At 36.9% G+C, this 72,089-nt stretch overlaps 1 pseudogene; it reads left to right on the top strand.

Annotated features, from left to right (window-relative positions):
- The first annotated feature begins 28,452 nt into the window (after positions 1-28,452).
- Positions 28,453-46,475, top strand: LOC138375257 (histone-lysine N-methyltransferase SETMAR-like; annotated as a pseudogene).
- The last annotated feature ends 25,614 nt before the right edge of the window (positions 46,476-72,089 follow it).

Raw genomic sequence — 72,089 nt, forward strand, 5'->3', positions numbered from 1 at the left:
ACATGATTTGGGACTTTTGTGAAATTGTGAGTAGGATACATAGTTACTTTTACTTCAAAACTAATTAACACTTAAAATTGAATTTGCGTTTTTGCTTGACTCTTAAGTACTCCCATATATAGTGGAACCCCTTTATATATAAGGTATATTTAACTTAAGGATATAGTAATAAATAACCTAACTTTTATCCTCTTTAATAACATGAATACTTTTCACTTTTATTCATTCATTATTTCAGTATTTTTGGTAGCACCTACTATATATCAATGTTTTAGTATTAGGGGTACCACAGTGAAAAACATGTAAACATTTTGCTTAAAAGTCTAGTGTGGAAAATAGAAAGTTTTTTTTTTTTTAAACAGGGTGGGAAAGATAATAAATTATGTTAAGGGGAAAAAATAAAGCAAGGAGGAGGACATGAAATACTGAGTGGGACTTGAAGCTTTAGATTTGGTAACTAATCACTGAGAAGATGACTTTTGAGTAAAGATCTGATGGCATTGGAGCTAGTTAGCCACATAAATATTTGTGGGAAGGACATTCCAGGCATTGGGATAGTATGTGCCAAAGGCCTGAGGTAGGATTATGCCTAGAGTGTTTGAGGAACAAGAATTCCTGTGTGATCAAGGGTGAACAGAATCAATGGAGGACAATAAAGAATATAATCAGAAATGTAAAATAAACCAGACTTTAGAGGACTTTATGGTGCAATGGTAAAGACTATGGCTTTTACTTTGGATGAGATGAGAAGTCTACTTTATTTGTCAAGCATTGCAAACTTTTTCTTTGAAGAGCCAGATATTTAGGATTTTCAAGACAGAGAGTTTCTGTTACAATTACTCAACTCTGCAACTGCAGCACAAAAACAGCCAGAGACAATACATAAATGAATGCATATAGCTCTATTCCAATAAAACTTGATTTACAAAAATAAATAGTGGAGTTGATGATGTCAGTAAGATGGTGGATTAGGAAGCTACTGGTCCTCTCTCCCCAACAAAAACACTGAGTTAATAAATATGGACTAGATACCTCTGTGAGAACTCTAGAGACAAATTCAGGGTGTTTGGCATACTTGTTCATCCCTGTCCCTCTACACAATATAGTCCAGAATAACCTAGAGGAAACCACCTCCTATATGAGGGGAATAAAATGAAAGTGTGGACCATGTATGCAACATTCTGGCTTGTCTGAGGGCAGCCTGAAGGACTTTCAGTCTTGCCTGACTTGGAGTGTTGACAGGACCAGCACTAGAGTTTGGAAGCTGCTGAAAACAGAGGTCAGCATACAGCATGTTAGAACTTGCAGTTCTGCAGACAGACTCCAGGCGTTACAAGAAACCAGACAAGGTTTGAGAGATCTTAGAACCTTTACCTGGGCTGATTGGTAAAGGTATTTCTCTGCATGAAGTAAATACAAAGAGACTGGGAGAGGTTGTTTGCTTTTTCAAACACCTAAACCCAAGCACAAGATTACAAAGCATACAAAGAAACAGGGAAATGTGACCCAATCAATGTACCAAAATAAAACTTCAGAAAATGACTCTAAAGAAATGCAGATCTATGAGCTGCCTGACAAAGAATTTAAAACAACTGTCACATGATATTCAATGAGCTAAAAAAAAAAAGTGCACAAATAGACAATCAAATAAAATCATAAAAATGATACACGAACAAAATGAGAACATCAACAAAGAAGATAGAAACTATAAAAAAGAGCCAAGCAAAAATTCTGGAGTTGAAAAATAATAACTGACCTGAAAAATAATAACTGACCTGAAAAATTTCTTAGAGGGATTCAACAGGAGACTTGACCAGGCAAAAGAATCAGCAAACTTGATGACAGGTCATATGAAATCACTGAAAGAGAGAAGCAAAAAGAAGAAAAGAATGAAGAAAAACAAAGAGAGACAAAGGGACTTATGGGACAATATATACCTTATGAAAATCTCAGAAAAAGAAAATAGAGTGAAAGGGACACAGAGCTTATTTGAGGAAATAATGGAAAGCAATGGACACACAGATTTAAGAAGCTCAAAAAACCCCAACTGGTATAAAACCAAAGAGAATCATATCAAGAAATGTTATACTCAAACTGCCTAAGGTCAAAGATAAACAGGCAATCTTGAAAGCGTCAAGAGAAAAGCAATTCATCATATACGAGTGAGCTTCCATAAGATAACCAATGGGTTTCTCAGCAGAAACTCTACAGGTCAGAGGGAGTGCATGATATATTAAAAATATGGAAAGAAAAAAAAGTCAAGAACACTGTATTTAGCAAAACTGTCCTTCGAAAACAATGGAGAAAGAATTTCCCAAGTAATCAAAAGCTAAGAGAACTTAATACCACTAGATCTGCTCTACGATAAATGCTAGCAGGAGTCCCTCAAGTTCAAATGAAAGAATGGTGGAGAGAAACAGGGCCACACAGAAATGTAAGGTTCTCCAATAAAGCGAACTAAGCACATTTCAACTGTCAATAGGCACAAGTGACTGGTGGCTAGTGTATTGGACAACACTACTCTAGAGGATAGAAAGTCTCATATTTTTCTCTCCATCTTTTAATTATCTAGCATTGAAATACACATTTATGTTTGTAAACTGCATCACATTGAGAATTATGAGGACCCACAGTAAGTCCAGATTGAATCAGCGACTATGAGCCCCCCCAAAAGTGGCGGAGAGCCTTTGGCCCATGCTAACCACTTCTGTCAGTTACATTTGTCATTCTATTTGACAGATAAAAGAACTAAGTCCCAGGATATTTAAGAAAAATGCTGCAAATTAACTAACTAGTTAGAAATGAGTGCCGGGATCCAAATTCAGGTCAATGTGATTCCAAATTCTTTCAATTAATATTATGTTGCTTTCATGAGGACCTTTTAGTTTTTTGTAGACCAGTGGTTTCTCCAAATGTGGTCCGTGGAACACTTTTCAGTGGTTCCATCAGGTCAAAGTCATCTTCATCATAATGTAAACTCTTCCTTTGTCTTTTTCACTCTGTTGACATTGGAAGGATGATGTGAAATCTGTGTGGGGGAAGGAAGGGAGGTATAATAAACCTGCTGGCACCCAAGCATGAATCAGGGCAGAAGCACCAAATTGTGCTAAAACTCATTGCATTTTCACCATCACAAACTCATGGGGGCTAAAAAGCCAGTTTCATTTAAGAATGTCCTTGAAAAAGCAATAAAAATTACAAGTTTTATTAAATCTCAACCATTGGGTGTACATCTTTGTAATATTCTCTGTGACCAAATGAAAAGTACCCATTATACTGCACACAGTAGAATGATGGTTTTCTCCAGGAAAAGCATTTGAGTGACCGAGTTGTTAGTGAACTAGCCACCTTTAATTTTAACCTGGAACACCATTTTAATTTAAAAAAATGACTGCCAGACAAACTGTAGTCATTCCAATTTCACTATTTGGCAGATACTTTTGGGGTTAAGAAAAAGTGAGAGTGTTACTTTAAGAAAAACAACTGACAGTATTTTTGGCCAATGACGAACTTAGAGCTTCCAAGTGAAAATTAGAATTTTGGAAAATTTGTATCTGCCACCGTGAGCCTCACAGCTTTCCGATACTTAAAGACTATTCTGATGAGATCAGTGGCAGCATTAACAACTGTAATTTTTTAACATTAAATGGTGAAATATGTCAACACTTGGAAGATCTGTATAACTTAGCAAACCAATATTTTCCAAATTACCAATGCATGATGTTACAAAATAATTTGTGAGTTAAAAGATTCCTTCAAAGTGTAAGACAGACCATTGGATTTTAATGTTAAGAGAGGAAAGAAGCTAATTGAAAGGGTTTCAGTCCTGCTTTGCAATTAACATTTGAAAAACTACCATTTGTCAAGTTTTGGTGCAGTTTCAAAGAAGAATTTCCATACAGATTTTTTAATAGGCCATTAAAATGTTCCTCCTTTTTTAAACCACATATATGTGTGAAGCTGGATTTTCTTCATATGTTTCAAACAAAAGAACGTATGACAACAGATTACATACAGACACAGATATGAGAAACTTAGGTATCTTCTATTAAGCAAACCATTAAGAGATTTGCAAAGATAGAAAACAATGTCAGACTTCTCCCTATTTTTTTCGTTTTGAAAAACAGAGTTATTTTTAACAAAATATGTTATTTATTTTAACATGCAAAGCATTTATTATTCTTGTTCTTAAATTCATTAATATAAATTTTAAAAATTCTCAAGTTTAATTTCTAATATTGTAATTATTGCTTGATATAACCTGCAAAAACTCAAGCTTATTGTGGTCCTTAAAAATTCTTAAGAGTATTAAGGGGACCTGAGACCAAAAAGGTTGAGAATTACTAATGTAGGTATAGTGTGCGCTTCTGTATGGGGTGCACAGTAAACGCTCAACTAACTAGAGGAAATAGTGAGGGTTGTCAGTTAACTAGCTTGTGTTTTCTTTGATCAAATTTAGGAAGAAAATGGAAATAATGAAACAAAGAAGTTAATATCAAATGTCTTCTCCATATGGAATCCATGTAAACTGCTACTTGCATGACTATATGTGATCAACTCTGATACAAAATAGAATAGTAAAACTTGTCTTACAGAAGTTGTTATAAGAATAAATAATGATACAGAAACAAGTGAGATAGTAGATCTAAAATCTTCTGTCATATATGAAAGAGAATGCAAACGTAAGTAGATCTTATGTACTCTAAGGCATTTCACAAACCGTCTGCAGTGGTACATTGAGTGTCATAAGTCAAATTATATACAGTAGCCACTTTGAAGTCCTGGATTCTTTTGACATTTCACTTTTGGAGAGAAATAAATAGCTTCTAAAAGGGGAACTAATAAATAAAATGACCAGTAATAAAATGATCAACTCCAATAAAGCTATAAAATATCTTTCTACCTAGTCAATCTTTGGATTTAGACAGGAGGAGTGCTGTTTCCTGTAGATTCACCCATGATGGCTCAAGCAGTGCAAATTCATTGCGTTGCTATACTAGGGCCACCCTCATTCTCCCATTGTCATGCTCAAGAAAGAGCCTGCTTTCAATTATGGGGAGGAGGGGCTACCAAAGTCTCATATTTAGCCCAAAGGAACATATTTTCTTTTGCAGACACTGGTTCTATATCTTCTCCCTTCCTCAGTTCCTAATCCCCATATGAACCTAAAAGTTAGGTTTTGGGTTATGCTTCATTCTGCTTTTAGAAGAACATAGGGTGGTGATTTTTTTTTTTTTTTTTTTTTCATTTATCAGCATAAACAAAGCCCAGACTCTGGTAGAAGCAAATGTTATAAAGTGGAACCCCTGAGAGTGGCATGAAAATTAAAAAAAATAGCTCTAATTTGGAAAGATGGTTTCAATATCTGCAATTTCAGGGGTTTTCAGAACATTCAAAGGTTTCTTTGAATATTTGAATTATCATCTGTTAGTTCAACCAATTGCCCCCAAAAGCAATAAGTCTGAAAATTACAACTTCACTCACTGTAAGAAATCTGTCTGTCACAGGGTATTCAGAATAGCATTCTTGTAAACTGTCTTTAATTTTATTAGCACCTTCCAAAGCACTGAAACATGATCCACATTTATCTATTCATTTATTTTAATTATAGTGCTTGATTGCAAATGAGTACTTTGTAGATGGGAAAGAACTATTACTAAGGAATGGCACAGAATCAATAAATGCTTATTATAATTTAGAAAAGAAAAGCTGTAGAGTTGTGTGATGAGTGTTTTGGTCTTGACTACAGTTTCTTTTCTTTCTGTGCCTAGAGCTCATTAGGCAGATGAATTTCCCCCATGATTACAGCACCCACAAAAGGGCCAAAGCAGAGAGAGAAATCCACCTTTGCTCCGTTTCAAATTAATCTGAAACCCTTTAGGCCTCAGTGGGTGCCCAAGGCACATCCCGCACCCATGTTATTTTTAGTTGAACGCTATTCTTCTGTTACTGGCAGCAAGATTGAAAACTGTCGTGACTCTGAGCAAACCTGGTTATTTCAGAATACAGGCTTTCACAGCATTTCCCTCTAATGGCCCAGATTAGAAAAGAAAGGTTGTTTATACGTTTAAAAGGCCAAGGTCTCCTGAACCATCAAAGCAGTGGCTTGTGGTTTTACAGCAATACAACTTCCCGCTGTGTGTAACGGGTGAGCGCCTGTAGACGGCGCTTCAGCTGGGCTGCCACTGGGCACCGATGCTAATTGGCCTTCTGTGAGGGACACTCGAGCAGCCTATGAGCCTCAGCATTTCGTTTCATTTGGAGTGAAATATACTCGAAGTCACAAAGGACACACACACACCTTCAATGCCTTCTTTCTGGGCATTTATCTTTTCAGAGGATGGACTCAGATCAAATGCCATCTTGTCACCTCCCATTTCTATACTGGCTACGCTTTAGAATGTTTAAGAAAAAAATAAAATAAAATAGCTCCTTGTAATTGGAATTTCACTCTTTGGAAGGATTTATGAGAGAGCAAACGCGTTGAGTATGTTTTATTAATAAAACTTTTGCTTGCAGAACCTGGTAAGAGGAGAATGCATATTGGCATGAACATCTCTGCAGACATTTCTGAGGGCAGCTGGGGACTCACTTATGGTGATCCAGCCTCCCCTGCACACCCTCAGTTTGCGCCTTCTGTGCTTTGTGTACGAGTGGGTAAGGTTAGTCACGTGTGCTTTTGGTTGGTTCATATTCATATGCTCTGTTTATTTTCATGAAATAATCATCTGTCAATTACGATCTCATGTATATTGGGTGAAATGAGTCCCATTCTCGATGCGTCAGATATACACAGTGTCCCACGGCATCCAGGGGAGACTGGTGCCTGAAGAAAGGAGGTAATATGGCAGAACAAAATAGGCATCATCATTAATGTGAATCTTAACTGTTAAGCTCAAGGGACTCTTAGGGTGGCAAACGTAGAATTGAAAAAGCTGCAATTGAAAACCACAGCTGGGCTATGAATACAGCCCACTCATGACCTAACCATTAGTGAGACTATAATAATATGAAAACTGTTATATATTGTCATTCATTTCACATTTGGTACTAATAATACATTTTTTCTAGGACATATGACTTTGGGTAAGTCCTTTATTCTTTCTGGACCTCAGAAACCTTGTATGCAAGGGACTGAATGACTTCTAAAGTCCCTCCCTATTAAAATTGTTGTGATGGTTCCGTGACTTATGTCATGTGATAAATACTCTTGTTACGTTAGAGGTTATTATTAAAGTCAAGATTTAATAATAATCTTTGGGATACTGCAGCAAAACATTTTAAGAGTCAGTTTCGGCCGGGCGCGGTGGCTCACGCCTGTAATCCTAGCACTCTGGGAGGCCGAGGTGGGCGGATCGTTTGAGCTCAGGAGTTCGAGACCAGCCTGAGCAAGAGCGAGACCCCACCTCTACTAAAAAATAGAAAGAAATTATATGGACAGCTAAAAATATATATAGAAAAAAAAAATTAGCCGGGCATGGTGGCGCATGCCTGTAGTCCCAGCTACTCGGGAGGCTGAGGCAAGAGGATCCCTTGAGCTCAGGAGTTTGAGGTTGCTGTGAGCTAGGCTGACGCCACGGCACTCACTCTAGCCTGGGCAACAGAGTGAGACTCTGTCTCAAAAAAAAAAAAAAAAAAGTCAGTTTCTGTTCTTAACAGTTAAGATAAACCCAGGTAGGTCCTTCCCTAGTATCATACGCGTTGGACAAATTTGAAAAGCTATTACTCTCTTCATCTTTGATTTCATGTATTCCAAGAATTGAGATGTTCACTTCAAATCAAAATTACCTTAAATTTATATATGTTTAAAATTAGTCATATCGTAGTTTTTAGGAAAAGGAAGAATATCACAAAATTTAGGCATTGTTACTGTGGGGATTAAATCTATAATAATTATGATAATGTTAGCATAATTACTATAAGAGGAACATTTTTTCCATATTTTATCTAGGCTTTCAATTAAGGAATTAAAAAAAAACTGACCTATTTAATCCGTTCCACGTTGTTTGGACATTTGAAGTGATTTTTAGGATTAGGAGCCGTCAGCACTGTTTGCTGCCTTTGTCCAATAAAATTTGCATTTTCAGCAAGTTTCTTTTCCTGACTGTTTTCTAACTTCTAGAAAAAATGAATAAATGATTTTAAAGAAATGTAGATTTACTTATGGAAAATTTGGACATATGTTAATATGCTTTAAATAAAAGTTGGGTTATATAAATATAATGTTTACGTATATTTGTGTGTGTGTGTTCGTGTGTGTTGGCTGAGGCTATGTAATAAATAGAAGTTCAAAGAGGTTAAGTAACTCCACCAGTGGCACAAGATACTAAGGGTTGGAGTGTGGGTTCAAACTCCAGGCTAGGTACTGGCCTATAACTAATTTAAAATCCTTTTGGACATAATTGTGATTCAGGTATGAAAGAAAAGCAAATATTTAGATATCATATTTATTATCTTGTAGCCACATGTGTCTATATATAAGCCCATTAAAATATGAGTGTGTAACCCAGGTCTAGGGGAGCATTCATGAGTTGACATAACTCACTGGAAGTGTGTGCTTAGAAAACATGGTTCATTGTGCACTGCACGTGGACACAAGTGACACCATCGCTTTTCATGCTTGCATGTCATACTCTAGATTGCCCCAGGTTCTTAAGGTGCTTGCCTAGTAAATATGGGATGCCCTGCTGCTTCCTGGGTGCAATTCAGTGTTACTCAACTCTCGTTTTTTCTCTTCCTACTTCTCTTATCTCTTTAATTTTTTTAAAAAATAGTTGTCTGCATTACTATTTTCATTTCCTTGCATTGGCACTGACACCAGCCACTGCAGTCCAGCTGTAGTCCCTACTCTTCCACTGAAAGTGCTTTCAGTAAGATCAAAAGGACTGCCCCATTGTCCTCTCACTCTACCTCCTTTAGTAGTTGATGCTCTTGACTTTTCTCCCCACGCTGTGATTTAGGTTTGTGGCACAGCTCTCCCCTTGCTCAGCATTCACTTTTCTGTGCCCTCCTTCTAATTCTCCTTACTGTATGAATATCTCAGTGGGCTAAGAGAAGAAAGATTTGTTTCTGTTGTGCTGTATATTTATATTTATCGTGTTGTCTCATGGCTGTCTGGTAGCCCCTGCAATCAGGGCAGGTTCTCTGAAGTGTGCCGGTCACAGTGGCAGAAAAAAAGTCCAGCAAAGAACGAACTGGCCCCTAAAGCTTCTGCCACCCCATTTCATTGGCCATAGCAAGTCATAACCACGCCTGACTCCTTCAGGGCAGGGCCATACAGCGCTCTTCCTGGGAGTGGAGGGAAAAGAGATGCTGGTGATGAATATGACCCCTCCCCACTCTCCTTCTGCCCACTGGGTAATTCTTGGTGTTTCCAGCCTTGACCTTCCTCTTTTCTCACGTGTGTGGTCATTATGGTAGAGTTGGTGTATAGCCAAGATCTGAAATCCTCCCATATATCTACCGACAATCTTCATCTCTCTTCTGAATTTCCATCACTTTGTCTAAGTGCAACTCCGTCTGAGTTTTGGTCATCCAAGGAATGATTCTGTCTGTTAAGAGCTATGTGGAAGAGAGAGGTGGGTAGGAGGGGACTAGGGGGTCCCAAGGTAATACAAATAAAGGATTCATTTGTTCGTCAGGTTTACTTTTTAACTGGAAATTCTATTATGCTATTTTTGTTTATCTGTAACATCATCATAATAATAATGCCTACCTCACAAGGTGGTTCTGAGGATTAAATGAGTTTGTACACGGAACGTGCTGGAATGATGCCTGGCTCGCCTTGATTTTTGTTACTACTACATAGGCAATCCCAGGCTCCAAATCCTAACAGTCATACTTCTGTCAATTCTCCACCACACATTTTAAGAGAAATACATAATCAATTATTTTTATTCTAGGAGTGAATTTATTATTCTAAGGAAAAGATAGGAATTGACTAAATGAAATCATTTATCATTTTGTCCCTTGGAGTTTCAGCACTGAAAGGGAGTCTAGGAATTATCTTGTCTTACCCTCTACTTCTGCAGATGAGAAAGACGAGGTCAGAGAAAGCACAAAACGTGCAAAGTCCACGGCTAGCTGGTGGGTGGGCCAGTTTCATCGCTCAGCTATTTCAATGCTCCGCTCATATCCCATTTCTGGGACACCGTATTGCCACTTTGTATAGAAGCCATAAAAATTTACAGGCAGAGATGCAAACCACTGCTGTCCAATCATAGCATAAGTTTTCTTTGAATTGCATTCCATGGCTAGAATTTGACACGTCTCATTATAAGCGCTAGCCCATGGAGGAATCATGCGCTGGAGAGTTTGTGCTGTACTGAGGAAGGCCAAGATATTTTGGCAGGATTTGATCTATTGGTTTGATTTGGAAAGTTCCACATAGCTTTCTGGTACCCCACAAATTAAAGCAGAGTTACTATAATTTAGTTCCTAAGTGTGCCATGTGAAATCAAATTATATTGCATTATGGTTGCTGTAGCTATCCTTAAAAAATATTTCTATTTTTTAAAACCAATATCAATATATGGAAAAACTCAGAAATAGTCACATGCAGCCAAAGTTTCTGTTTGGCATAAACAGAGAAAAATGTCTTGAATGTAATAAGTTGTTTGGGCAAATCTGTTTTTGTCAGCTGTGACTGACCAGCCATTATATCCATGTCTATTATGAACAGCATATAATTTAAGAGCAGTGGTTTGTGAAGTATAAGCAAATGCCAAGTTTGGAAGGGAAGCTGAAGTTATTCTGTTAACCAAATCTATCTTAAAATACTTTTAATTTTTCAAGAACCTTCTAATCTCTGCATACTTGGCTTTGCAATGTTGCAAAATCAAAATAATTTATTCAACTTAAAATGTACAATTCATGGGGAAAAAAAAGGAATACTTAATTTAGGAATGCTGTGGTGAGAAGATTTCAGAGAAATGTACTGGGACCCAGGACCAAGAATTCAGATCCAATAAGTTATTTAATTATTCAAGACTAAAATAGAAACTACGAGAATATGGAAGGAAAATTTATTGAGATGTTAACATTTACTCTCTTTTCATTCCCATAGAATTAAGAGTACAAGCTATTTGTGCTGTTTTCTACATTTTGATTTCTCCATGCCAAGACAGTTTTCAGGCTCTCAGATTCCTTTTTCTCTTATACATTTGGAGGGCATAAAAAGTGTTTATTGGAGACAATCTTTCATCCTGCTCTGAAAGCATAGGAAGACTGTGTTAAGTATATGGGAGTGGAAAAAGGGAGGGCTTTTGAAGGATAGGAAGTGACAGCAGGATAGAGAAGTGACATTTTCCAACACTAGGTCGAGGGCGGACGTCTGGAGGTTCCTCAAGTACGGGGGACCTGTGTTTCCATGCTACACCACCTTGATGCTGCCCCTCAGGGGGATGGCCTCACGGAGCATCTAGGAAGGATGGTGTCAATGCACCTGAACATTCCAGTGGCCAACAGCATATAGGATCAGCAGAAGTGCTAGACCTTGCAGGCTTGGACAAGGGACCCAGCAGAAGTGATGCCTATGTCCCAGAGATCAAAGGGTTCTTTTTTAAGGTTCTTCTCTACTTTGCACACCTAGATTAAAAAAATATGAAGGTAGCAAGGGAACCCCAAAAGTGACTGAGATTGAAATTCCCACCTATCTAGGTTGTGCTTAAAATTAAGTTGCTAGGGAGAAATCTGGTTTAAATAACATCTATAGGAGACAGACAGGTATTTGCAAAATGGAGAAGGCCCCCAAAATATATACATAAAGCTAAATATGTTTTATTCTACTTAAATTATCTCAATACTTAATATGAATTTGGATGATTAGTCAGTAATTGATCCCTAGAAAACAAAGCAGAAAAGCGGATGTTAAAAGTTAATGCACTATGTTAAAAGTATTGGTATTCTAGCTTTATTTTTGTTAATATTTTTATCACATGTATTAAAGCATAAATTAAAGATAATGAAATCACCATTATCGCATTTCCACCACCCCCAAAATGTCTTTCCTGTCCTTTTGTAGCCAATGCCTCTGCTTGACCCTGGCTCCAGGTAACCTCTGGTCTTCTCTCTACCACTACAATTTGTCCTTTTCTAGAGTTTCATATAAAAGGAAGTATACAGTATGCAGTCATTTATGCAGTTTCTGTCACTTAGCATAATACATTTGAGATTCACCCATGCTGTTGCATTTATCAGTAGTTCTGTAGAGACCTGCGAAGGCTTGGCTTGCCTGCCAACAAGTGAGCCTGCCACTGTTTCATACATTCCGGCAAGAACTAGACTGCCACATCAGTGATGAAGGATTTTGTCACTTGTGACACAGCAGGAAGCATGAGCTTCATCATGTTCTCTTTGTCCTCCAAGTGCCCAAGTAGCCCAGGAGGATGTGGCACACACGTTGGGTCTGTGTCACAGCTGAGGAATCCTGAGCTTATGAGTCCGTCAGTCTCACAAGGGGCTGCTAGTGAACCTGCCTAGCTTTGACCTTGGAAGAAGATATTATCTTCTTTATTCAAGTCAGGAAACAAAGAGTGCCACAGTGCAGTTTAAGTAAGTTCCCTTCTATTCACATTTTGCTAAGAATCTTTATCATGAACACATGTTGGAATTTTTTCAAATTTTTTTTCCACCTAATGAGATAATTCTATGGTATTCATTTTTATTCCATTAATATAGTGAATTATAATGTTGCATTTTTGAGTATTTAACCTTATATTCCTGGTATAAAGCCCCCTTAGTAATGCTATATTATTTATTTTATATATTGCTGCATTTGTTTTGTTAATATTTTGTCATACATTTTTGTATTATGTTTGTTTGTTGGGTTATTGATCTACAGTTTTCTTTTCTTGTTATGCCCTCTTTCTGATTTTCCTAGTAGGGCAAGGCTAATCACATTACACACATTGGAACATGTTCTCTCCAAATCTATTTTCTGAAAGAGTGTCTTTAGACTCTAGTACATCTTTTTTCTTAAATATTTTATAGAGTTCACCAGTTAAGCTTCTTGGGCTTGGAAATTTCTTTGTGGAATATTTTCAAACTATGAGTTCAATTTCTTTAATAGTTACAGGGCTACACCCCTACAGATATTTTGCCTACTTGTGTACTTCTTTTATCAGTTACTGACGGAAGACTATTGAAAGCTCTATTTGTCTATTTCTCCTACAAATTCTATTGAATTTTGAATTGTCAACTCTGATAGTTCTGCTTATCTTTTATATTTTTCATTTCTTTCCTCATTCTGTTCATATTTTCCTTTGTATTCTTGAGCATATTCATAATATTTTTAGTAGTTATTTCAGATCTTTGTCTTGGAGTTGCATTGTCTCTGCCCTTTGTGCCTGTTTCTACTGATTGATTTTTCTTCTGTTATGAATCTTATGTTGCTGTTTCTTTGCCTGGTAAATTCCTACTGATTATCAGACACAGTAAATTTTTGGTGTCGAATGTTGGATTTTGTTTCATTCAGAAGCATTGGATTTTGTACTGGCATGCAGTTGTTTGCAGATTTGTTTGATCCTGTCAAAGCTTGCTTTTTAGCTTGAGAACATCAGGAACACCGCAGTCTCTGCCATTGGGTTAGCTGTGCCCACCACGATGGCTACACCCTTTTGAGGACTCTGCCTAATGTCATGAGGTTTACAAAGTCTCTTTACTTTGGCTGAGGAAACACAAACTATTCCCATCGCTGAGTTGGGTTTAAGGACGGTGCGGTCAACTACTATCTGGATGTTCTTTCTGACTTTATGGGACTCCCCCCACATCTGCTTAGGTCGGTACTCAGCCAAAGTCTCAGGGGACGCCTCAGCAGATCTCTGGAACACATTCTCATTTTCTCTCCCTTTCTCACTCCCTTCGCCCCCGTTCTATTCTCTGGTATTCTGTCTTATAATTTCTAGCTGCATCAGCTTCACTGAACTGAACTCTATCCCCTAAACTAAGACCAGCTCTGTTTGGGTTTTCCCTCTCTGCCTTGCAGCCTGAAAACTGCCTCCAGGAAGGAAGCTTGTCCCTTTGTCCCCCTTTCTCTTTTGGTGCGTGATGTTCCATGTCTGACCAGAGATTTTTTTCACCTACAGTTGAACCTCATTATTTGGGAATTCCATTTTACTACTTGCTAAAATACATTTGCAACCTCAGAAATCAATACTTTGCATCATTTGCAGCCACGTCCAGGGTGGGGAAATGTTTGAATTGTCCAACACGCACTCTCCCAGCTGAGGGTCAAACAAGGTGGCATCTTCCTTCTTGTTTCACTCTTATACTATAAATAGGTGTTCTTTTTGCCATCTATTTAATGTCACTTTTTTGAATTTTTGTGTGTTTGTGAGTGTGATGTCACTATTTAAAATGGCCCCTGAACATAGTGCTGAAATGTTCTCATGTTCCAAAGTGCAAGAAGGCTGGGATGTGTCTTAAGAAGAAAATATGTCTGTTAGATAAGCTTCATTCAGGCATGAGTTATGCTGCTGTTGGTCATGAGTTCAATGTTAATGAATCAACTATATATATATATATGGTATCTTAAAACAGAAACATACACAAAGCAAGGCTCTATATTGATCAGTTGATGAGAATGTTGTCACCAGAGCCTCTGGTTTGTTTCCTTTTTCATTATAAGACATAAAGGTTTATTCTTGGTGGCCTAAAACATAAACACACATGCATTAGGACAATTTACTTGAAAAAATGTCCATTTAAAATTCCCCATCAGACCTTTCCTTCCCTCAAAAAAAGAACCACATTGTTTAACGCTAAGTAACCTGTTTAATGTATGCGGTCCCTGTTTCTTGTTTCCAAACGTGCACTAGACATGTTGTTATATTTCTAATTTCTTGACACATCAGTAATCAGGCCCTAAGCGGGATATATCTCATATCTTTCATCAAACTCAATAACATGTTCACAATCTCCAGACGTCCCTACATTAGTGATTGCCTGTATTTAAGTGGGTCTGTGTATGTAACTAGATGTTTATCTAGCTTTTCTTCTTGAGGACTGGATCTTGTCTTTACTGAATTTTGGTTTTCCCCTAACATCCAGAAGGAAGCCTGCTCTTCTAATGGGGAGTGCCCTCAACTCATTCACACATGCACATACTATGCTACATTTTTAAAAGGCCTATAAAATTGAGGTGTGTACGTGTATGTCAGTGTTTAAATCAGAAATGACCTTATGTATATATAGAATACAGGTACAAAAGTGAACTATTTTGTGGGCCTTCAGAACATCCCCTTCCCAGACAGCAAGACTACCTACCATTAATTCCTTTGAGTTAGTAAATTTGTTATTTTTATGTTTTTTTAAATTTATTTCAGAATATTACAGAGGGACAAATGATTTGGTTACATGAATTGCTTTTGTACCATGTCCATCCCCCAGATAGTGTGCATTGTACCCGTTAGGTGTGAATTTACCCATCCCCTCCTCCCCTACAACCTGCTTGATTCTTGATGAATGCTATTTCTATGTGTGCACATAGGTGTTGATCGATTAGTTTCAATTTAATGGCTAGTACATGTGGTGCTTATTTTTCCATTCTTGAGATACTTCACTTAGAAGAATGGTCTCCAGTTCCTTCCAGGTTAACACAAGAGGTATTAGTTCACCATTCTTTATGCCCGAGTAGAACTCCATGGTGTACATATATCACATTTTATCAATCTACTCATGTATTGATGGGCACTTGGGTTGTTTCCACATCTTTGAAATTCATCCATTGAGTCGCTAAAGCTAGAAACCTCAAATGGAGTTTTGGGAAACTCTTCTTCACCCAATCAACCATCACATTTTCTCAATTCTACTCAAAAGGTCTTCATTTAATTTTTCCCTTCATTATTTGAAAACTTCTCTTTTTGCTTCTCTCTCCCTATTCATCTGCAAGCTCTTGAAAGGCGTGGACTGTGTTTTACTTATTTTTCGTTCCTCAGCACCTAGAGATATCCCTCACACTAGTGTAAACTCAATGTACCATTTGATGAATGGTTCCATACATACAGAGAGGTAGGACTTCATGCCACTTACTCTGCTAGATAATGATTCATCGTTTACAAGTTTATCTCTTCTATGGGATCTGAAACACACAAGGCCAGTTCTCCCCTGAATCTACCTTGTTCCTACCACAAAGGAGGCAGTCCCAGAATGTTTTGAATAATAAAGGAATCTGAAATCTCCTAAATGTGGATTATTAGGTTTATCCCTTAAAAAAAGGAAGAAACTTTTCCTTATTTGTGTGGTAACATGCATTGAGATCCATCATCAAAAACATCCAAAAAACAAAATCTAAAAACAATACCATGAAGAAATGCCTACAAAATATTGTCAACTAAAGAAATCTTTACATAATAACATTTTTATAATTATATTTTATAAAATTAAAGGGGAATCGGTGTGTGTATGCATAGATATATTATATTTGGATGACTAGTGTTAGAGCATTAGCAGTTATTACCTTTTTGTATATGATTTTAGTTTATAGCTATATTTGTACATTCCTCTTTTAAAAAATTTCTTATACTGAATATATCTATTGTTTTTTTTCCAGAGTGAATATGCTATTAAAGTATATATTGTATCCCTCTAATGAGTAATGTTCTTGCCAAACTCTTGAAAGATAATCTCTTCCCTTGCCCATTATTCTTTGTAATGTAAAAGAGGTAGAGTTGATGACTGTCCAATATTCTAAGCAGTGTTCTTTCATCGGGAGTGTGAATGGATTGTAGTTTAACAGTTAGCAGAGTAAAGGATGAGGATGGAAATTGAGTGTTACGTGTGAGTGGCAGGCAAGATAGGTGTGTCTGTGTTTGTGTCCCTATGGGTGCATCTGTAATGCATAAAAGAGTGAGAATGAAGGAAAGTAAACGTGTTGACAAGTGTTTTCCCTTTTCTGAAATTCCAATGATGCTGACACCCTTGTCTAAGCAAATAGCACTTGTATTAAGGATGAAAAAAGAAGAATAGACCAAATTTGTTTGGCTAAGAAAAAAAAAATCAGCTTGTATGATAGACTGGAGATCTACCAATATCATGGAATTTATTTTATAAATTTTTATACTTTTATAAAAATTGGCCCAATGAAAAGGACATGAAATATTGCCCTATAGGGGAAAATAAATCTAAAGATCGCTATATATTCACACACAGAGCTAATATGAAGTTTTTGAACACAGACCACTATTTTTAGTAAGAAGAAAACACACCGTTCTTTAAAAATTACATCCATTATGATAAACCTATATATATGGAGGAAGTGTAAAGTACTTTGAAATTTTCTGACAGTAACAGAAGATACAAATAGAGGCTCACCAAAAATAACATACATCCAATTAATAACCTAGAATAGCCATTCAGTTAGGAAACGTGCACAGGTTGTGAGAGATGGTGATATTCATAGGGGTAATGCCTTCTATTTTCTCCTCTTTCCTGGTAATTCCTCTGTGTGTGGAGATTATTTAATATCCCACTGTGATTAGACTTCCTTTTGAATTGTTTTGTATAACAGTGTGCTTTTAAAAAAAATAATAACTTATGCTCTTTCATGAAAAAAAAACTTACCTAATTTATCTTGATTCTCGGTACAATGGCAATTTAAACATGTGATGTCAAAATACTCCTATTCTTAACACAATCGTTTTTGCTGAATTTGGTGGAGATCAGGAAGTTTGAGAGGGTTTTCCACTACCTCATATAGTATTTCTTTTGTGAGAACCTAAAGCAAGAAATGTCTATGCTTAGAAACAAGAATGGTTACGAATCCCCCTTATGAATTAGGTAAAAATTATCCTAGGGACATTGAACTGTGTAAGAGACATTTCCCTTTTTCTTTGGGTGCTATGAAGCTTATAGCCAAATACGTAGCCCATCTGTGATTCTGGTAAATGCTTCATGACTGGCTCTCTGCAAAAAAAGAAACTTCTGATTTGTAGCATCTGCCACTTTCTGAAGTGTAAATTATTCCACCATAGCTAATTTCAAGCTACCAACATAACGTCACTAGAATGTGAAGTTGGGAAGAGGAGTGCACAGTTAGCTTTTGTGAATATACTCCTCAGCCCATCCATTGTATTCATGCCTTAATCACTTGCCGGTATGCATTTTCCTGGCCTCACACTTATTTTTTCCTTTTTTGGTTGTGGTTGTTTATCACGTTTTTTTTGTTTTTTTTTTTTTAACACATGTTACCTTGTATGGTTTATATATGTTTAAACCAGTTGAAATTCTTTCTGGAATAAGATAAAATTAAATTAAATAAACAAACACCAAAATGCCATTAACAAATTAATAAAAAGAGATTCATTTAATACACGATTTCTGCGATACTTGTCCTAAGTATAACTTTTATCTTTGGTTTCATTAGCAATAACCACTGGAGGTATTAGTTCCCATGAAGAACTGTTTAGTTAGCCCTTTTCTTCAGCTTGTTCTTGTCCAGTTTATAAACCTACCAGGAACATTAACTTATTTTTGTCCCTTATGAGTTAGAACAGGAAGATATTACCGTCCTCATTTTATGGATGGAAATGTCTCAGAAGACTGAAGACTTTACCTAAAATCATAGAACCTGTAGGTAGCAGATGCTCTGCCTCTGCTTTTATTACCATCAAAACCTCAAAGAACAAATTACGATTCCTATGGGTCTTGTCTAAGGGATCAGGGTATACCAGATACTATTTTTGTGTATGGTTATTTTTCATGGAAGGTGAAAACATTTACTGCTGCTAAATTTTAAGCATTGCTAGGATTTTGAATCTCGAAGATAATAATGTACCTGGTTCTTTCGTTCTAATGTATACTGTTACTTTTAAATTATAAAATAATTAAATTAAAAAGAATCATAGAGCTAAGGTCCTATTGCAGGGTGATTTTTCAAGTACATGACTGCCGTAGTTGATAATGAAATAGTGGAAACGTGCATCTGATAAGTATCTTCTTCTAAGGGGCTGGTAAATTCTGCAAAATTCACTTATGCTATGAAATCTGTAGATGCAATGTAGTAAGTGAAGGGTAGGGAAGCATTCATAAATAACCTCTTTAGTCCCATCTTAACAGGAACAAAATCTTAGTGCTTCTAGAAGGACTTGTGAAGAATTGTGTGCAGCAGTGATCTACTTACTTTCTTCCAGGCTCCTAAGGCTTAATGGTCTGAGAACCGCTCTGATGATGAGCTGCGGAACTGCATTTGGAAGTGTGTTTATAGCTCCAGTATTGATTGCTTGGTTCTGTTCAACCATCCCTTGCAATAAACAACCCTGCAAGGTTCTGCACTGTTGGAAAGGAGTGATGCATTATTTAACAGCAGCTAATCAATATAAAACAAGCCTCCCCTTTGTTACAGCAGTGCTATTGATAGACTGCTTCTCCCTTTTAATTTTTTATTATTTTGCATTGATTTCTGAAACTCAATTCTGTATCTTACTTTTCTTCCATCAGTAACTGTGAGCTGCGCCCTACCTGACCAGAAATCTAACATCCTTTTTGAATCACAAATTACCCAACTTAATTAAGAAACAATTAGTTGAGCGTTTTTAAAAAAAATCATTCAACTCTGCTCTAATCAAATTTAATGAGTGAAATACATTAAATACAGGATTTTGGGGAGCTTACATGTAGAAAAATCTGAAAAGACAAGATCATTGCTGCTGTATATGTTTTAGGGGGTAGGCTGTCAAATTTTCCCACTTAGCCTGGGTGAACGAGGGGGGAAACTCCGGCACAACTACCATTAACACTAATAGGGATTTGTCCTCTAAATCCTGCTGTATCAATGGAAGAATAGGGTTCTTGGTTTTTTCTTTCGTCCTTCCTTTTTTCTTTTTAAACCGTAGCTGAATTGCCGTCTAGAATAAAACATTAAGGGCAGCTACATTAGGCACCGCTGCACTTGAGTGCTAACCCCTAACCTGCCAAACATAAAATAAAATCTTATCATATGTGTAAACAGTGTGGGCCACGGCATCAGCTGTGATCATGTATCCAGGTGCACATAGGCGTGTGCAGTTATGTGAGTTGGGCTGAAAAGAAGCAGAGACATGCTGGCCAGTCTATGCATTTGCTACACTGATTTTAGCTATTTCTTTTGGGACTACTATAAGGCAGTAACAATAAAATAAAGTTGAGTTTCTAGATAATTCATAAAAATTGAAGATGTATGTGTCAAAGATATTTCTTTTTGGTTAGTTATGCTCACCAATGGATATTTGTTGTTTAACATACGATTTTTGGTAATAAAAAATACAAGTCACCTGTAAGAACTTTATAAAATGCTGAGTAGAAAGAAAATATTAATTGTTCTCATTCCTACTTGTCAGATAACAACTGTTACATTGTTAAAGTTTTGGTGTGCATGGTCTGCAATTTATTCTCTATTTTTTTCCTCATATATAATTAACACACATTACTAGGAGTAAAATTCATGTCCAATCCCTATATAATTTTGCACAAAGTAACAGAGGCCAGGTCTTTTAGTTATTTTATTTTTGTTACCCTTCTTTAGAAAGCCACTTTGGCATGGCATGTGACACTAATACTGGATTGTATGTTTGCTGTAAATTTTAAGTCACGGTTTATTTTCTATGGGACAGAGGCTGTCAATATTTATTCATGACCGTAAAGAATCTCAAAGCGAAATTATTAAATACAAATAACAAAACAAACCAGAGGTAGAAGCATGAGCTCTGGATAGATTGGAAGCAGGAAGCCGGAAGATCAGAAGCAAAAAGGCTCATGAAGCAGAAGTTTAAACTCACAAATCAAAAGAGGCTATAAACACAGAAATCGAAAGACCCTCAGAAAGCAAAGAGCCTAGGTGTCTACTTCAAGTTACACATGATCGTGATTTTTATTCAACAGTACTCAACACGCACTGAACACTAATAATATGTCCTGCAGCAGAGTTGGCTGCTAGAAAACTTAGAGCCATATTTCTGAGCAGACTCTGGGAAGGACATAGCATTTCAGCATTTGCCTTTTAAATCTCCTGTTGACTCTGTTTTATATACTCATCCTGTCTTCATCTTCTTTAAAAAAAAAAAAAAATCACCAGTGCCCTCCATGTCTATATTTGTAGGTACGTCATTGCCAGTCATTTCAAGTCATGTCTGGCATGGGGCTAAGTAAAGAAAACACAAGCTCTATTAGCTGAGCCAGAAAAGGAGGAGAATGAGATGTTGAATAAGGGACATTTTCTGTTCTCAAAGGAATTAGAGTCTCCTGGGGGAGGACCTCTCATAGCTATTCCATGAGCAGAGGTGAATGATCGGATCATGGCCTCACCATGCTCCCTGTGTACCTAACCTGCCTAGCTCACCCAAAGGTACCTAATGGTGATTGCTGCTAATGATCCATTTTGGGGCAGAATAAACAACTTGATTTGATCACTAGTTTTTCATTTCTGGAAGGAGCTTAACACACTTAGTTGGTTACTTAAATAATTTCTACAAAGTTTATATTTTTTAATTGAGAGACTTACCATGAAAATCGGAAAATAAGCAATTAAAATTGCAGCACTCCCATTCAAAGAATCATCAAATTAATCATCAAAGCTTACTGTCAGGTTTAAATGACCTCTTTTTTTTTTTAACCTAGAACCTGAAAAAGAGAAAATAAATTAGTTGAGAGGAGCCAAAAATCTTATAGGTGAAGCCAATAAATATTTTAGACACAGGTGTAATTACTACTTGTATGAGATAAGTGTGGTTTTTGTTTAATACCTTCTCACTAGGCAATGGGAAAGCTCTCATAACTACACGCACCTAGAAGTAAATTTCAACACAGCTCCACCTTCTTTTGAATTGTCCTTTCCTTGAGATTTATGTTTTTCTCTGCTGGTGGGGCAGCAGTGACTTCTTGACTAAAATTGTTTTCTTTTTATTTGGATTTTTAAAAAATTCTTTAAAATATAACATATGTAAGACAAAATACACAAATCTTAAGTCTACATCTAAATGTACCTGCATAACTCCTATATACACCCTTGTAATCATCAGCCAGATCAATATATAAAATATCGCCAAGATCCCAGACAGTCCCTTTGGATCCCTATCCATCAATATCCCCTATGAAATCTACTATTATTATTGTTAACCCCACAGAATAGCTTTGCTTGTTGTTAGAATTCATGTCAGTGGTACTTTTTATTTGTCCATGCATCCATGTTGTGTGCCCGTTGTTCATTCTTTCTTGTTACTGTGTAGGAATCCTATATATGAATATGATGAAAGTTTTTCATCCATTGTGCTGTTGATAGACATTTGAGCTATTGTGAATTTTGAGCTATTTAGAATAAAGTTGCCATGAAAATTCTTCAATTTCTCTTTTGACAGTCATATGCTCTCATTTTTTTAAGGGGGCAGGGACGAGTATTTACCTATAAGTAGAATTATTGGTTCACAGTATAGGCACAAGTGTAGCTATAAAAGTTTCTAATATGATTGCTCCACATTTTCACCAATACTTGCTGTTGTTAGATCTTGTTTTGTTTTGTTTTAATTTTATTCATTCTTTTGGGTATATAATGGTATCACATTTTGGTTTTAATTTGTATTTTTGTAATGACTAACGATGGTGAGAATCTGTCCATATGCCTTTTGGCCATTTGAATGTTTTCTTCTGTGAAGTGCCAATTTTTCCATTGGGTTGTCTGTCTCTTTCTCAATGATTTGTCTAAGTTCAATATCCAACTGTTACAAAGCTAGAACTTGATATTTTACTGTAAATTATCACTGCTGCTATATCGGCTACTGTTGCATTTTTTCCCCTCATGGTCTGTGTTCTTCTTTGCTCTTTAATAACTTTCTTACCTGCTGTGTGATCTGCTCTACTCTCTGGGTCATGTGACCTTGTAGCCACTTTCTGAACAATAAACTTTCTAGCTTTCCCCAGGACTCCAATATGAGACTTCAGGGCCCAAGGCTGGTAACCTCCTTGCCAAATTCCATTTCTAAAAGTTCTCTTTTTGGGTTCCTTTTAGCATCAATGATTTGACTGCTGATTACTAATTTTTAAATTCACTTGTCCCATTGGTTATATTGGTTCATATCACCACCAACCAACTGACTCTGTCCTGGACCAACACCTTCTTTAGATTTTCCCTGAATTTCAGATCTCAGGGTTCTGATCTTCTGCCTTCTGTTGGCTGAGCAGGATCATTTTGAACAAGTAGAAGTATCTTCTAGCAGGCGTTCCAGGAGAAAAGTCAGCCACAGTAAACAACATAGCTGCTGATTAGGTTCTTTCTCATCTCCCTTACGTTAGTCTCCCCCTTCACAATGGGTCACTCATAGATTTTCTAGGACACGTATCAAAGGCTTTTTACAATGGGAAAGATTGATGACAGGACTTTTCAACTCCTTTAACATTCCCACTTTCCCACACATGGTACAACTTACCTAGATGTAATACAAATAGGAAGCCATGGTTTCCAACAAGGAGAAATTCCACCTGTGATGCTAGACTTAGAACAAAACAATTCCACCTTGGCATCCCAAAGTGCTTCAATCACAACAGTTCCTCTTCATTGTAGAAGGCTATAAACAGAGATAAGGAGGGAAACTGACATGGGCTGCGTAAATTGACATGAAAATGCATGCATCTACTCGTACATACTGAGGGTCTGCCATAGCCTCAATGATTGACACGTCCCATGGAGGACAAAAAAAATCCATCAGATGTCACTCCTGACATCACATTGTTGATCATTTTAGCTACCACTAGTGCTTGCCTCTCATGCTCCAAATAATAAATCTTGAGTATAAAAACATACTTTTATTGATGAAGAAGCTTAAGCCTCAGTGAGATTAAATTTCCCAAAGTCAGTTAGAAATTGACAGGCACAAAATGTGATTCAGGTATGACTACCTTGAGAAGTATGCTGTTTCTTCTACCTCCAGAAACCACTTCTCTACTGTCTAGAATTTTATTCTTATATCCTTCATAGCATTTAAAACATCACCCTATGACAAACTTGTAACATTTGTCTCTCAATTAGACTGTGAGCATACACCACGAATATGTCTTACGCTTCCCTTTTTCAGTATCCAGATCCTCAAGAAAATTTATGGAATAAAAAATGCACCATCATATATACCCTACAGGACATGCTTTAGGTACTGAGAAACTCTGTACCCCTGCAAAGGTGGAACAGATTATTCTAGATGGGCAGAATTGGACAAGATAGCTAAAGTGCTTTGAATACTCTTTCCTTACTGGGCACTCCACTAAGGCTTATTTGTATTAAATCCTAACAACAAACTTAGTGGTAATTACTGTTATTCTTCTCATTTTAAAGATGTAGATGCGAAAGAGAATCAGATATGTCTGACTCCAGAAAGAGCACCAGGCGTCAACCACAATGTCTTGTGGCTACATTGAGGAGGGTTTGAGGGAGGAGCTGAACTGGAATAATACTGTTCTAAAGGGTAACTAGAATTTGGATAAATCGAGTTGGGGGAAACGGGGTTATAATGTACCTAAAGGTAAAGTAAGGGAACAGATATACCAGAAATGTAATTTAATTCCTCTCAGAAGGACAAAGTTTGGGACAGTATGGAACTGCTTGGGGTAACTAATGAGAGAGGCAGGAGAACCCTGGGTTAATGCACATACTCTGGGGTCAGACTGCCTGGGTTTGAGTCTTGGCTCTGCCACTTAAAATATACATGAATCTCTGCAAGTGACCTAACATCTTTGTGTCCCATCTGTTTGTCAACCTTACAGGATTTTTATGAGAATTGATATGTCTGTGTATAAACCTTAGAATACTATATGGCATATGGTTAGCACTACTTAAGTCTGGCTATTTTATTATTTTTAAAATAGCACTCAATCATTTTTATAGACTTTGGTATATTCATCAAAAAACTGGTCTCATTTTTACAATTGTTCTTCGTTTGCCCTGATTTACTCTATGGTATAGAGTAAACGCACCCTGGATTTTAAAATCATCGATTTTAGTGTTCTTGTTTCGGTATGAGAAAACTGGGCTCAAACAGGCAAGTGGCTTGGCTGCTGTCATATCGTGCCACTTGTCTGTGCTCGGCCTCAGCATGTCACGGAAAAGAAAGCAGTGTGCACCATACAGATAGCAACCCCAGACTTGAGCAGTCACAGGTCCTTAATTTCCTCGAAAAGATCTTATTTCAAGTATCTATCTGTTCAGCTGTAAGCCTAGAGGTAAGGTATACGAATGAATGAATTTTGAGACTATAGCCAGCATCTTTAAAATTAATTTAAAAAGTTGCTATTTTTACCTCTCCCTGTCCCCATGATCATCCACTATACAAAACAGCTGCTTTGTTGAGTCTCCTTGTACAGCTGATGTGCTTGAAATGAGCTGGTCCAATCAGTCTAACTTTTTGAATAGGTTTGTGTATATAGAGTTCAAAGCTAATGCCCAGAGGTTTCCTTTACATAGCCTCCCTTCACTGGAAGAAACTTTCCTGGTGTTCTTCGACAGAACCTTTTGAAGTATCTTATCAACAACTTTGTTTAATGAGTTATCAGTTGATTGTGTCTAATATGCCGTTTACCCATATTTTCATCCTGAAATGATATGCTTTTGTTTTTTTAGGCATGCATATGTATTTATGTACAGTGATGCATTGCTTAATTGGGGATATCTTCTGAGAAATACATTCCTTAGGTGATTTTATCATTGGGCAAACATCATAGAGTGCATTTACACAAACCCAGATGGTATAGCCTCCTATACCCCTGGGCTATATGGTATAGCCTCTTGCTCCTAGCCTACAAACCTGTACAGCATGTTACTATGCTGAATACTTTAGGCAACTGGAACACAGTGATAAGTATTTGTATATATCTAAACATAGAAAAGGTACAGTAAAAACATAGTATTATACTCTTATGGGACCACCATCATGTACAGAGTCTTTTAGTGACTAAAATGTCATTATGCAGTGCATGACTGTATATAAGCTGTATGAAGCCACACATGTATGTGTATAAACATATACATCACGCTTACATATTCTTTTTTCAAGGAGCTTAGATTTTCTTCTTCATAGGTCAAAAAATTATATTGTATAATATATGTCAGTAGTCATTAGATTTCCTGAAGCCTTGATGTTTTCCTCCTTTTATACGATATATTACATGTTTTATTATATGTTATATAGCATACGTTTAGGTAATGTTATAGTATATGTTTTATATAATATAATTCATAGGGATGCATATTAGATTACCTAATCCTTAAAATAGCTAGGGTCTATGTCATGCATGTTGACTTTTATTTTCATGATATGGGCTGAAAAGCAATTTTGAAAAACTTTCAGTAGAGTTAAAATATGTTCACTGTTTAGCCTAAATGTACAATCCGCAAGTATTAAGGCAGAAAAGGGGAAGAGACAAATAAAATAGGAAATATGAAATCACTCTGATGAAAAATTTCCACTTAAAAGGGCTCATATTACTTTATAATTCACTATAAGAGGGTTAACATATAAAATAATCTTTCAAATACTACTCTATATTCTCTGCATGTTATCGTAATAGTAACAGAAATATATTTCAGGGTATCTACTTTGTAGCCTGGGAAAATGAGGCGGCATAGAGAACTTATTCAGGATGTGAGTTTTATTTAACATGTAAACCATGTGTCATTTATTCAGAATTCTTAATATAAGATATAGTTAGTAATAGAAATATATCAAATATGTTATAGTTCAGAAGTAAAGTACAAGCATACCTCACTTTATTGCAGTTGACTTAACTGTAGTTCACAGGTATTATGTTTCTTACAAATTGAAGGTTTGTAGCAACCCTGCATTGAATACTCTATCAGTACTATTTTTCCAACAGCATGTGTTCACTTTGTGTCTCTGTGTCATATTTTGGTAATTCTCACAATATTTCAAACGTTTTTGTTTTATTCATTCATAGTATTTTATTAGTATATCTTTTATGGTGATCTGTGATCAGTGACCTTAGATGCTACTATTGTAATTGTTTTGTGAAGCCATGAACTGCACCCATATCAGACGGCAAACTTAATAGATCAATGTCATGTGTGTTCACACTGCTACACCAGCTGGCCGTTCCCCTGTCTCTCTTCCTCTCCTCCAGCCTCCTTATTTCCTGAGACACAACAATATTGAAATCAGGCCATTACCCTACAATGGTCTCTAAGCGTTCAAGTGAAAGAAGAGTCACATGTCCCTCACTGAAATCAACAGCTCAAATGATTGCTGAGAAAAGTCAAGAGCTGGGCCTCTTGCACCATACAGTTAGCCAGGTTGTGAATGCAAAGGAAAAGTTCTTAAAGGAAACTAAAAGTGCTACTTCAGGGAATACATGAATGATGATAAAGCGAGACAGCCTTATTGCAGATACAGAGAAAGTGTTAGTGGTCTGGATAGGTGATCAAACCAGCCACAACATTCCCTTAAGCCAAAGCCTAATCTAGAGCAAGGCCCTAACTCTCTGCAATTCTATGAAGGCTAAGAGAGGTGAGGAAGCTGCAGAAGAAAAGTTGGAAACTAGCAGAGGTTGGTTCATGAGGTTTAAGGGAAGAAGCCATCTCTGTAACATAAAAAAGTGCAGGGTGAAGCAGCAAGTGCTGATGTAGAAGCTGCAGTAAGTTATCTGTAAAATACAGCTAATATAATTGATGAAGGTGGCTACACAACAACAATGTGGACAAAATAGCCTTATTTTGGAAGAAACAGCCATCTAGGAATTTTGTAGCTAGAGAGGAGAAGTCAATGTTTGGCTTCAAAGCTTTAAAGGACAGACTGACTCTCTTGTTAGGGACTAATGCAGCTGGTGACTTTTAGTTGAAGCTGATGCTCATTTAGCATTCCAAACTACTCTGGCCCTTAAGAATGATGCTAAATCTACTACACCCATGCTGTGTAAATGGAACAAAGTCTGGATTACAGCAAATCTGTTCACAGGATGGTCTCATCCCACTGTTGGGATGTATTGCTCGGAAAGGAAGAAGATTCCTTTCAAAATATTCCCACTCATTGACAATGTACCTGGTCACCCAAGAGCTCTGATGGAGATGTGCAAGGAGATTAACGTTTTCATGCCTGCTAACACAGCATCCATTCTGTAGCCTATGGATCGAGGAGTAATTTCCACTTTTAAATCTTATTACTTAAGAAATAGATTTCGTAAGACCATAGCTGCCGTAGATAGTGATTCCTCTGATGAATCTGGGCAAAGTAAATTGAAAAACCTTCTGGAGAATATTCACCATTCTAGATGCCATTAAGAACATTTGTGATTCATGGGAGGGGGTCAAAAATGGAAACATTAACAAGAGTTTGGAAGAAGTTGATTCCAACTTTCGTGGATGCTTTTGAGAGGTTCGAGACTTCAGGGGAGGAAGTAATTGCAGATGTGGTGGCAATGGCAGGAGAACTACAATTAGAAGTGGAGCCTGAAGATGTGACTGAATTGCTACAATCTCATGAGAAAACTTGAATGGGTGACAAGTTGCATCTTGTGGATGAGCAAAGAAAGTGGTTTCTTGAGAAGAAATTTACTCCCGGTGAAGATGCTGTGAACATTGTTGAAATAACAACAGAGGATTCAGAATATTATGGAGACTTATTTGATAAAGTGGCAGGATTTGAGAGGACTGACTCCAATTTTGAAAGAAGTTCTGCTGTGGGTATAATGTTACCAAACAGCACTGCAAGCTACTGAGAAATCTTTTGTGGAAGGAAGAGACAATCAAAGTGGCAAACTTCACTTTTGTTTTATTTTAAGAGATTGCCCCAGCCACTCCAGCCTTCAGCAACCACCACCCTGATCAGTCAGCAGCCATCAACACCAAGGCAAGATTGCAGAGGCTTAAATGATCATTAGCATTCTTTAGCAATATTTTCTAATGAAGATGTGTACATTGTTCTTTTAGACACAATGCTATTGCATATTTAATAGACTACCATATAGTATAACTTTTATATGTGCCGGGAAAGCAAAAAATTTGTGGGACTCACTGTTTTATGACACTCACTTTATTGCATGGTCTGGAACCAAACTCCAAATATTTCTGAGGTGTGCCTGTATAGGTTTAAGGGGGTTTTCTGAATAATCCTCAGCCCATTTTGCGTTAGTGTCTTATTTGCCTTATATTTTTCCAAGATTTATATTGTTTCAAATTTTAATACTTTCCATTAAAATAAGACTGTGCCCTTATAGAGATAAAATAGTTTTTTTTTATTATCCCCCCCTTGAATTCCTTTTTCCTCCAAACTCCTCCCCCAGAAGCTGTAAAATAGTTCTACAAATTCATGGATTACCAATGAAAGATATTATTCAATTACCAAGCCAGCTGACTTCTGAAATAGATTTTGAGCTACTGAATTCCATTAAGAAACTTAGCCAGATAAACACAAGTCAATTTTCTCTAAAGTGTTCACTAAAATATGCATCCAGGAAGTAAAACGCATTAGTCAGAAATACACTTTTTTTTAAAATAAACAGGATTTATTGTTAGCTACCTTAAACGGCTTCAGAGCTATATGGCACTGTAGTGTAAAAACAAAAAAGAAACAAACAAAAATCAGGAAAAAACAAAAACCAGATTGTCAAGTTTTCTTTAGCCTCTTCATATATTGCCTTCTTTTCTTTATGGGTCCAATGGTTAAGGCCTCAGTGTTGTGACGAAACTACCTACCGTCCCTCATGCTGGCCGCCACCAGCGCTCACTAACGAAGTTAGCATGTCTTACTGCATGAGGACACGTGGGCCAAAGGAACAAAGATAGTATTTTCTCCCTCTTTTTAGGCACATATTTACCTTCCCTGTTTCTTGCCAAGACTAGAAAAAGGAAATTGATATTCCTTCCCCCTTGGCTGAAACTAAATTTTTATGTGAATGTATTTATTTCTTTTGTCAAAATCATGTTTGGTGGCTTCTCTTAGCCAAGAGAGGTCATGTATTTTGTTAGGAGTATAGATTTAGGAAGTCTCTCTAGGCCAAATGTTATTGGCAAGTGCCCTTATAATTAAGGCAGCAATAGTCAAATTACAGAATATGCTATGAACAGAAAAATTCTCTAAAAAATAGAATTCCGAAATCCTGGTTGTAATCTAAAGCATACAAATGATATTTGGGACATAATTAGAGTTGATTGTAACGTGATTTTATCTGTCAGAATAATATGCCTTGACAGAGCCTTAGAAAAATGGAATGTGTTCGGCTTCAGAGCAAGCTGAGATTTACGTGCATGGCTAATCTGCTGGTAGTTGTGCGCACGGACTGGAGTTTAGGATTCCTTGGAAGAAATGAATCTGCATGTATGTGTCCTTGAATTCATTTTTAAATGAATCCTTTGGGGAGCTTGGTGTATTTCATAGACATTTTAAATTCTCTTCCCCCATTCTTCCCTGAAAGTATTTTTAAAAAGTCCGCAGTTCCACTACTGCCTAACACACAAGGGAGAGTAAGACACATGATTTATCCAGGGTCACCTAATGAGCCACAGGCAAAAGTGAGGGCAGAATCGGATAGCCCAGGTCATTGCACGAGACCTTTCTGCTTTCTCTTATCTATAGAAGGAAGTGTTTCAATAGATTTAATCATAAAATTTGACCTAAAAGCACTAGTAATTATCCATGGGCAGGAAATAGCACATTTTGCATAAAATTGGCCTATAACCAATTATTTTAGTTTACCTCAATTTCCCTTTCTCTGCTTATCTAATGAAGGAAAGATTAATAAACAATAAAATGACAAAAGTGTAGAAGAGGAAGAAAATACAGAACTCACATTCTTGCAAATGGCCATCTCTTAAATACTGAAAAGGTGGCTGTGATGAGAAGCAAAAACAACGGATCCTTTGGCAAGCTAATATTTCAAGGACAGACACACCAAATAAAATGTATATTTCAGAACTATGTCCCTACTCGTAGGGGCTGAATTTGAACGAATTAATCTTTTCTAATTTATATCGTTTTAAAAGCCAATTGGCATTCCGTATCTGTGAGCATCCGCGAGTCCTGTGAATTTAAACAATATGGCTCTGCTGTGGGCTTTGTAGGCTGCGGGTTCCAAACAAGATTTCAGTCTCTGCCTTGCTCTGAAAACTTCCTTTTTCCACCAGCGTTACTGCGCTTGCCAAGAGTGACATAACCTTGAAATTATTTGTTACATTTTCCAATGAACAAACCCAGCTTGTTAAGGAAATGGGCAGCCTATATCATTAGCAAAGACTACAATAGAGGACTCAGAATTCAGCCTTGACTGGTGGGCCCAGGGTATTGCTTGTTTCTGGGAAATTTCTCTCATTTTAGAAACAATCCAGTATTTGAGCTGTGCTGGCAGGGCTGGGCGAGCTCCTAGATGTTGTTGGGAGAGTGTGCCACCTTCTGCACCGCATGGGAGCTGAAGTTCATGGGGTCTTCAGTGCATCTTCGTCCAAATTAACATTCACACGCTCAGTTTAATTGCACTTGCCATATATTAGTGGTTCTCCTTTGAAGCAGATGGGTTGGCAGGGAGATAAAATCTTGACAGCAACTGTTATTGATTTTTTTCTGATTATAAAATTAGCACACGTTACTGAAGACAATTTAAAAATTCTCTGAAGAATTAAGGAGAAAATCAAGTCACCATCTTAATAGCCAACAGCGTATTAGTGAATACCCTCATTCATATAATCATCCCCCCATAAATAATGAGTATATTATATACGTGGTTTGATTCAGAATAAGATGAATATCTATAAAATAATACAACACCTGTTGGCTTCATAATATTTACAAATTTAAAAAGAAGAATGAATCTATTACATTTATATAAAAAATAATACAATAACCCATATATAATTATGTAAGTTATTATATTATTATATATATTATATATATGAGAATGATGTGATTTCTGGCAGATGGATTTATCTGGAAAATACTATAATGGAAAACTTTGATTTGGAGAAAGCTTGACTTGTGAGATTAACCCACATCAAGTAGGTGCTTTCTGTTTTTTTTTTTTTTTTTTTTTTGAGACAGAGTCTCACTCTGTTGCCCAGGCTAGAGTGAGTGCCGTGGCGTCAGCCTAGCTCACAGCAACCTCAAACTCCTGAGCTCAAGCGATCCTCCTGTCTCAGCCTCCCGAGTAGCTGGGACTACAGGCATGTGCCACCATGCCCGGCTAATTTTTTTTTTCTATATATATATTTAGCTGTCCATATAATTTCTTTCTATTTTTAGTAGAGGTGGGGTCTCGCTCTTGCTCAGGCTGGTCTCGAACTCCTGAGCTCAAACGATCCGCCCACCTCGGCCTCCCAGAGTGCTAGGATTACAGGCGTGAGCCACCGCGCCCGGCCAGGTGCTTTCTGTTTTTCCTTCAAAATGTACATTATACTGTTGCTTTTCAAATTAATTTTATTTTTGAATAGTTAACATTTGCACGTTACTCAAGGAAAACTATGTAAGGATTTATATTTTAAAAACGTTTCTTTCATTCTCACCTCTGTCCATCTCATTATACCTCCTGCCCCATAAGCAACTGCCTTTGTTAGTTTCGTGTATACATTTTCAACTTCTCTTTATGTAAATATAACTGCACATGAATATGTTTTCTTACTTTCTACCTGGTTCACACAAATTATAGCTTAGTATACTGACTTAGGCACCTTGAATTTCCTGCAGATCTTTCCGTTTAAGTGTATAGAAAATGTCAGTTATTTCTACAACCTCATGTATTTCTGTGTGTGGAAGGACTATAGTTTATGTAGTTGCTTGAAGAAAGACAATTCCTTTGCAATATTTTGTGTTATAAACAATGCTTCCATAATAACTACATGCAAGGGGTATTTTGCACATTTAAAGCTATGCATTTAGGATAAATTCCCAGGAGTGGGATTGCTGGGTTGAATAATAAATTCATTTGTAATTGTGAAAGATATTATCCTTCATAGGGATTTTGACATTTTGCGATACCATGAGAAATGTAAGTATCTGTTTTCCCTCAGTCATACTAGTATTCTGTTTCGTCAAACATTTAAATTATTGTCATTCTGATAGGTAGGAAATTATGGTTTTAGTTTGTAAATTTCTCATTGTAGTTTGGCTTTTATAAAGTTAAACTTATAAAAGAGGTTGAACATATTTTTTACCTGTTTTCAAATGTTGTGTTCCTTTTCTGGAAAATTATATATTCAGATCTCTCCTATATTTTCATTGGGCTCTTCCCTCTTCTAAATCTTTAGAGCTCATTATACATTAAAGAAATTAGTCTCTTATGATGTAAGTTGCAAATTTTTTTTTTTGTGTGTGTGTGGTCTTAGTACTTTTGTTGAGTTTTTTTTTTTTTTAATTTCAGAATATTATGGGGGTCAAATGCTTTGGTTACATATATTGCCTTTGCACTGTCCAAGTCAGGGCTACAAGCATGCCCAACCCCCAGACACTGTGCACTATACCCATTAGGTGTGAATTTACTCATCCCCTCCTCCCCCCTCCCACCTGCCTGACGCCCTGTGAATTTAACTTCCATATGTGCACATAAGTGTTGATCAATTAGTACCAATCTGATGGTGAGTACATGTGGTGCTTGTTTTTCCATTCTCGTGATACTTCATTTGGAAGAATGGGCTCCAGCTCCATGCAGGAGGGTATTCACCATTCTTTTTCATGGCTGAGTAGTACTCCATGGTATACATACACCACACTTTATTAATCCACTCATGTATTGATGGGCACTTGGGTTGTTTCCACATCTTTGCAAATTTTAAAAATATTATGTTATCCTTTTTTATTTACTTGTTGTGTCTGTTTTTCTTTCATTTTTGTATTGTTTTTTTTTTTCTTCTTGCTTTGTTTGTGTTTTCACACTTTGCTTTATTTTATTTTGTCTATGCACTTATTTTGGATTTTTAGGTGGTCAAATTTATCAGTCTGTTTTCCCCACAGCCTAAATTTACTCTTTGTAACCAAAATTCTATACACTACAATATTTTGAATATTTTTCCTTCATAAATATCCTCTCAGAATATGGCACTTTTGATTAAAGATATGCCATCTCATCCTAAGAGAAGCATTGCAAGTCTTGAATTTATTTAAAGTTAATATCATGTTTCCTCTTAAATGCAAATGTTAACACTATAAACTCTTGGGATTTGACTATTTCAATGTCTAATCCCACATATGCAGTATAAGGCTTTTTATGATGTTGAATATTTGACGAATTTATACCCTTTTGCATTATGGAGATACACATAGATCTTCATATCAATTCCAAATGGTCTAACATAGCTCCCTTAGAAGATTAATATAAGTCAGAATTTCTCATATTGAACTACAGAAAAACATCAGGGGATGTATGTGGAGATGTATCTCATGTGTTCACAGTAGAGAGGCTAAAAAATATAGGAATGGGTATTCATAGATGTTAGCTCAAGCCTTGCATCACTTTATATTCAACACACGACTTGAGGTCAGTAACAACATGGAGTTTCCACCTGTTCTGGGCAGCTGGTACAGTAGCCCGTGCTGATATTTGTGATTCACAATCCAACAGTCTGCTTACTTGGCGTCAGCTGCCTTGGGGTAAAGTCTGAGCATGTCTTCAACTCCGCATGTCAGCAGTGTTCAGGACAACTCTAGCATTTATTTAGCTAGTACTGCTGCTACTCCCTGGCGGTGGATTCAGGGCTAAGCTCCAAGGCTCCAGCTCTAATTGGCGAAATCACTGATAAGTTCCCACCGCATTCCATTTGGACACGCTCTGCTGTCCTATTGTGGGCGTTCTCTGCCCCGCTCCCACACAGTGACAGCCCTGCTCCGGTAACCCTGTCCTGTGAGAACCGCTGCTGTGGGCAGGGTATCTTTGGACTGATTGGACGGAGTCCCATTTTTCCTTGTTAGTCTCAGAGGAGACATTCTGCCATTTCAGTTTCTTATTTTGCAGGAAGAATGGATGCGGCGAAGAGATGATGAATGCTGACAGTAAGACTTCTTACACGAAAAGCAAATACTCAGCCTAAAAACATTGCTTCAGTTTTACATTTTAAGTTAGCTGGAGAAAACATTTCTACCGCAGATGCACTCCCTGGATCTCCTCTGTCACCCTTAAAGCTCAGTATTCCTTCTTTGTCCATAGAAAACTCTTGATTAACGCCTTAAGGCATACGTGAAAGATCTCTGTTATAGAAAACTGTCCTACAACCACTTTTTTTCTACCACAAATTCTTTGTGTTAACAAATATGACTTCAACCTGTGCTTATTCTTATTTTATAAAATAAGTCAAATAATAAGTCAAAATATATATATTTTGACTGCCTTAACAGATCTTTTCCCTTATTCATTACTTTATTGGTCAATCAAAACCTTATTTTTTCAGGGACTACATGCATGCCAAGCACTGTCTAGCTCATGTTTAGGTTCTGGGACAACTTGGAGAATAGGACACAGCCCCTGCACGGAAGGTGTTCACAATGCGTGGGGGATACACCCATGCAAAGAGACAACAATGCAACCATATGGCAGTTCAGGGAGTTTTTAGAATTCATACTGTATTATTGGGTTGAAGTGATTTGTTCCAGGGTAATTTGCTCAACTATTCTGAAATCACTGGAAACTGACCAAAACATAACATAAGCTAGCTGATAGGGATCCAGCATGGGTCATACTCCTGGAGACTTTGCTCCTGGGGTATTTCATTATGTCACTGGTGGCAGCTTGGGCAGCGGCCTCTACCCTTGGCACACGGGGAATCCTCCCTAATATGGAGACCTGTGCTTACTTGCCAGACATATTTTTAAAGACATTATTATATTTTTATTTCTGCTTTTGCATGCTTGACATTTCTTTTCCTGAAATGCTAGGGCCACTTGTTCTTGGTTGTGTTTATTTTGTATTTAACAACTGCCTGCTACTTGTCTTGTTTTATAGTCTTGTATATTTTTCTTGTCCCTTGTGGGGAAGTACACTGTAATAGAGGGACTGAGGTCTTAGGTGCTTGGGACACCTACGGTATTGAATTAATCATGCTAAGTGAATCACACCTCAATTTTAATTCTGGTTCTGTCACTTGATCTTAGACCTTTTCCAGGTTTCTTGATTTATTTTCCCCTACTATTTGAAAGTCACATTTTCTATGTTCCTATAATAACAATAATTTGGGGCAGAATTAAATACTTCATATGAACATTGGAGTCCCAGAGACTAGCTCTTGGCAAAATCTCATCAATGCTTTTGTTTCACTTCTCTCTATTGGATACATTAGGGTAAGTTTTATCCTAATGATGTACCATTAGCTAACCCTCTCTCTCTTTTCCCTCTGGAGCTGTCAATGCCAGCTCACAAAAAATGAATAAAATGATAGATGTAAGCCCAAATATTCATACCAGAGCAGGGTGTTGGAGGAGTTAGCACCAACATGTGTTCTCAACCTTCATCTCTCTGCCCTAATTTTTAAAACACCTTTCTTTATATGACTTGCAGACTATAGGGAAAAAATATGTTCAGCCAAGTAATACAGGCCAGTAGTATATCCAGTACCCCCTTTTATTTTTCAGAGACTTGGCCTTTGGGTTATTCCATCTTTGCATTTCTAGTTAAATATAACACGTTTTGTAGAAAAGTCTATGTGCTACTCTAATATCCCTGGCAATTAGATACAGTGTTTAGCTCAACAGAAACAGAGAACACTCTGTGAGTACTTTTCCATGCCAGGCACTGTTTTAAGCACTGAATAACTATTTAATCATTGACTTATCACAACAACTTATGAAGAAACGGATAGTAACATTAAACCAAGGCACAAGGAAGGTTAACTTACTTGCCTTAGATTATACAGCTAGTGAATGGTAGAGTCTGAATTAGAACATGGACAGTCCAATCAATATAGATAATTCTTCTTCCCCAGCCTCTCCCACCTCCACTTCTAAATATTTTACTTGCTCTTAGTAAAATCAATTATATATTTCCACTCCACCTTCCTTTCCATCACACTTCCTCTCATGTCAGGCTGCATTCAAGTGACCCAGGACATTCTGAGGATGTGCTCAAGGAAAAGTTGAATTGGAGATACATTTAATTTGGGGTTTAATGTATGTTTACCTGGTTCACAGTTACTATTGTATATAGTCAAACTACTGCTAGCTCTCCTGGTGACACATGTCAGATCTCATACAGAATTTTAGTTTTATTCCTACATTCAAAAATAGCTGAGACTCAGATCCTCTATCTCTCATCTTATTACCTTTCTCTGTATTATCTGAGAGAAAAATCAAGGTAGCACATCAGCCATTATAAGACTAAGATCAACTGCAAAGTCAAGCCTCTAATATCTGAAATACTGAGATAATAGCATCACATACTGAGATAATAAAGTTATTTTATACCAACCTCCAGACTTGCACAAGGAATGTTAAGAATACTAGCTGATGGAGAATATCCCCTCACCCGTGGCTTCTCTGAGTAGACTCAGGAGGTGTAGAAAGTCATGAGGAAGTTTCCTGACATCATTAATAGTAGAGGAAAATGAGAGATTTAGGAGAAATATTAACTGGGTTTTTTGAGTTGCATGTATCATCCACCCTCTTGTAATGTATGATTCTACTGAGGATATTATTAATGGAAGTGCATGCAAGTCATTGGTGAATCATAAGGGAGGAAGAATGTGATAATCTTTTCCGTTTCTAATGAGGCGGTAATTCTCAAAAGCAACGCAAGTGGAAAGAAAGAAAAGAGAAGAGAGTAAGAAGAAACAAAGAAGAAAGAAAACTTGCCCAATAGGAAATTGAGTAAATTTGATTTACATAATAATGAGACGCCATTCTTTACATTAAAGAATGTAAAACACACGTATAGGCAGGCAGTGTTCTCCCTAGCTATTCTTGTTTTAAAAAATTCCCCAAATTTAGTGTCATAAAGGAAGGATCATGTTATGATGCTCATGGATTCTGTGGGTCACGCATTCAGAAAGGGAACAGCAGGGACAGCAGGTCTCTGCTCCACAGTGTCTACATGCTCAGCTGGGAGAAGCTTTTTGTTCACACATGTGGTGGTTGCTATTGCTTGTTTTCTGGAACCTCAGAACACCTGCTGATGGCCTCTCTATGTGACTGTTTGGTTTTCTCACAACATGGTAGCTGATTTCCAAAAGCAAGTGTCCCCAAAAAAGTCAGATGGAAACTCTATCCTTTCATTATCTGGCCTTGGAAATCACGCTGCAATGCTTCGGCCAGTCTTGAGTCCATCTGATATAAGGAGGAGGGAACACAGACCTCACTTCTGGAGGGGGGGAGTGTCAAAGTCACATTGTGAGAAGAGCGTAGGGGACAGGTGCAGCCCTTTTTTGGAAAATACAATCAGCCACACTAATAATGAATTTGGATCAGGGTTCAGGGAAATGAGAGGAATTACAATTTAGTAGTGCCGGTGTGGGCACTGGATGTACTTGACAGAAACCTTCAAATGCACAGGTTCTTTGACAAAATAATTCTAGGGTTTGAAGTACTAAACCTTAAATAAATAATCATGGTTATTTCTAATCCTTAAGTGCCAAGGTCCACCAGCTTGTGAAGAGATTACCCTTGTTGGAACATATCTGAATTATTGCAGCATAAACCTCCAAGCTGTGGAATGATGCTATGGTTTGAATGTTTGTAGCCCTCCGAAATTCATGTTGAAATTACATCCCCAATGTAATACTATTATATTATTAAGAGGTGGGGCCTTTATGAGATGATTAGATCATGAGGGCTCCTCCGTTATGAATGGTGTTAAGGCTATGTGAAAGCAGCTTCACACAGAGTTCAGTCCGCTTTTGCTCTTTAGCCTTCTGCCATGTGAGGGCAAAACCTTCACCCTGTCTGCCATGTGTGGATGCGGCAACAAGGCTCCATCTTGGAAGATGAGAACAGGTGCGCATAGACACTAAAACCACTAGCAGCTTGATCTTGGACTTCCCAGCCTCCGGAATTTGATCCAGGAATCCCACTACTGGGTATTTACTCAAAGAAAAAAAAGACATTTTATAAAAAAGACACCTGCACTCGAATGTTTATAGCAGCACAATTCACAATTGCCAAGATGTGGAAACAACCCAAGTGCCCATCAATACATGAGTAGATTAATAAAATGTGGTATATGTGTACCATGGAGTACTATTCAGCTATAAGAAACAATGGTGATATAGCACCTCTTGTATTTTCCTGGATAGAGCTGGAACCAAAACTTATAACTTTGACTCAAACTGTACAAAAGCAATTCATATAACCAAAACCTTTGTACCACTATAATATTCTGAAATAAAAAACAAACAAACAAAAAATGTCCTGCCCTGATGCAGTTTCATTTCTGGGGGGGTCTTAAATATATGTCTCCCAGGTGACAACAATCCAATCTGTAAACCACAGCCACCACCAGCTATTTTCCTTGTTCCTAATCTTAGAAGCATTCAGTGATGCAGACTTTGAACACTTAGTAATGATGGAGGCAGTGTTATGGTTCATAACAATTATTTGCACTGTGCTTTTCTGAAGGTTCTTAATTCCGAAGTGAATTAATTTGTAATAAAAAATGTTATTAAAAAGAAACCATATTTTTTCAGTTCTGATCTTATCCAAATTTGCTGGAGGCAAAAGATGTTTTGGCCCTGAACTTTATAGCTGTGGCCAAAGGAAATCATACATAGATGAGATAAAATAGATAGATGATAATAGAGCTATTTATAATCATATAGATAAATCTGTATCATAAACTTATCATTTAATTATATATGATATATATCTCTCATGTGTATATATATATATATATAGAGAGAGAGAGAGAGAGAGAGGGAGATAACATATATATCTTCCTATTTCCCTTGACAATAGTTTTGCCCACTTCAGTCCATGCTTAAGAAAATAACAGTGTGTGGGAAAACAACTTATCAAGGGAGAATTGAAAGAGAAAATGCTTGTTTAATTCTTTTTTTATAAATATGTTGGATATGAGAGATAAACGCTCTTGCTGTCCATTGTTCAAGTTCAATTTCCTTTTCAAATGTCCTGGAAACTGTAAAGCATTTACTATTGATGGAAATTAAAGAAGCAAGAAATTCAATTTTTGATTTTGAAACAAAATCTCATACAGTTTGAATAATATTATTCATTGGATTTCCTCCTTGCATCTTAGGTCACATCCTGTATGCCGTTATCAGCAAATACTGGAGCTATGTCATGGTTTTGTTGATTGTTATTTTTTTCAGTCTTCTATTCCACTTCTGCAACTAACCCCTAGCTTAGATAACATCAGTCCGGTATCACAAGGTTTGGGGGCTAAACAACTATACTATATAATCCTTACTTTTAAATGCTGATATCTTTTCCACAAAGGAACAAAAAAAATTCAATTTCATCCTTAAGACATTAGCCAAAAAACCTGGACCAATGAAATATGATAAATATTCAGAACCTCAAAGGAAAAAGTTTACTTCAACTTCTTTGAAGGTTTAGTAAGGCTGTATTGACAGGAAGCCAATTGGCATAGCACAAAGGGTTTGGAATCAGAAATCCATCTCTGACTCTGGAATTTGTAGTCCTAGACACATTTTATAACCTCTTAAAACCTGGGTTTCCTCAACTGGAAAGTGGAAGTTATGAAGTTGTGATAAAAAAAAAATTAAGTAAGTAATGCAAAGACAAATATGCTATGCAAATGCCTATCTAGGTTATATGGGGTGCAAATAAATTAAAATATTTAGAAAAACCCCACTTAGCCCAGTTCCACAGAGCAAAAGCACTAATTCAGTTAAAGATTATCTTTTATCGGCATCAACAGAAAACCAGGAGCTTGACTAGATCACTGGTGGGATTGGACCCGGGATTGTAGCCATCTCTGGGAGGACGTGGGAAAAGTTCACAATATAGTTGTCTATGCAGGCTAACTATGAAGTATTGCAGATAAGCTTAAACAACAAAAGAATGAAGAGTATCTACCCGATACAAAGTGGCAAAGGCAACCCAGTGGCCTCCTGGGTCACAGATGCTCATGCTACTCTATGAGACACACATGAGTTGCATAGGTTCACCAAATGCTAATATTTAGAATCAGTAAGGACATAAACATCCCTGCAGAATTGTGGAATTTGACATACTCATATTTTAAAATGCAATTTTCCTTTTTGACTGTGAAACATGCATAAATTAGGTTGAAAACCTTCAGGCAGTGGTGAGTGCTTTGAAACATTAGAGACTGCATTTTTACAAATGAGCCATCTATCAACGTGATTTCGAGTGTATACATACTTTAAGTATATGATTATACTTATTTCATTGCACATGTAGTACCCAGTCCAACAAATACTTATTTTCGAGGACCTGGAGAGTTAAAATGTAAAAGTCCTTGACTGTGTTTAGTAGCTGGTTCTTGAGCACGTCTAGAACGATGTAGACCTTTTTGAGCCTGGCAATGTGATTGCAAAGCCCATAGGATTTCCCTAATTTTTTTCCCTTTGGTATTTCTATATCCCAACAATTTTCTTTAAGAAATGGTCACTTGTGGGTATTACAATGAAATAACTTAATTAATGCATTTATATATTAGAATAAAGAAAATGAAACCCAGAAAGGAAAAGTGCCCATATCTTAGGTGAATTAGAGCAGAAATGGCCCTGAAAATTCAAAACCCAGCCATATTTTACCCAAGTCTTTTCTCCTTGCTTGGAACCAAGAGCAAGGATAGTGTCCTGACCTGGTACCTGCACAGAGAGCAGAATGTTCAGATTCCCTTAAGTGATGTTTGTTTATTCACTTCCTCATTTACAAACAAAATGCTGTCAGATATTTTTGAAAACTCACCACTAGGCCGGGTGCTGCGGCTCATGCCTGTAATCCTAACACTCTGGGAGGCCAAGGCAGGAGGATCACTTGAGGTCAGGAGTTCGAGACTACCAAGAGTGAGACCCCGTCTCTACTAAAAATACAAAAAAAAAAAAAAAAAAAAAAAAAAAAATTAGCCAGTCAACTAAAAAGAGAAACAAAAAATGAGCCGGGCATGGTGGTGCATGCCTGTAGTCCCAGCTACTCAGGAGGCTGAGGCAGGGGGATTGCTTGAGCCCAGGAGTTTGAGGTTGCTGTGAGCTAGGCTGACGCCATGGCACTCACTCTAGTCCGGGCAACAAAGTGAGACTCTGTCTTAAAAAAAAAAGGAAAGAAAAGAAAACTCACACTAAATTGGTAGTAATTGATGGACACTTACGGGCACATATGGAGGTAACATTCGTCAGGTGTCGGGCAGGTGGGAGAGGTGAGGAGGGGAAGGGTAAAACACCCCTAATGGGTGTGGTGCCCCCCTGTCTGGGGGATGGGCACAGTTGTAGCTCTGACTCAGGAAGTGTAAAGGCAATTTATGTAACCAAAGCGTTTGTACCCCTGCAATATTCTGAATTTAAAAAAAAGAAACAATTATCTAAAGAAAAACAAAAACTCTTTGTTTTCAGAGGGAAAGAATAAAATTTTAGATTGCTCTGAAATCAGACACAGATTTGCACAGACACCATCTTTTCAAATGTCTTTCTTCACATTTCTATGCACAGGTGTAGTTCAAAATCAAAACCAATTTACATTCTTCGTGTTCTTTCATTATAAAATCAAAGTATGCTCGTTGCTTACACTCTTTGTTAAATCATAAAGTAGGAGATGTACTACTTTGTCTTTGAGTACATGAAAAGGTAGAACTCCAAATACCGGGGTGTTATTTGCTACTCTTTATTTAGTAGCATGTTTAACTATTATTGGCCATCATGGAGTCTATCATTTTTTTTTTCTTTCCAATTTTTTGCTAAGTTGGGAGAGGTCTGGACTTTTCTTAGCACCGAAATGGCACTCTTACACCTAAATACACTACAGTGATTTAAAGTAAGAGAAATTTTAGTTTCATATAAATTTTTAAAAATTGGTTTCTGATAATAATGTTGAGAAAAAAACTTTTCTTTATGAACTTTTATGCATACACGTTCAAATAAAATATAACAAAATTTTCAATTTTTGCATTTGATTTTTCCTGTGGAATTAGAGATGATTTTTAATTTTTTCTTTCTAATTTTCTGGGTTTTTTGTTTCTTCTTTAACATTATGTAGTACACATGCATTCTTTTAAGGTGGGGGAAAAGCCTGAGTCTACACTAGCCGTGTGAGTCCACTGCTGTGCCTTGTTCTTCTTCCTCAGACCTGCCACGGTGTCCAGCGAAGCTTCCACTCACGGCCTGTTCTCTTTTCATTCTTGCAGAAATAGCTTTATAATAAAATTCTCTGGGGTGTTTTCCCGGAGAAGGAGAAAAGAACATATTCCTAGCAGTCGATTGTGGAAAACATTGCACCAGCTGACTTTAAAAATACCGAATTGTGTGAAAAGAAACCCCAGACTAACGAGAGGAGGTTTCATAAGGTTAAACACCTCATCTGAAATGTCATGGGTGTGGTGGAAACGTGTGACTCACTTTTTTCTTGAATACCTCATCAGATCCTTATTTTACTATTATTAATTAACTCCCCTAAGTCTCATAAATTATAATAATTATTATTATTGTTTAGCTTTGAAATTGGATGCTGTATTTGGTCACTTCTACAAGCAGCTTAAAGTCTGAAGGTTCTGGCTCATAGGACAAGCACAACCAATCTCGTGTTTTATGTCCAAAGTGATTATTGTTTCTCTGTAAATTGGTGGTAGACATATTGAACTAATTTCTCCATAATATGAATTTGCAATTACTTGTAACAGCTGCATTTAAGATGTTTCTGGTCAGAGGAAGACACAGAGGAGCTAATGTTTACTGAACTCTCTAAATGCCGATGGCTATTTTATATAATTTTTACAATAGCACATGAGATCATTGTTATGTCCATTTTACAGATGAGAAAAATTGACATGCCTGAGATCATGTAGTGTTTGAATGGTAAGGAAGGAATCAGATTCTCACTGTGCCCCCAACATTTGGGAGGCAATGCTAGCAACTTTATTGGGCCTGTTGGGACTGTCAGAGTTAAGAGGGGTTAGATGGAGTTATTTGCCAAACTCTTTTATCCTATGTCAGGTCTCAAGTGCTGCAAACTCAGCTTTGCATAATCTAATATAAGCATTAGTGGAACTCAGGAAACTCACAGAGACTGCTAGAGAAGCACTCCTGCCAAACCATCATTCCACTCACGGGCCTTTCCAAATTGGAACTATTAAAATTGCAAAGAAATTTTATTACTGGTTTGTTTCAATCAAAATGCCTGAATATCAAAGCCCTAAGACACACTTTTTTTCCAGAATGTATGCCCCAGCATGGTGGGTCTGTGTCTTCCACATAGTAAGTGCTCAGTAAATGTTGATGGCTTAAATGAATGAGCTTAATTTTCCTAAATTAGAAGAGAGGAAAAATAATAAGTACACAGTCCATCTATGGTAAATCTAACTGCAAAAGTCAAAAACCTTGCCGAATATTATACAAAAAGCCATTGTCAGACATGAGCATGAACTTCTGACTTTCAATTCCCTGGCTATAAACCACTAATCCAGAGTTCTTCCCTTCCTATTATTTCACAAAATAACTCATATGTAATAAATGGTCAATGTGGACAGCAACATGAATTAAGGAAAATGTCAGTTGTAAGCCTCACAGGGTTTTCTTTGGAGAAAGGCAGATTCATATGCGAGATCATTCTGGGTCAGATCTCACTAACACTCTCGCCATTCATGCGTGTGTCATTGTCCCACAACCTGTACGTTTTCATTGCTGCATTGAGGGCATAATGAACAGGCTTCTGTTTCACGGGTAAGTTCCCAGGAGAAAATTGCATATTGTTCATAATGCAATGTTTGTTTCAGTAAATCTTTCTTTTTTCTTGCATGCGATGGTTTTCTTGCATGCCTGTGAGTTACGAGAATGTTTTATATATCAAGTCATCATGTAAATTCTGCAGTCACTTCTTGGATGAAAACCAAGATTTAAGTGCTATGAAAATAAATATTTAAGTTTATTCATGAATTATGTAGTATAATCTCTTTAGGATACAGAAAAAGGCTAAAATTATATTTTAACGCACGGCTAAAGACACATGAAACAAGCTATAAGAGCTATAGATCAATAATTCTTTCTGATTTTCAAAATTTTCTTTTAAATTTTTACAAGTTAATATTGACTTTAGTATACATTGGTTCAATTTATACTCATTCTTTAACTGAGAAATTAAACTTTTAATATATCACAATATTTAGCACTGCCAATATCTGATACTTTTGTTTTAATTTATCATATTCTCCTATCAGGCTTACATTTTATCCTTTCACTTAGAAATAAATTTATTAGGTTGGTGCAAAAGTAATTGCAGGTTTAGCATTGTTGAAATTTGCCATTTGATATTGGAATACATTCTTAAATGTGGTTATGTCATACATCATTTTAATGTGCATTTGTGCCTTTATGTTTATTTTGCTAATGACTTATTACTTCCTGTTTATTTTATATTTATTTTAGACTTTGGAAATGATGTTGGATAAAAGGCAAATTTGAGTGATTTTCTTATTCGAGTGAAAAATTGGTCGTAAAGCAGCAAAGACAACTCGCAACATCAGCAACACATTTGGCCCAGGAACTGCTAAGGAACGTACAGTGCAGTGGTGGTTCAAGAAGTTTTGCAAAGGAGATGACAGCCTTGAAGAGGAGGAGCGCAGTGGCCGGCCATTGGAAGTTGACAATGACCAATTGAGAGCCCTCATTGGAGCTGATCCTCTTACAACTACACAAGAAGTTGCTCAAGAACTCAACGTCGACCATTCTATGGTTGTTGGGTATTTGAAGCAAATTGGAAAGGTGAAAAAGCTCTATAAGTGGCTGCCTCATGAGATGACCAAAAATAAAAAAAAATCATCGTTTTGAAGCATCATCTTCTCTTATTGTATGCAACAACGAAACATTTCTCCACTGGATTGTGACGTGCAACGAAAAGTGGATTTTATATGACAACCAGCTATGAACAGCTCAGTGATTGGAACAAGAAGCTCCAAAGCACTTCCCAAAGCCAAACTTGCACCATAAAAATGTCATGGTCACTGTGTGGTGGTCTGCTGCTGGTCCGATCCACTACAGCTTTGTGAATCCCAGCGAAACCATTACATGTGAGAAGTATGCTCAGCACATCGATGAGATGCACCGAAAATTGCAATGCCTGCAGCTGGCATTGGTCACCACAAAGGGCTCAATCCTTCTCCAGACAATGCCCCACTACAGACCACTGAAGGTCGCAAAACCAACGCTTCAAAAGTCGAACGAATTGGACTACGAAGTTTTGCCTCATCCGCCATATTCACCTGGCCTGTTGCCAACCGACTACCACTTCTTCAAGCATCTCGACAACTTTTTGCAAGGAAAATGCTTCCACAACCAGCAGGATGCAGAAAATGCTTTCCAAGAGTTCACAGCATCCCGAAGCATGGATTTTTACGCTACAGGAATAAACAAACTTATTTCTGGTTGGCAAAAATGTGTTGATTGTAATGGTTCCTATTTTGATTAATAAAGATATGTTTGAGCCTACTTATAATGATTTAGAATTCATGGTCAGAGACCACAATAACTTTTGCACCAACGTAAATATTTATGGCCCACTATGCACACAGCTGAATTCTAGGTGCATGGCCACAAAGTTGATGCTGTTCAACTCTAAAGGCAAAAAATATCTCTCATTATTTACTTAATATTTTTATTTTATAATTTGAAATCTAGGAATATAAAAAGATCCTAAGTTTGTTACTTTTTTTATTCATATGTATCTCTTTTCAATATTGTATGCCTAAGGCTAAATAAAGCCCAAGATACACACTGCATCATTAAAATTATGTTTTCTAGCCAGACATGGTAGCATGGGCATGTAATCCCAGCTACTCAGGAGGCTGAAGTGGGACAATTGCTTGAGGCTAGGAGTTCCAGGCCAGCCTGGGCAACACAGTGAGACCTGTCTCTTAAAAAAAGTTTTGTTAAGGAGAATGACATAGTGAGGTGTGTATTTTAGAAAGATCACTTGTTTCAGAATATAGAATAAAAGTGACTTACAGTGAAAGCATAGGGAACAATGAAAACATTCATGTGGTAATTCAGGCCAGAAATGTCACTGGCTTGGACAAAGGAAGTGATCATTTGGTTGGCAATGAGGAGATAAATTTTAAAAATATTTGGGAGTCACACCATGAACAAAAATTAACTCAGAATAAATCATCGTCCTCAATACATGTAAGAGATAAAACCTATAAAAATTTTAGAAGAATAAAATGTAATAAATCTTCATGATCTTAGGTTAGGCAAAGTCTTCTTAGATATGATAACAACAGCACAGGCAACAATAGAAAAAATAAATAAATTGAGACCATCAAAATGTTTAAAAATTTGTGCTTCAAAAGCTACCCTCAAGGAAGTAAAAACACAACCCATAGAATGGGAGATAATATTTTCAAAACATATATACGAGACTTGTATGTAGAATACATAAAAAACTCTTACAAATTAACAATAAAAAGTCAAATGACCCAAATTAATAACCCAATTTAATAACAGTTAAGGAATCTTCATGTACATTTCTTCTAGATATACAACAACCATTATGTACATGAAAACATGGTAGATATGGTTAACCATTAGAAAAACGCAAATCAAAACTAAAATGAGGTACTATTTCATACCTACTAGGATGGCTATAATAAAATCAAACAGTCTTAAGTGTTTGTGAGGAGGCAAAGAAACTGGAAACCTCAGTGACTGCTAGTGGAAGCATAAAATGGTGCAGTTACTTTGGAAAACCATCTGACAGTCCCTCAAAAGGTTCAAAGTAGAGCTACCATACGACCCAGCACTTCCACTCCTAGGTGTGTATGCAAGAAAAATGAAAATACATGTCCACACACAAACTTGTACAAGAAAGTGTGCAACGGCATTATTCATAATAGCCAAAAAGTAAAAACCGTTCAAATTTCTATCAGCTGATGAATGGATAAATATTCATACAATAGAATATTATTCAGCAATAACAATGAAGCACTGATACTTGCTATAACGTGGATAAACTTTTAAAATACTATGCTAAGTAAAAGAAATCAGTTTCAAAAGACTACCTATTATATTATTCCATTTATATAAAAGGTCCAGAATAGAAATATTTATAGACACAGAAAGTAGTATAGTGGGTGCCTGGTGCTAGGGAAGTTGGGGAGAATGGGGTAGGGATTGCTACTGTGCATGGTGTTTCTTTTTGGAGTGGTGAAAATGTTCTGAAATTGCGGCAATGGTTGCACAAACTTGTGAATATGTTTAAAAATTGATTTGCACACTTTAAATGGATGAATCGTATGCTGTGTGAATGATATATCAATAAAGCTATTATGTTACAAAAAAAGATTTAGGAAGTAAATTGATGAATTTTTTTTTTTGTAATTTCAGAATATTACCAGCGTACAAACATTTTGGTCACATGTATTGCTTTTGTACAGTTTGAGTCAATGTTATAAGTGTGTCCGTCACCCAGATGGTGTGCACTGTTAGGTATACTCACTATTAAGATGAGTCTTAATTATTGGTTAGATGTGAAATAAGAGTAAGAGAAGGGAAGAAAACAAGGCGTTTTGATTAGCCAGTGAGCTAACTGGGGTGACAAGGAATATAGGAAAACAAGAAGGCTCACAGAAGATGATGAACTCAGTTGTGCCACAGCAAATTTGAAGAGTTGGAGATGAATGTATATCTCTGAAACTCAAGGGCAGTGTCTAGGCTGCAGATAATAAACTTGGTAAAGAGGACCATACAATAGGTAACTAAAGTCACTGATGTGGGTGAGAAAGGGCCTGGGGCAGAGGCAGCCTGTGGAGCTCCAATATGCAGGGGCATGTTTGAGAAGAAGAACCAGCAAAAGAAAAAGACAATTTCTCGAAAGGGAACATTTCTATGAGTGAATCCCTATAATACTTGTCTATAAGTAGGACGTCAAGGCATTTTTGTGCCATTAATATGCTTGGATAACCCAGGACTAACAATGGAAACAGAATCCTTGTAATAGGAAATGATACCTTTTTTTTTCCCCTTTCTTCAAATGATGTCAATTTTTAATAACTATTGTTTTGGAATAAAAAAAGTTCTAACAAGTAAAATTAACATAATTTCAAAATCTAATTTTCTTAATGTCTAAAATTGATCCTTGACCAAATTTGTCATCATATACAAGTATATATCTGTATCTATCTATGCTACTAAATTATATATTCTGTCACTATGCCACAAGCTCTTTGAATTAAAGTTATTTTATTTTTCTCCCCAAAGCCATAGCATTCTTAATTTTTAAATGTTATTAAAGCCAGGATTGCCCGCGAATGGGTTAATTTTCAAAAGGAGGTCAGTTACAAGGTCTTTCATTACTGGATAATTTAGATTGTTTCTATTATTACAGCTTATTGTTCAGAGTAACTTCATTAATGTTTATAATATGCTGCTTGGAATGCCCTGTTTTTCAAGATGAACTCACTGGAACTATTAACTTGGCAGCCAGTTGTTTTTTAAAAGCAATGCACCAATGAGATAAGAATAATCAACTTAAATATTTACTTGAAACCTTTCCAAAATAATTATTTACAAGTCTCAAAGCCGAATAACAAAATTTGAAGAGCAATGGCAGATATACTTTGCTCTCACATGCTTATTGGAGACAAAGAACATAAAATACTAATATATTGATCTTGACCACTGTAAGAGTATTGTTTAGAATGTTTTAGAATATATTTCTATTAGCTTATCTTCCAGAGGAAGTTTTATTTTTATTTCTAGATGTTTTCTGATCTGCTTGGAGTGCCAAATGGTAGCAATAGTTGCTTCTCCACAATCAGAATGAGGCATGCCAGGATGACGACCCTTGATGGATATTTGCTAGTGATCCTATGTTTAAAATATTATCAGGAATTTACCTGTAAGAGCGCCTAAGAACAGAGGCTTATTAGTTAGAAATTGTAATTCAAATATCCCTTTCCGTTTTGGCTAAAGAATGTCCAATGTTCATGTGTCATTATCATGCAGCTTTTGTAATAGTGTTTGCTGTTTCAAAATTCTGATCTTCAATGCTGCTTGGAAACTCCGTATTATCCTCTTTTCCAACAGTAGGGAAAGTGACGGAAAGCATCAAAGGCACACAATGCGGGGCAGGGGGGTGGGTCATGAAGAGTGACTGTTTACATGAAATTATGGACAAGGGGTGGAACGATATCTATTCTCTAACTAGATAACGTAATGGCATCTTTTCACAGCCCCTCAACCTCTTATCTCTAGGAGAAACTTCAAGATCTAGCAAGTAGGAGTTTCATGGGAGAAGTGAAACCAATACCAACAGTCCTTGTCATCCTGCTTACAGCGGAGTGCACTTGAGGGTGCTTGGTCAGAATGGGTGCACCCAGGGTACACGCAGAGTGTTAGAGGCTCCTTTGACCTTGGAGAGCTAGACTGGATCAGAACAGATTTCAGGGAAAGGAATAAAGAACAGGTAGCTTTGATCTGACCATTGGCGTTGGGAGAGAAGGATTGAAGGGGCAGTTGATGCTTTCCTTGTGCCATAATCAGTAAGACAAGAAACAGACAGGTTACGGATCACAGGTATGTGTGCACTTGGATGCAGGAGGCTGCATCAAAAGAGGGAGGTTTCTAGGAATTTTTTAAAAATATTACAAATCTCTTCACATGAGACACAGTTTTCCACAAGCAGCTGTAATATATACCATCTACGTTTCCTAGATTGGTATACCTCTATTTTCATATTTAAGATAATTTAACTTAGTATTTAAAGCTTTTGCATGCATCACTAAGAAAATCTTTTACCTGAAAATTAATGATTACAGTTTACAGAATAGATTATTTTCCTTTTGAAAGAGTTCGGAAAGAAAAAATATAGGAAATAATTCAACATATTTCTTAATTATATTCAAATTCCATATTGTATGAATTGATTTGAACAATTATGTTTATGTAGAGTTTTATAATAAATGCTCAATTCTTTTTATAGTTACTTCTAGCTTTATTTTATGAGTTAAATGAGGCAATTATGTTGAGAAGCCAGGGCTATAAGAGAGATCTTTCTCTGCTCAACATTCTCTTCACCACACCAGGCTAGGAGAGGCAGAGTGCAAGCTGCTTTTGACCTTGCAGGGAATTTGGAATGAACTAAAAAATGGCTTTGTCATAATTCTCACAGCCCGCATTGTTAACCACTTCCCAGCCTATTGTAGATGGCCTTTGCTTGACAGTAGATGAAGTGCCTGCTCCCGCAATGTGTGGCCAGCTGGACCGCTCTGTTCATAAGTTGCCAGGAGAATGGTTTATTAGAAAGCACTGATTTGCAGTTGTCTAAGATCTCTCAGTAAAAAGGGATTCTTCTGCTTCTATTGTGTTGTTACTTCTTTGCATTTGATGGAGAATATTTTTATTCCTATGTCATCTCTGTCTTTTTCTCTGTCTTCCAAGGTGGGACTTCCCAGACTGAAGTGAAAAGTTCTCAGCCTCTTTGCCTGACTATGTTGGCTATATGTTCTAACTTGGAATAATTTTTATGACCAACTCCAAGAAAACAGGTAGTCAAATACATCCTAGTCAAATGATCCTAGGATCTGCGGAAATTGATTTGTGCAGGGAATATCAAAAGATTTTCCAAGGTTACTGCTATTTATGAAATTTTAATTCTTTCAAGTCCAGTAGTTTGGAACCATTCTCTAACAATAGAAATTCTCGGCTATTTCTATAGCTAAACAATTATAGAAACAGGGAAGTTATTCTCACCCAAATTTCTGTAGTTTTTCCAAATTCAGAGAGCTACAAACTTTTGCAAACGAATGAAAATGCCCCTAGTTCAGGACTGATTGGAGATGTGATAGAATCCCCATGCATTCAGAAATGGGGCACTTACTACATGCTAGGCTCCGGGAACACCATGGGGTGTCTGCCCTCAGAAAGTTTATAGAACTACAACAGTCAGAGTGACTTATTGTCAAAGTATTGTGATAGAAATATATCCAAGGAACCGTGCAAGGAACAGTTCAGCAGATATAAAATAGGAATCAGGATATATTTCATGGAGGAGGCAATGAATAAATTCATAAGAGAGGAATAGTATTTGCTAATTGGACACCAAAGTCAGCAGTATGGCTTGAACAGAGGTTGTGCCTAGGGAGGTCTATGCTAACAAAGGAATTAAAGATATGTCTAAGAAAAGAAGTAGAGCCTGTACATCATTAAAATTGGTTTGGGATTTCTCCTTCAGGCCTCAGGAAGCTAATGAAGGGTGTTGAAGGTGAGAGTAGTGTGACCATTATGGTCTTGATCTATCGGATAGATTTGCAGGTGTTTGAGAGACTAGTGACAAGGGGACAAATTGCCAGAGTTATGCAGAAAGGTAAGGATCTAAACTATAAGAATATCACTGAGTACGAGTGGAATAGGGATGAAGGAAGAAATGTCAGGGTGGTCCTGCGGCAAGCTCCCAGCCCCGGATGGTACGGTACGCAGTGGGTACCTGAATGGGACGGTCAAGTGCGCGTCCTGTTCTCTCAGATCACGTTCCTAGCAATTTACCTCACGCTGCGGAGTTCTGACCAGCTGGCATTGTTAAGCTAAGAATTTCATATCACACTATAGCCATACAATAAAATATTTATGGTTTTTATAAAAAATAACAACAGGTATCTGTGGAACAAATGCAACTTTTCTGTGAAGGCCATTCATTATTTATCTATTTTTAAGATAATGATTGACTGCATCACGACTTTGCCTTAGAGTTTCCTAAGGAGGACCTGGCCAGGGCATTGACTACAGATTTATTATACCATTGAAGTCTTATATATTATTCTCACTAATGAAGAGTTTATCCAATACTACATGTGAAAGACTATAAAGATTTATTTTCAGGAAAAGTATAATTTCAAACTGAAGCTATAATCCAAAGTCATATTTCTCCTTGAGGAAAAAAAATATATTTGCCTTAAATGATATTTTCCTGTATGATGAGATTTATGTAAGAGTCAACAAATGATTTTCAGCAGTGCTCTGCTGTGGTTGGCAGCCTCTAAGAGGGTCTGCGTAATCCTGGCCTCCTGGTACTCCTGCCCTTGTGTGATTCCTCCTCACACGTGTGTGGTGGACCTGGTGAAATGATTTTAGTAAAAGTGCTGGTAAGTCAGTTTGGAGATTAGGCTACAATGAGATAAGGTTACCTTGTGACTTCTGTCTTCACTCTCCCTTTCTTGCTTTCTCACTGGTTTATGAATGAAGCCAGTTGCCCTGTTTTCAGCTGCCTTATTGGAGAGGAGACATCCACGTGACAAGGACCAGATGTCTCCAGCCAACAGTCGGTGAGAACCTGAGGCCATCAACAATCACGTGAGGAAGCTGGGCAGTGGAACATCCCCCTGTCGAGACACAAGGTGACAAAGACCTGGTTGACAATACTGACTACAGCCTTGTGAGAGACCCAGAGCTAGAGACACCTGGCTGAGCCACATCTAGCTACTGACCCAGGAAACTGTAATATAATGAATATTGTTTGGGGATATGATTTGTTATGGAAGGCTAGATATCTAATAAACCTGCTCTTGTCTGTAACTTATTGCACTTTATTATTTATTTTAGAGCAAATAAAGGAGCATATAAATAGCAGATGTTGTAATCTTTGGTATTTAAGTAACAGGAATATCATACCTTCATAATTATATTATTTTCTAACAAGTATTTTTTTGCTATGGGAAGATTGAATGTTCTACTATCTATCAGTTACATCCAATGCTTACCTTTTTTTTTTTTTTTTTTTGTTGAGACAGAGTCTCACTTTGTTGCCCAGGCTAGAGTGAGTGCCGTGGCGTCAGCTTAGCTCACAGCAACCTCAGACTCCTCGGCTTAAGCGATCCTACTGCCTCAGCCTCCCGAGTAGCTGGGACTACAGGCATGCGCCACTATGCCCGGCTAATTTTTTCTATATAGATTTTTAGTTGTCCATATAATGTCGTTCTATTTTTAGTAGAGACGGGGTCTCGCTCAGGCTGGTCTCGAACTCCCGACCTTGAGCAATCCACCCGCCTCGGCCTCCCAGAGTGCTAGGATTACAGGCGTGAGCCACCGCGCCCGGCCAATGCTTACCTTAAATGCCAGCAGACCAACTAACCAACCAACCAAACACACCATTAATTCCTATCTTTGGGCAATATGTAAAATATTATTATATTAAAAGTTTTTATAATTCTTATAGAATATATTTACAATTATAATTATAAAAATAAAATTTAAACACATTTAGTTTTCTGTTCTGATAGCCTTCCTACTTTACCATTTGCCATTTTAAAATTTCACTGTAAAACAAAATCAGGAAAATATCAGTAAGTATAGTACTATATACATCTGGATGGGATCTCGTCTCTTTACTAGCAAATAATCACCCTAGGTATGGATATCTTTTTATTTTGGGGGATTGATTATGTCACATAACTTTTATATAAACAATATATATTTATCCTCATTTTCAAGTGAGGATATTCAAAGTTATTTTCTGCAAAAATAACTTGGTTTATGTATTCTTATAGAATTTCACACATATAAAGTTATATGTTGCATAATGATGTTTCTGTCAATGACTGACTGCATATATGATTATAATGGAGCTTTCATACTATATCTTTATTGTACATTTTCTGTTTAGATATGTTTAAATACACCATTGTGTTCCAGTTGCCTACAGCATTCAGTATAGTACCATGCTGTCCAGGTTTGTAGCCAAGGAGCAATAGGCTATACCATTCAGCCTGGGTGTGTAGCAGGCAATGCCATCTAGGTTTGTGTAAGTACATGCAACTAATTAGATTAAACTGGCTAGCATTAAATATGGAGTGCCACACTGATGAACCAGGGTGATAGCATGGCTGAGTACTTGTGTGTGCACAGTATTTGCAGCAGTTATATCTGCTGGCAGGTTTAGAGATTGGCAAGTCTGTTAACAAACTCAGTGGAAATCATTAACTTGGGAATAGTTGCAAAGGGCATCAAGATCAGAGAAACAGTATAAATTGTCTTTTAAAATTTAGTATTCTGAATCCCACTTCTAGGTATTTATCCAAAAGAAAAAAAGACATTTTATAAAAAAGACGCTTGCACTTGAATGTTTATAGCAGCACAATTCTCGATCGCAAAGATGTGGAAACAACCCAAATGCCCATCGTACCAGTGCAATCCACTCTTTGCATTGCACAAATCCACTTGTTTTTCTAGTGCTTACCCTGTGTGCAGAGAGCGTCTCCAGATTCTTCTTGGTCTTGTTTTCTGGCCAGACTTACAAGAGAAATGTCATACGTTGATCTCATTAATTCTTTCTTCAGTACCTATTCAAGATTCTCTTGCCCCCAGCTATACCCATTTCTGATCTGTGAAGTCTGCCTGGTGAGTGTCCCAGACCTGCATCCCTGAGGAATCCGAGCCCTGCTTACCATGTCCATCTCAGGATACAGCTGCTTTACTTGCCCATTTAAAAGCGGGCACGAGAGCACTAAGAGATGTCCCATTTGGTGGTAAGTTGTAGGAGGGCAAGGAAGCAGTCATCAGTCTTTTACTGAGCCTGTGCCTCTGAACTGTGAACTTCGCTAGTGCTCCTGAGGCCTCCCCAGCCCCACTATGTGGGCCAGCATGGCTGGAGTGGACTCAACTTGGATAATTCCCTTTCCTATGGCATTCTGTTACAGCAGCACAAAACAGACTAAGACACTCACCATCTATTACAATGACTTTGTCAAACTTTGTTTCTGAGGGTTTAGCACCAACACCTGGCATCTGCTATTTTATCCTTTTTGCACTCAGGGCATATAACTCTCTAATAGCATTACCTCTCATCATCCCTGGCCTGCAGTAGACAATCACCACTGAGCATCTCAGCAACACTCATGCCCTTGTCACTATCATATCTCGTTATTTTGGTAAATGGAGTATCTTCTGGTCTCTCCCATGAAAATAGTTAACTGTTGGAATTTCCAGATTTACTCTGTTCTTACACATCCAATTCTCTCTACTTTTTGATTGTTTTATTTATCACCTGCTGTGGAAGTTCTGACATTGCTACTTCACTTCATGTGAGCCATTGCTTTTTCTAGTCTTCCGTAATCCATCCTACCAGTGTATGGACGATGTCTCCTAGGTTCTTCCCAGGGTGATAAATCCTGTAACATGGGAGATGCTCCACATTCAGGAACTCTACCTTTGTCAACTTTATATTCTGCACCATGTAATCCAGCATTTTTAGAGTGAAAGGCATTGGAAGTAGATCTTAGTGGAGGTGGGGACAAATACTGTCTTATAAGGCACCTGCCTCATTTTGAGGCTTCTACATGATCTATGTTGTAATAAGGAGGAGTGGGCCACTTTGTCAGACCCAGCAGGTTTAATGCAATCTAGGAATTCAAGGTTATGAGCTGCATATACCCAGGTATTCCAATCCCAAGTCTCAGGATCTCACTAATTCCTTCTTTGGCCATTCACACTGGCAGATGAGACCTGGCAGGACTAAATACTTTCTCTGAAGCTTTATTGCTCTTAAAATTAAATCCTGAGCCTGGTTCTCTGATCTGTTTGCCTTCTAGCTATAGGAAATTATATCAAGGACATCATCTTCTGGCTTTCATATTTTGCCTGAATTACTAATTAACCTCTCCAAGTCTGACATTATCTCTTTTAACAAATCGTTGGTGCTTAGCAACAGCTACCAACCTCCCAAATCCTTAAATTTATTATTTCTTTTGCAGAGGATATATTTCACCAGCCAGCACATCTCCTTCCTCTAGTATTCTTCTCAGTGAAGGTTTACATTAGGGAAAGTTTAAAGAGTTGGACGGCTACTGCATAGCAGTGGTTATTCATACACCAACTATTACAAGGAACAGATCCTTATTGTCAGGCAGCCAGGTCCAAAATCACATTGTAGAGTCTGCTTCCCAGGGCCACTCTTGGAATCAGGAAACAGAATCTGAGGCAGAGAGTTCAGTGACATAGTGAGCATTATGTGTGCTACCTGGATCCTCTCTTCGGGACTAAGGCACTCATTACCCTAGTTGCCAAGAGTGTTGCCTGCTTGATGGCTCAAAAGGGAGTCTTCCCATGATTCTCTCCCTATTGAAAAAAAAAACCCTGCCCCACCTACAGCTGTGGGCCCTTGTCAGGGTATTCTGCATGCAATATCGGTTCCTTACAGATGTGCAAAGGCCTAGACCCTTGCTTCAATTCAGGAACACTATGAAGAACCATCCCAGTTGGGGGACTGGATAAAGCCTTAGTTGCAATTGCATCACACGTCAATGTTTTCTCCACTCTTATTTTCTTAAGGTATTGCTATTGAGAACACTCACCAATAAAGATTTCACATGCGAATTTCTGCTTCCCAGGAATATGTACCTAATTTAAGCACACTAAATCTGTTGGGGAATGCTCTGGAAAAAATATAAGAAGATGAGAAAGGCAAGAACGGACAAAGGAAAATGTGGACCTTCAGTGAAGCTTCAAATCTAATATTAGGGACTCCTGTGGGGAACGTCGTAGCTGGAGCTGGAACTGCCTCTCAGAATTTTCCTAAATTGTAGTAAGGTGCTTAAGTCAGTGATTGGGCATTGTCTGTTATCTAGCAGAGATCATAACCCTGATTGAGGCAGTTCTGAACACTTCCCAACGAGGGACACAGTTGTAAGTATTGGAACAAATATTCCTACAAGCTGGGGTTTGAGTCCATTAGCCTCAAAGGGGGTTTTGGAAGAGCACTCCAGTATTGACTACAGTGTATTAGTGTGTGTGTGATTTACTATTTCTACATTAGCTAACAAAATACTAAAATGTATATAGACTATAAATAATTATATTCAAAACTCAGTATGAGTTTGTCTGCCCTTAAGATCTGTAAGCATTAGCAAGCACCCCATTGCAGTACTTGTGAAAATGCAAGGGTTTCTTGTCGAAGCAGGATATGTTCTCTTTGTTAAACTACGGCTCTGACCTGATTTATGAGCCATCACACCATACCCAATGTGATGGTTAATTTTATGTGTCAGCTTGGCTGGACAATAGTACTAACATACTTAGTCAAATACCAGTCTAGATATTTCTGTGAAGGTTATTTTTGAGATGAGATGAACAGGTAAATCAGTAGACTCTGAGTAAAGCAAATTGTCCTCCATAATGATGTAGGCTTCATCCAATCATCTGAAGGCTGTAAAAAAAAAAACTGAGGTCCCCTGGAGATGAGGAAATTCTGCCTCTAGACTCTGCCTTCAGACTCCAGCTGCGACGTCAACTCTTTCCTAGGGCTTTAGCCTGCTGCCCTACCCCGAAGATTTCAATCTTCCCAGTCCTTTGCGTTGAGGCACAACATGAGTCAACTCTTTAAAATAAATTTCTCTCTTTCTCTTTTTCCATACACACACACACACACACACACACACACACACTATTGGTTCTGTTTTTCTGGAAACAGACTAATATGCCACACTATACCAGACCAAGTGTTTCTAGTTAATACTACATCAACTAAAACTGAGTATTTTTCCATATTTTTCACATGCTTACACACTTACAAACACTCACATTCACACAAAGCCATTGCTTAAGTAGCAGATTTTTCTAAAAGTTAGAAGGGGAAGAAAGTATATTTTTCTGCAACATAAATAATTTAAAATGGAATATTGAAACTTCCTATAAAGGATTGCATATACAATATTTGTATTCAATCAGAAGGAAAAACTAGGATTGATCAAAACTAAAACAACAATAACAACAGTCAAGTTGGACCTATAGATAATTGAGATTTTGACATTATCTGTCATTAGTAGGTAAAGAAATTAAATAATTTTTATAAGAAATTTATCAGAGACCTGGAAATTATAAAAATGAATCAAATGAAAATTTTACAACTGACAAATACAGTAACACAAATTATCTAATAGGTGACTTTAGTATCATATTATATACAATTATAAAAAAGGAATTTATAAATTGGAATATAGGTCAGAAAAAATGTTTGAGTCATTAGCACTGAGAGGAAAATGCATGGAAAATGTAGAAAAGAGCCTAAGAGATGTGTAAGACATTGTAAAATATTATTATAATAGATTACATACACATGAGTTGAGTCTGAAGAGAGGAGGTAAGAGAATGAGGCAGTAGCAACATGTGAAGAGATACTTTTTGAAAATTGGTGAAAGACATTAAGCCACAGATCCAAGAAGCACAAAGAATCTTAAGCAACATATATATGAAAACAGCCAGAGCTAGGTAAACATTGTAAAACTATGTGAAGCAAAGGGAAAGAAAAGTTCTTTAAAATAACCAGAGAAACAAAGATTCTTTAACTTTGAATGAGCAATATTATGTCTAACAGCTGACTTCTTAACAGAAACAATGGAAGCCAGAAAATATTTGTTAAAGGCCAAAAGGAAATGAAGTTTTAACCACCCTTCCACCCCAAGCACACCCCAAAATACTAAAAGAGTTTTTCAGAAATATATTTTCAGGTGGAGGGAAGGGAATGAATGAAAATGAAGAAATAAATTAAGAGTGGATATATGGGAAAATCTAAATGAATATCTTCTATTATTATATAAGAAAATCATGTCTCACGTTGTTTAAAATATAGGGAGAATAAAAATACATGATAACAACAGCACACAATTTCTGAGAAAGCAAATACAGTGAAGGCATTATAATGTTTTTTCATTGTGATGTGCTTAAATATTGATTTACTGTAAGTCTTACTATTCAATATTGTAAATTGTAATGCCTTAAGAAGCCACTGAACTGATAACAAGAGAATGCATAACCACCAAGCTAGCAGAGGGAATATTTTGAATTACTGAACATACTGAGTCTAAAAGAAGGCAATAAAGGAGGGCAGTGGGAACATAGGACTTGGTGTGTCTTAGAAATTACACGGATAAGTTAGCATTTATCAGGTTCGCTGAGTTTATATTTGGGTGTTCAAAACAGACCACTGGTACCTTTTCAGGATTTCAGCCTTTTATTTACACACTGGGACCTCAAGTCAGCAGTGAGGAAGTATTCTTTCCTGATTTTATACCTGAAATCTATTTGTAAATTCACTAAAAATATTTTTAGCACTACATTATGTTTTAAGTTTTCCCTTCCCATTTGCTACCAGTAGCTAAGAAATCCGTTCTCTCTTTGGATGTTTTTTTCTGATTAGTTTTTTTCTGCTGTCCCATCTTGCAAGATGTCTAGACATGCATCCTGATTTTCCCTCCCTACATCAATAATGTAGGGCGTGCATGTGCCGGAGTGGGCTTGGGAGGGTGTGTTGCTGTGCAGACAGAATCTGCCGTACAGTGGAGATTCAAGCATCGTTGAGTTTCTTTTTGGCTCTTGGAAATTTTCTTACTAGAAATAGTTTCTGCTTTTATGGGAAGAACCACTCTTCCATAAAAATACAATTTTTCTATTTGGGTGAGGTTTCTGTCTGGTTTGTGTTGGACCAGTTGATTATTTTGTGTGTCTATGATTGCTCTGAAGACTTCATCTCTCCTAGAGCACAAAGGCAGGTAAAACAGGTGCTTTTTATTGGGTTTTTTTTTGGTCTGCAAAAATCTACTTTCAATAAATGATTGATTCTAAAATACATGGTGACTTTTCCCAGTGCAGAAATAAAGTCTATGAAATTTTTATAGGACTTGGACTGCACCTTTCAAAGTTCTCTTTGAGTTTTGCATAGATATGAATACGCAACCCAAAATTAGTTATTTTCCAGAGCAAAGTGAAAGGAAGAGGGAAAGAGTGAGAAGGAGAGAGTTCTGGAAATAACTATGTTTTCGATCCCTTCCCAGGGAGGAAATAGATCTTAAGAAATTGCTTGTATAATCTGTTCTCATAACTTTGTGTATATTCCTGTAGCTTAATGTTTCCAGTTGTGAAATGCAATGTATGCAGACTTTAGGTAAACGAAGACAGGGCTTTCAAGGAGGTCATAGAGATTGAGATGTTCCTACACAGACATGCAAATCAACATAAGGAGATTTACTGACAGGCACAAGTTTCCCAGCTAGGGAGCCAAGGATATTTTGGAAACAATGCATGACGCACAAGAAGAGAAGCCAAAGCTGTCTTATTCATAGGGAGTATCCCTTTTGTTTTGGATTCCATTTCTGCTAGTCCTTAAAATCTCTCCCTTGTTGAGGATGGCTTTTTCAAGTGAGTACGTCTCAACAAAGACTTAGGACATTGAAATCCCACTTATAAACAGCAAACTCTTCAACATAGAAAGAAAATAAAAAGAGGTAATGACAGACTACCATGCTCAGTGAATTTATGGGCATTTTCCCCCCCAAAGCAATCTAATATGCACTTACATTTAAAGAGAGCTCATGAAAGTGCCCCATCTTGAATACCTGAATTAAGCAGCCGACCCTGTTCCCAGGATTTGATCTATGAGAACTGCATCTTTATAACTTGTATCAGGTACACTCTTGGTATAATAAAATACACCCCGGAGTCCTTTTCTGACCTTTTTCCCCTTTCTTTCTTCTCCCACTTGTACTTTCCCTTCAGTAATAGTTCAGCCAGGGTTATACAGAATTGGTAGTGTGTGCTTGGCCTGTTTGAGAATTTATATACATAGCTCAGCTATGGAAAAAGCCTGCATAACAGGGCTTAGAAGTAAGTAAGAAAACGATGTCCTTCTTCTCTCTCTCTTCTCCCTTGATGAAAGCAAAAGGCCAGATCTACTAGAAAACACCAGTGCCATTCAGAATCAGGTGTAACTCCACATGTGGAGGGGTATGTGGGCCGGAAGCAGAGACCAGTGGTCACATGCTTGCATGGGGTTTAGACTACACACTCAGTGATATTTTACAGCCTATCCAATGTCAGCTCTAGAGGGGGAAAAGGGTAGCAGCTCACATTTAGCACTCCCTTTTTTGTTTGTTTATGTACCGCCTTCTCCCAAAGTACTCCAGACACTCATGTTGCTACCAGGTCGCCAGGCCTCCCCCCTGTTATGTGCCCTTTAGCTCTACCCTAAATTAACAGTGCTTTCATGTTCCAGAATTTCCCCTGCATCCCTCGACCTGTTCAGTATTCATGTCTTCCTGCTTCTTCTCTTACTGATAAAACTTATATGACTGAGTTTATGTGAGTTAATGTAGTTTAGGTGGCTAGAAAACAGAGGATCTGACGTTAAAGTTTAGTCCTCCTTCCTCTGAATCCAGCAGGTTTCTTTTTGATCATTTCAATATGATATTCCATGACAGTAATTCTGAAAGGCCCAATTTTTTTTGTCATACCCTCTGCATAAATGTGTAACTGTTCCCATGCCCACATGTGATGTATGTACTATATTGGGCCATAATTTACTTTGGCAATAAGAAGACCATGATCTTACTCTATAAACTTTCTACATCATCTCTTATGGGGTCAACCATTTTCTGTTTTAGTTGGAGAAAAAATTGCCAAAAGTTTAACGACATCTCATATACTATAGTGTAGACAATTGTTACCTTTACCAAAAACATCCTCAACAACAATAATAGCAAAGGACTCGGCATTTTAAAATCAACCTAGAGGTTCAGAATAGCTTGGAAGCAGTGACTGGATTAACCTCGTGGAATGAGGCAAATGTTATTTTTTCAGAAAACTTTTCTTGAACTTTAACTCTAGAATTGGGTCAAAATTATTCTTGTATATCTTAGAGTGTCTTGGGTACACCAGGTTATCACGGCCAGACCAGCAGGAGGGTTTGCTGAATGAGCTCATGTATAAATAACCGCTCCATAACACTGGGAACATTTATGAGACTCATTATGTTTCAGTTCTTGTTTAACGGCAAGTCCCTACTTGGGCACTAGAATCCTGCTGATTTACTACTTATCAGGAATAAATTACAGTTTAGAACTTGGATTTTTCATGGTTTTTCTTTGTGTCAGCATAAATAAACTTAGCTAATAGGGCTATTTCCCATTGCCTATTAAACTGGCTGTGAATAAAAGACTTCCTGGCCAGTGAGAGAATATCAGCAAGATGAGAGAACTGAATTGTTTTACCTGAAAGTGTTTATAATGTTGAGGGCTTTGGGAAATGGATGTCAAATACTGCAAGTTATCAGCATTTCTTAACACTTACTTTGAGTTTGTACCTTTTATTTTCCATCAGCTAAATAATATTGTTATTTGCAGAAGCCATTAGCCCTGGGGACTGAGAAGTCATTCATGGTGGATTATGTAGGTACAGATGCATATTCATCCTAAGACACTGCCCATCATCATCATCATCTCTAGGTACCATTCTCCTGATAGAATCTAAAGTGATGGCTTCATAAGCTTTGAGGAAAAGTGTGCTATTTTGTGATGATTGAAAGAGAAAGTGGAATGTCACTTCTAGGTCTTCACCCAGACTGATTTCTTGGCTCCAATGCCCCCATTTCATTTGCAGAAACAGCTTTTCAGTATTAGTTAACATTTAAGAAATAGTTTCAAGTTTTACAACTGCAAAAGGGTCATTATTTTTATCAGTGTGCTGGAGGTTATTTTGAGTGTGAATACGGAGGGCCCGATTCAATAAAATCTCAGCCTGGGTTTCCCAGCAGGCTGCTTAAACCATGGAAATTCAACAGGGGACCGCACATGGGCTTCTATGATACTGAACCAGGGCTGAATTTCCATTTAATCATTCTCAAGAAATCAAAAGACACTTTGGGATTAAATGGCAAACCTTTTAAGTAGGAATCCTCCGCCAAAATGGCCAATTAGCATTTAAACTGCAGAACTGCATTATGTAAAAGGAAATAAAGAAAGAAAATATCTTCCTTAATAGTTAAAAAGGTAAACCAGAAACATCAGTTATTACAAAACAAGCATTATCTTCTAGGACAGGAAAGGTACCACAGGACTTTTGTTTCAAAGAAGAATAAAAATGATCTATATTATTTACCTATTCTTATGCTTTTAGCTTTAATTGGCAAAATTAGCTCCAGTGAATAATATTTGAAGCCACCCTCTAATTATATATTTGGTGACATCACATATAACAAATGATGCAAAAGCTCAGATTTTACGACTTAAAATTGATTTTTTTTAAAAAAAGTTAGTTATTTTATGTATTGGAAAAATAATAAATTATATTTAGAAATGGCCCAGATTCAATTTTATATATTCATAAAATCTTTGGCTTATCTAAATCTCCTTCCCAATCTTTAAGTGTGCACCTCAGGGGCTTAGAGACCAAATAGAATAAGAGTTGGCTTAGGGAAAAAAAAAAAAACCACAATTCTAGTATGATTAAACATAAAGGAAAACTTAAAACTTTCCAGAAGTGTAGTTGAAAATGGCTCTTAAGCAATTGTTTTTTATCTCTCTTCATGTATCATCGATTTTTAGACTCTGCTTTCACCAAGCTCAATAATTATGTAAATCTCAAATGTTGGTTCTCCACCAACATTTAATAATGTTATTGTTATGCATGTTTGTATGCATACTTTACAAAAAATAAATGGCGAGTAAACTCAATGATTATTATTGCTGTGGTTGTAAGTTGCACCGTTCTTTGCCTTGTCCGTTTCTCATTGTGGTATTCCAGACAGCTTTCATGACATGGAATTTTGTAGTATGTCATAACAGTTGAACATGGGAAGGAATCTGATCAGTTCTCATTGCAGCAGCGCCACATGGGTAGGAATTTGATTAGGTAATAAAAAGCATGTTGTGTACTCTTTGTAAGATGCTGAATCTTTTGCATCAGTAGTGTAGGTGATGACTTAAAGGCAGGAAATTAGAAAATCCATGTTTTCCCTTGCCCACTTCACCCATTGCCCAACCTGCCAAAGATCTTTCATCTGTTGAACGACTCAAAATTTTGCCATAAGAGGAATCATTTTTGTTTACCTGGACACTAATGTTCACAAAAGAGACAAGGTTGTTTTCTGTTTGCTTTCTGTAAAAAAAAACAAACAACAAAAATAAAAGTAGACATACACACAAAAATAGACAAACATGCGACATTATTTCATGTTGAAAAGTTAATTCAGGCTTCTCATAGATAAATTGAATAATAAAACTATTAAAAAATATCACTTATCATATGAACATTCAAAGAAAAACACTATTAACAGGCTGGCCTATCTTTTCAAGATATTTATAAATACTTGCATATGTATATAGAATATATATGTTTAGTAAATCTTGAGTTATACTGTATATATCATCTTATAATTTGTATTTATTTAGGGTATTATCTTTAAATATTCTTGCTGAGTAAATATTTTGAATAAATACATGAAATAAATGAAATAAAGCACCAAATGAATTTTAAGAATCATTTCAAAGTGCACAAAATCCATTACACTGGATTATTTTCTTTCACTCACCAGTCCTTTTATATTCTGCAACAATCATGGGAATACCTTGTGTTTCTAATATTCCCTTCTTCCCCCTGCCAATTCACACCTTCATTATAATCAGAAAACATGTGCAAAACTAAGAAACAGGGAGAAAATAATCACTGACAGCCATACAGTATTATGAGTATATATTAGGAGTCAATGGGAAGATTCATTTCTTTTTGCCTTTCAAGTTTCTTTGCAGATTGTTATTTTTTATATCTGCTAAAGTCCAGCTTAGATCATTTTTCTTGGTCACACAGGCAAAGATGATGTTTGGAGTTTAGTGGTCAAGAAAACCTTGATGAAGAAAGATCAGCACAAGAGAACTGTTAAAGGCACAAGAGAACTGTTAAAGGCACAAGAGAACACGCATGTTCCATGTAATAAGTTCCTGATTAAAAGTCTGCAGCACATGAACATAGACATTTTTCTTTAAGTTAGAAAATGTACTTCATTTTTCTCCTTTTAAGGCTCTTGAGATTGTCTACAGAGAAGAAGCTAGATATAAACGTGGTAGCTCCATATTACATAATTTTTAGAAAATTATTAAGTTGCTAGTAAGCAATTTCCCCAGTGATTTTTAAATGAGTCCACTCGATTGAGTTACTTAGACATTTCTTCTCTGTGATTCTCTGCTTCATCTAGTTGAGCATTTCATTAATTCCCACACCTGCATACCTCCTAAAGTCTCTCATCTCCTCTCCTGTTCCTAAGAATACTACGTGAACTTGCAGGTCACACCCTCCCCACGTGTTCCCTAACTTACCCGGACCCCTCAATTCTGCTTTTTAGTCAACTGGTGTCGACTTTCCTGTAACTTCCATACAGCAATTGCCCTTTGTGCCTGACTATCTCCTGAATCCAAAAGCTACATCTCCCACTGCCTGCCAAAGTCTCTCACTGGCTATGTAAGGAGAAAATTTTCCTACACGTGTCAATTGCAAACCAAATGAAAACAAGCGCTATATTGTTTTCTCTTCGGCCTTTCTTCCCATTCCACAGACTACCGTAGGTGACAGCTTAGTAGAATTAGAAATCAAAAATTGTCCTGAGCCCCTTTTCCCGTCCTCTCTGCTCTCACAACCTAGTCACTTTCCAAGTCCTAACGATTCTCTGCCAAATGTCCTCAATATCCACCCCCCCCACCATTGATTTTCAGTTCCTTCCAGACTTCGGGCTGCATCCTGGTCCTATTGTGGTGTTGTATCTGATGGGCTCTCGTGTCTCTTCACGTCATTAACCTTGCATGCAGCTTCCATCTTTGCAGATTAATATTTTTTGACTTGGGTACCAGTGATGTCATTTTCTGCTTAAAATATTAAAAACTTCAGTGTGTTTCCATCATTAAATACAAACCCCAGAATCCAACATTCAATGATTTCCAAAATTGTCCCTTAAAATAGCCCTTTTGCCTTATCCTCTATTGTTTCTCATATGTTGCCTGTGTTATAGCCCACACAGGTCCCTAAGCAGGTCCTTAAATATTTTTTCCAACACTCCCAGTCCTCTACCAGACATATTCTCTTTTTCCTTCTTCCCATCATACCGACCTGCTAACATCTTACTCAGCCTTTAAAAAATGCCTCATTTTAAAAAATTCTTTAGTGACAAGTACAACTGGGTACATTTTCACCCTTCTTTGAAATTCTATGTTCCATTGCTAGTACTTCTACAGAGATACTTGTTCATTTAGACAAATACTAATAATTTATAGCAATTTCTGTGCTTTTATTATTTGTGTATTTTACTCAAGTAAAAATGGTATCTCTTTGAATGTACTTACTAGGTTTCACTCATCTTTTAATGTCTCAATTATAGTCATTATCATGGTGGATGTTGTCATATAATTTCTTCAAGTCTTGCCTCCAAAGGAGAGTCTCTTATCTTGGCTTCCTCATGACAGCAAGGTGCTTATTCTTACCTAGACGTTGACTAGTGTTCCCCACCATCATTCTCACAGTGCTCTCTGGCAAGCATGTCACTCAAAACTCACTTATGATCTGTATCAATCTGCAATTATGGGTTCTGCCATCTGTCTCTTTCCTTGAAAATCCTGTTGGCTACAGAAACAGCTGAGATACACTAATGGGTTAATAATATGTTACTTTTCCCAAAATTAAAACTATTGGCATTTAACAGGAACTTAGGGTAGATAAAGGGTGAGTCACCTCTAGAGAATTTCTGAGTGACTGGCAGGCTGATAGGGGTGATATTTTGGGGCTGGAACAGTTTTCAGTACTCTGTAAGTGGCTGACAAGTTTATCTATGTCTGAGAGAGAACATGGGAGAGTCATTTAAACATGTGCCTATGAACTCACTCACAAATGCACCATGGCCCTGCAATCATATGAATGCAAGATTCCTAAGAACGATATGAAATAGAAGCCCCAGTTCACCTGCCTTTGGTTGCACAGTGAGCCGATACGGGCCCAGCCATTGCATGAGTCTGGAGTCAAACAAGATAACGTTTTTCACTCTACATCACATCCTCCATTTCATCTTGGCATGAATGGAAACATTAGCGGATACAGACAGAAGAATTAGAAAAATAATCTCTAGCAACCAGTTGAAATATTAATATTTTGAGATTCCCACCTCCACCTTTAATTGTGACTTTACATCTGTCTCTAGGTTGTATCCTCAGTTTCACTGAATCCATAATAAAAATGAAATATTATAATAATAGGGGTTTTAGCCCTGATTTGAAGGGAAACATTGGAACCTCAATATCGTGCTATGGAAGACTGAACTCCTTCCTTCTCTGAGACCTGATAGAATTCACTCTTTCAATAAACAAAAGGCTTATCCTAATAAATATCTTTTGATCAGCGCTTCTCATTTGACAGGAGATGTGGAGGAGTTCTGGTGGTGGTGATGTCTTGTACATTTTTCCAGACACACATTTCACATAAGTTAGCCAAATAATAGAATGTATATTTCCTCTCTCTACATATACACACACCTGCGTGTGGACACACATCCATGCATACATACAGACACTCACACTTTTGGCAACTAACAGAATACATTACTTAAGATGATTTTGGTGATAGCAGTCAGCACTCAGAAAATATGAGCAACTTTTCTTTTAGATCTGTTAGATACCATTTTCTATGAAAATAACATTGCAGTACATCAATATAGTAGGCAGTTAGTGACAATCATTAATTTATAATAGGTCACAGTATGTCTGATAGATATAGCTTATAGGCTCACTTGGTTTTGCCATAGTCCTAAATCTTGGGTGAGTTTTATTGAAGATAAAAAAATATAAGGTTAATGAGTGATAGAAATTCATATGTAAACAAACACTTAGTTTTGTTTCACTTAGGTGAATCATTTCACTTAGGTGAATGATTAAAAAAAACTTTGTTTTAAAAATATTTCAGAAAGTTACAACAAAGCCTAAAACTAGAACTAAATGTTTCACTGAGAACCAAGTATATAAAAATATGCCCCATGAAAACGAATTAAACTAACATATTTAACTGAGTGATATGAATAAATATCAAGATTAAAAAATATACGTGCATGTGCACACACACACACACATACACACACTTTTCATTTTAGTATGGGTTTGGAAATTTTAACAAAAGGCCCAGAAAAGTATCAGTCTTATCAAAATAAAGACAATTTGGATTTTTTGTTGAAAACAAAACCAAAGAAAAAACAAAACATTAAATTACAAGAAAATACCCATAGACATCCAGATGAGTGAAAAGATTTCATTAAGACACTTATAATTCCATCAGTGTTCAGATTTTGTAGTTTTGTACATCTTGTGAAAAACAAATAGATCCTTTACCTCCTCTCCTTCCACCAAAGCAAATACATACACTTAAATGTGAGTAGAATATGAAAAAGAATGTGATAAAGTAAAATCAAAGAGTTTTTTTATTCATTGATCAATTTATTCAACAGATTTACTGAGTATCCACTATGAACCTGGCATTTCTTATTATTAGTGTAGCATAAATTCCAATAGTAAAGGTTTCTTAATTGTTGTTTCCTTTTGATTGAAGGAATGGTTTTCTTTGTGCAATTCATATATTTAAATGATTGTAAATTCCATGAAGGAAGACATCCATTTTATATAACTCAAAATTTTCTTATTCTAGGGAATATGTAACTAAATATAAGCCATGGCTTTTCTTTGCAAAAAGCATAAAATCAATTTGACCAATTTGAATAGGTAAGATTAGCACAGATTTAAGAAACAAAGAAAGGAAGGTAGAAAAGGAAGGAAGGAAGAGAGAGAAACAAAATCCCAAAAAACGATATTTAAGTATTAAGATGTGTAGTATAGATTCTACACTGTGCCAGTGCAGCCTGAAGTTATCAGGAAGACGGAAGTTGGCTTTACGAAATGAGTGTGAAGATGAGGCTTGAAATCTTGAGTGGATGCCAAAGGAAGTGAGAAAAACGTGTAAGTTATAGATATGGAGAGGAAAAAAGTATTATGCATTCTGGATACACTGAAAAATAGTCTTTTTAGGGATGGAGGGATAAGTTTAGAAAGGAAAAGAATAAGTTGGCTTTGAGTGACAGTCTAAAGAATTTTGACTTTTCCAAAAGCAATGACAAATTAGACCTCTTTAAGGATGATTAGATTCACCAAAACAAATGAGCTAGATTTAAGAAGGAAAATCTTCTAGTCTGACATTGCCTTACAGGGTATGTCAGAACATGAGCGCTCAATGGCATGATAATAACATGTTTTGTGAAAAGTAAAACAGTTGGAAAATACTGGGTTAGACAAAGTTGGGCAGATTTCTTTACTGCAGAATTTTCTAGAATCTTAAATTTTCAAATACACATTTTAAAATCTCCAATCAGGGGAAAATGTACACACTATTTTTATACTTGTTTGATCATGGGACACAGGAACACAGTTTGCGAAATGCTTTTCCAGGTATTCATGGAAACATTAAGATTACAAGGATCTTACAGGTCATGGGATGTAACCACCAGTTTGGTCATTAACTCAGTTCTGAAGTATCAAGGCCAGATGGTTCTGTGAACTCTAATGAGCATTTCAGGGATGAGACCTCCTCCTTTCCAATGGCAACTGCTTGGTTTTCTGCCAACACAGACCTTTCTGTCTTTATGCAGGTCTAATATTAGGAAGTGTGTATGGTTATCTTCTCTAACCATCAATTATAGTTCTAGTTCTCTTAATATCTTCTATTTAAAAAACCTTTGGTATGATATTATTGAAACGTACATAATTTAATTTAGACTTCAGTTGGGTACTTCTTGGTAAAATGGTTCAAAGCACTAAGTTTTGGCCAAATGAATGAGTAGTAGTCTACTGGCACAACATTATACAGTGAACAGTGGGTTTCTCTAGGGTCTCTGTCATAAATAGGAAGTGGGGGCTTACCCTTTGCAGTTGTATTGTTATATATTTAGACATGGTCTACAAGTTTACCTTTAATGAGGTAATTGCTAAATTGCTAAAAAATTGAGCAATTCCAATTCCCAGATTCAAGGGGTTATGAAGGATACTCTGATTGAGCAAGAGTTTTATCCCCAAAATAGACTGTTACATGGCAGCCAACCGTAGGGTGGACAAAATAGGTCATGGAGCAATAACTCCATTAGTTGTTTTTGAGGTGGACTGTGGGATGCCAGGTGTCACTATCTCCATGGCTCTGTCTTTTTATTTCACTTTTCTGGCCCCACAGGAGTTTCATAGATAACCTGATTTCACTTCTTTTTGCTCAGAGAGACAGAATACTTAACCACTCTATGCGCCTGTAGTTTCATTTCTGTTTAAGAATATTTCTTTGCCACATAGAACATAGAAAAATTGCAGTGGAGCTAGGTATTATCAGAAACAGAAAAACATACAGCTGCAGAAAAATAAGCAAATATTAACTTCAGAAAATAGGGTACTGTTTTCTTTTTCTTTTCTTTTTTTTTTAATGCTGGTCAAGTGAAGCAGTGGGAGTGGAGAAGGAACAAAGGAATCCGTAACTGGTTGTGATCAATTAGTTGTAAACACCGCTGCACTAGGCCCAACCAATAGGGTATTTTTGATAACACTATTTTAAATTATCATTGCATAATTTTTCATTAAGATCACAGTTTCTATCTAATACCTGGAGGTTTTTTGTGTTTTTTTTGTGAGTGTTTTGTCATGTGTTGAGCACAATTTGTAAAAAGATTCATTGTGTAACCAAGGGATTTATACATATATATGAATATATATATGGTTCATTTTAATAACAATGTGAAGATAAAATATCTGACAATTGACTTATCTTGAAGTATTCATCTAAGTAAAACATACTTAATATAAATTTTGTTTGTAATATTTATGCAATTTGTGTTATATGATTTTATACATTGCATATATATGCTATTGTATTATATATAATAGAGATCATCTAATATATTGACAGAGAGAAAAAGACAGTTTCACTTCTTACAGGGAATCCCAAAACCAGAAAACCTAAGCTATTTGTGTGAATGCATTAAATACTAAAATTTAATGGGTAAAATAATATAACATTGAGTCTTTATAAAAAGTTATTAGCATAGTGCCATGTGAGCATGTACTATTGACGAATTTATTTATTTGGATCTGAGATACGTTCGTTTACTATCGAACGCTATTGCTTTTCTGAAAAAAAAAAAAATGGAAACTTTTTACAGTCAGCATGAAAACAGAAATAAGCCAAATAATTATTGTAATGATGGAAAGAGTTGGAAATGCAA

This window comes from Eulemur rufifrons, chromosome 25 (genome assembly GCF_041146395.1).
Source record: "Eulemur rufifrons isolate Redbay chromosome 25, OSU_ERuf_1, whole genome shotgun sequence".
Lineage (NCBI taxonomy): Eukaryota > Metazoa > Chordata > Mammalia > Primates > Lemuridae > Eulemur > Eulemur rufifrons.